At 40.3% G+C, this 72,089-nt stretch overlaps 1 protein-coding gene across 2 annotated transcripts; it reads left to right on the top strand.

The window, feature by feature from the left end:
• The first annotated feature begins 31,396 nt into the window (after positions 1-31,396).
• Positions 31,397-36,505, top strand: LOC308097820 (transmembrane protein 272-like). Of its 2 annotated transcripts, XM_080445897.1 has the most exons (5): positions 31,397-31,498; positions 32,738-32,778; positions 32,871-32,921; positions 33,889-34,059; positions 35,792-36,505. In XM_080445897.1, exons 2-5 carry the CDS (start codon positions 32,757-32,759, stop codon positions 36,127-36,129), a joined length of 582 nt encoding a protein of 193 aa, XP_080302023.1. In that variant the 5' UTR covers positions 31,397-31,498; positions 32,738-32,756; the 3' UTR covers positions 36,130-36,505. The 2 variants fall into 2 exon arrangements, with proteins under 2 accessions (XP_080302023.1, XP_080302024.1); XM_080445898.1 differs by lacking the exon at positions 32,738-32,778 and having other exon boundaries at positions 31,476-31,498.
• Positions 36,506-72,089: the final 35,584 nt, after the last annotated feature.

The following is a 72,089-nucleotide window of genomic DNA, read 5'->3' as shown; positions in this document are numbered from 1 at the left end:
TTCGGTAGGCCAATCAGAGGCAGGTTGGGGCGGTACAACTAGATTCTGACGAGTCCTGGAAAAGACGTGCTGTGATTGGCCAATAGTCAACCCACTGTGATTGGCTAGTGCCCGTGTCCCCCGGAAATATGGCGGCCACCATACGAAACAGGTCGCTCCAACGAACTGCAGAGGCCAATGAGGTATCTAGGTTTCTATATCTATGTTGCCAAACACTACAACAATACAAAGAGCTGTACCATTACACAGCAATTGTGTAGGGGTGACAAATAACACTCTAAGGGATACAATTGACTGATGGGCAGAACAAATACTTTAACTTTTGGTACTTTAAGTGTATTTGATGCCAATACTTTTGTACTTTTACTCAAGTCAATTTTCATTACCAGACGTTTACTTGTAACAGAGTATTCCTCAGGGGTAAAAGTGGGCCGGAATGGTCCGGAACGGCGCTCCGGTAAACGATTCCGTACCGGAGCGCCGTTCCGCTAAGAAGAAGTCGAAGGCAGCTGTCAAAATCCCATATTAAATAACCTGCCACAGACCCATGGCCATGTTCAAGAAGAAAACATAATCTACTAACGTCAGATTAACATACACAAGTGTTATTAGTTACGTTTTCTAATAAAGTGCTTTTGAATTGTTCCACTGTGTGTTTGTGTCGGCTTATAGTATCGCTGCTTATAGTCAGGGTTCGGATTAAGTCTTTGTAATGCCCAGGGCTATCACCAGCTTTGGTGCATAGTTCATTAATGCATACTTATTAACTACTGATGTGTGAGCTGACGATTATATGATTACTTTCATGTAGGTCCTAGATATTTTAGGCTGTCCTAGCGTGTCTGATATCTTGTGTAGAGGGGCGGGTTTAAAATATCCGGAGAGAGAATCCGCCGGATCCCATTGGTTCACCGATCTGTGCGCCCGCCCCCGCCCCGCTCAACAACATTTGGAGTGAGGCCAACTGCACTCTGGTTAGTTGGGGAAATGAAAGTTTTTTTTTTTCCCCACGATTTTGTATCCCCATTTTTTACACCCATGAGAGCCATCTGACCTTCTTACGACAGGGGAGAGTTTCCCTGGTTGGACGTAGCACGTGGAAGGAACACGTTATTCCAACAAGTTCCTTTTCCCCTCCATCAGGCGTCCCGGCTGGCCAGGGAAATGAAAGGTTGACTCCCACTTCCTATGTCCGGAACGTCAACAGGCTGGTCCAGGCTCTTATTTTTTTGCAAAAAATTAAGTAAAATAAGAGCCTGTAGATCGAGGCTATAGATACTTTATCAGTAGGCTATTTGTCAATGCGATGGTGGAGAAAATATGGATGGACTGAAAGAACAAAATACTTATTTGGTGTTCAGTGTATGGGACCTATTCTGTGAGCTTTTTCTTTCTTTCTTTCTTTCCTTTACTCTTTTTTCTCCTAGTACGGTACGGTGAAACAAATATACAATAAGCTGCCAACCAAATTACACAATCAATAAAAAAATTAGAAACTAAAAAAAGTAGACAAAAACAATTAAAGAACAGAAATGTTCCATTGTTCCTTTCACATTGTGTAACAAAATGCACCATTCTAATGCCAGTGAATTGACAGTTTCCCATGTGAACCTTATGAGAACTTAAAGTAATGCTAGGTAACTTTTTCAACAAAACTAAAGTTAAATTTGAATATCTTTTGTGAGTGGCAAAAGTTTCACAACACCCACTCCATGAATTTCACCCCCGAAAGCCTTTTATACATATATTTTCTATTGAACGGTGATAGGGGTGTCTTTCCCGCGAAAATGACGTCATGTAGCCGGAAAACGGAAGCGGAAATGCTTCCTGTTCGGCCAGGAACTACCTCACCGATTTCCTGTTTGGCCAGGAACTACCGCGCTAATAACAAAAAGGAAACTCATGCTGATTTGAAGAGATTGTATGATTTGAAGATCGGAAAAAAAATAGAAAAAGAAAACACAGCTCACGGTAACTAAAGCTCCACTGGCTAAGAGAAACGATCCACAGATCGTATAAAACAATTAAAAGAACGCTTTTTGAAACGCTTCCGTCTTCCGGTGAAAACGAATGGAATTCTGGGTAACAGAGGAATAAATGAACGGCCTGCAGTGACGGTAATGACCAGCAGAGTTTTTTTGAAACCTGCACTGTACAACTTTAAGAAACCAACATCACACAGCTCACATTCTACATAAGCTGTATTATTCAACTTTACATTTAGATGAGGTATTGCCAATGCCAACTTGCTGGTTCTCAGCAAACATGCACTTCTGTCTCATTAGAGTTTAGAAGCAGGGATGAAATACACAGGTTGTACACCAGCACAATGGTCTGGTCATTAATTAACACCAGAGATAGCCCCGGCATCTTATTCATTGTGGCACTATAGTGACTCTTCCACCATCATCGGGACAAAGGTGTTTGTATTTGGGGGCAAAGGGCACCAGGTGGCCCATATACAACATTATAAGAGTGTTTGACACAGAGACCAACTACTGGTATATCTGCTGGTACTGTATATAATATCAGTCACAAGAACCAAGGACGGGTGTTTCTGATGAATCTAACATGTTTAAAATGGAGTTTGAAGTTACAATGGGTTTGTATAGGAAGGAGGCGTGTCTGATGAAATTAATATCAAATATCTAAATACTGAATCAAGCAACTTAAAAACGGTCCGGGGTGCTCCCTAAAGCCTGAGTAGACGATAAAATGAACCAAAAATGTTTTGAAAGTGAAATATCCCTATAAATCTCTTTGACTGCCAGAGTATTTTCATAAAGTACTCCCCCAGTGCCAGCGATTATTGTGTTTTTTTGTTTTGTTATTTTGTTATTTAATTTTCATATAGTATGTCTAGCTGCGGTTTTGAACACATACGATGGTTCCACCAGCAGAGAGCAGCAAATAGACACCTTCATCAGCTCGCTGACTTGCTGCCCCCCCCCCCAAACAGAGCCAAACAGTAAAATAGGTCAAACCGGATGTGACGTGTTCTCAGATTCTTTATTCAGTTACTTTATTTCGGTTTTCGGGTTAGGGGTAGGGTTAGGTTAGGGTTATAGATATACAATTATTATTTTTTTTATTTATTTTTTTTAACATTTTTTATTGGTGGCTTTGGATAACACATTGGTGGCTATAGCCACCGAAGCCCCCGCGTAACGACGCCACTGGATGTGATACACGACGGCGATGACTGTTCGTCACCCAGACTATAGATTATAGAAGTGGACCTCTCCGTTCGTTTTTTATACCGTGTGAAAAACCGTGTGTTTCCCTATTCTGGCCGAAAATGACCGGGGGAAAAAAATTAAAACCGGATGCAGGTGTGGGTGCATGCAGTAAGTCGAACTCGAAACCTAGAATAAAAAATAATCAGAATAGCGCGATAAGAGATTAAACAATGAACGCGCGTCTAACGCGTCTAACGCGTCAACGGCCAACTGGACAAACTAGCAATTGACGCGTTATCGAGTCAACCGCAGTCAAAGAGTTAAGTAAAAGTATCAATACTGTAATAAAGAAGTAGCCTACCTTGTTACAAGTAAATGTTCGGAATTCAAAATGTACTTGAGTAAAAGTACAAAAGTATTGGTATCAAAATGTACTTAAAGGACCAAAAATGTAAGTACTAAAATGTTTGAAAATAGCAGATCTACAAGCTCACAACGTTGCGATGGGAACGATGTTTCACCTGCTTTTTTACCTTGTAAACCTGTGATGTGACAATAAACCTGATTCTGAGAGTTTTGAGAGTTGATTTATTAGATCAGATAAGGACAGAAGCCACTGTTATAGAACAGTGCTGGAGCCTGAGTTGCGTCATCTAAGACAATACACATGTCACATGATTAATCAACAGAAGGTTTCACCCACATGGGTAGACCGAACCCATATAAATAGAGTGGATGCTCACTAAGCAGTACGAAATGTCCTGCAGGCATCAGTGTTACTAGCTACCAGGCTGTTATTGCTCCGTTCGTCATTTTCCATTGCGAGCTCCGAGAGACTGACGGTAAGAATTGAGTGTTTAAAGGACGATAAATGTATATGTATTTCTGATATGTTTTACAGTTTTGTGTGTATATTTCATGTCAAAATTGAGAGTGTTTACATAACGATAAATGTATGTATTTCTGATATGTTTTACAGTTTTGTATGAATATTTCATGTCAGTAATTCGTTGTTGTGTTGTTGTTTGTGTTTCCTTTCCTAGGTTTATAACCTACTGGCCTATACGTGTTGGAGTATGTTTGTATTGTAATGTTAGTATAATGAATTCATCAAAGACACAGGTCTGAGTTGTGTCTGCTAAATCGGTTGCTCCAACACCCTTTACAAGGGGAGATCTAAATTAGTTGCATTGCTTGTGTGACTGGCTTGTACATTCTTCTTTAGGCTTCAGCCACTTTTTAAAATGTCCTTGCAAAGCACATCAGGTGAGAAACCCGTCCTGCCTTTAAAAGTTAACAATTAACACTATTACAGTTTGGTTGACTTTGTACAAATGTGTCTTCTATCTGTTGTAGCATGTGTCTATGCAGCGCTCCCTGCGATGTACGCGTACTACACTGCCAACATTGTAATCGGTGAGTAGATGGATAATGTACAGTCGCTCCACGATGCGCTTGGGGCTTGTAGATCTGCTACTATACTACTACTGTTGATGCTTTTGTGTGACGCTGTAGTTATGATCAATTAGGGCGTTAACCCATTAAAACCGGGAACTCATCTGTGTCATTCTTTTTATTTATTTGGCTATTCAAAAAGAGCAGATTTACAAGCTCATAGCTCATGTTTTTGAAAAATCTGAAAATGTATGCAATCTTTCAATATATATTTTTAAAGCTAACTCAAATCTTTGCTTCTCAAAACATTTTGAGATGGGGTCCACGGCCAAATACATATCTACAAATGTTCACTAAATCCTAACAGTATGTTGCTATATCAGTGGTGCTCCAACCTTTCCATGTGAAGGACCACCCAAAATGATTTGTATTTGGCCGCGGAACCCCATCTCAAAATATGTTGTTCTAGGGACCCCCCAGAAGCACAGATCAGAGTTTAAAATGTTTGCTTTGCACTCGGTGCTGCACTATGAGCTTGATCTGCTATTTTTGAATAGCCAAATAAATCTTAAAATGACACAGATGTGTTTGTTCCCGGTCTTAATGGATTAATGTATTCAAAAACACAAAAAAGTAAAAAAAAAATAGGTTTCTGAGCAACAACAACGATAATGTCTTCCTCCACAGGTGCAGTGTACCTGGGCCAGTGCCCCAGAGAGCCATACATCCCCGTCTACCTGCTGGTGCTGGGATGTTTTTGCTTCCTGCGGAACGTGCTTAACTGCTGCCTGAGGAAGGATTACAAGGTCTACAATATTTGGAATTCTGTGACCGGTCTTTTCATCTTATGCTGGGTCATCACTGGTGAGTTTGAAAGCCTGGTTCCTCCACAACCAAAGCTGTCTCACAAAAAGAAAAATCATATTTTGACTTTTCGGGACAATTTTCACCAAACGTCAACATAATGCCTTGAAGGGTGGGGGGCAAAAAAGTCAGAATATGACTACTTGAACATGGAAGTGGTTGAGTATGTCTGTGGGTTTTAGAAATATTGAACCAAAGAAAAGTATTAACAAGAGTGAGTGAATAAATCATAACTACATTGAATTCATTGGAACGAAGGTTACCTTTTTTAAATCTTTTTCCAAAAAGTAAAAGTTTCGGACAAACCAGGTTTCTACCCGAACGCAACGAGATGGAACAAACTGGTAAAATGATGTAACCACTCACATTTAAAGCGACACTATATTTTTTTAAATGTATATAATAAAATGTTGTCCAATCTGTATGGTAGAGTATGTTAATTCAATTTAACTTATACTATTGGAGTGGTTGTTTTTTGTCTCCCTGCTCTTCTATTGAGACATTTAGATTGTGTCAAAGGTCATGTCTCACCTAGACACATGATCTGACACGAATTTTTACCTGATGGTCAGATTCAATTTATCCCCTGAGCAAGCAGGCAGGGGCCTATTACACGAAAGGTGAATTAAATAAGCCTGGGCTTAAGTCAAATCCAGGTTTGACAAAGTCGGGTCCGTACAGCCTGGTTTATTCCGTTCCATGAACGCCAAGCCAGGCTGAAAAGGAGTGACCTTGTCAAGCCAGGCTGTGTTGAGCCAGGATAATGAAGCCGGGCTGAATGGGCAGCGACGTATTTCTATAAAAGACCATGAACTCGAGCGCAGATTCCTTCAACTTGACCAATCATGGCGGCGGGGAACAAAACTCAAGCAGCGTTCTTCTCTGTGGCCGAACAGCAGCAGCTCATGGAATCATATGGAAGTGAAACATATAATTAACAGAAAAGGAAACACGGCCGCTGTTATCAAATCCAGGGAGAAAGCGTGGCAAAGTATTGCCAACAAATTAAATGCACAGGTCGTCCAAAAATATATACAATTTATATATATAGTCCATAAATATATAATTCTGTTAGGCTTAAACATGAGGAATTTAAGTGAATATCGTCTGGTAATCTACAATGCTATTATATGGTAAATATATAAAAGAAAAGTAAAAAAAAAAAAAAAAAACATCACACTGACCGACACCATTCTAAAATATGTATTTATTAATTTATTCTAGGTCACGTGTGGATCTACTCCATCTATGAGCCCAACTACGATAAGACGCTGATGCTGGAAACAAATTCGACGTTGGATCAATATTGCGACAAGACCGTCTACCAGTTTGCTTTCTGGACCAGCACTCTGACCGACATCATACTGAATCTCGGCCTGTTAGGCTTGGTTTATGAGGTTTGTTGTGGGGTTTGTGTGGTTTGTTGTATGGTTTGTTGGCTTTACTCACTATGATGATGACCAGGGTAGACCCGACATGTCCGCCATAATCGCTGCACTATCCGCTGCAACTATGGCTGAGGGTGCGTCCGCACCCCCGCCCCCATGTGGAAGAGGAAGTGGTATAAATGAAAATTTTAGAATATACATGATATCAAACTTCAGCTTTTTTTGTATATTGTTTTTTAATCTGAACTTCAGTTTGAGTATGTGGTTTAGTTAACATAAAAAACATACTCCAGACAGCTAAGCTAATGACTTGATAAATATTCAAAGTAAATTAAAATAAGATGTACTGCCCTACAGTGTAACCTCAGCATAAGTGTATACTTCTGCCAAATGTTAAATTAATTTTGCCACTATTTCCAAAGAGGAAGCAGCAGCGAGAAATAATGATTAACTTTTTGTTACAATGTTGGAGTGTTTTTTGTTCTCTGTGGACAGTAATAAAAATTGTGAACAAATTGCATGTCAGTCTGTGATTAATACACATATTATGTTCTGCATTGGTGGAAAGTAAGCAAGTACATGTTAGTACAGTAACTTAAAGGTTCTAAGACATTCATTTTCACTTTTTTAATTGTTCATGTTTTTTGGGGGGGTTTTATGACCTCAATTACACCCAAAAAACTTTTAAAAAAAGTAATCTGTGATTGGCCCTTGGACTGTGAGGTCACGGTCCATCATTCCCGCCCACTCTCCTTCTCGCCCCTTAAGTCTCTCTGGATAAGAGAGTCTGCTAAATTATTGTACATTTTTACGCACACACAGCGGAAGGAAATGGACACACGTTTGAGACATTATGTGAGAGTGAAGCAGTGGTGGAAAAAGTGCTAAAATGTTCTACTTAAGTAAAAGTATCAATACAGCAGTGTAGAAATATCCTGTTACAAGTACAAGTAAGGTATTCAAAATGTACTAGAGTAAAAGTACAAAAGTATTGGTATCAAAATGTACTTAAAGTACCAAAAGTAAAAGTACTCATTTTGCATAATGTCACATTTCACAAGTTCAAAATGTATGAAAAATCTTTTGAAAATAGTAGATCTACAAGCTCACAACGCGTCGCACCGCGACACATTGCGAGCTTGTAGATCCGCTATTTTCAAATGGCCAAAATATATATAGGGCTGAAGTGGTTAATGTATGTTTTGTGATAATAATCTAAATCTGCAAAGTAACTACTACAGCTGTCAAATAATTGTAGTGGAGTAAAAGTACAATATTTGCCTCTGAGATGTAATGGAGTAGAAGTAAAAGTATTGAAAATGGGAAATACTCCAGTAAAGTAAAAATGTCTCAAAAGTGTACCTAAGTACAGTACTTAAGTAAATGTACTTAGTTACTTTACACCACTGGTGTGAAGTGTGGTTTAGAATTGAAGGACATCATGTACAGTATGTCACGACCAAAATGTGTGAACTTGCTAGGTTTTGTTGACAGGCTTTTTGAACCATTCCAAAGGGAATATTGCAGCCTCACAAGACGTACTCTTATACATCTCCCAGAAAGCTCTCTGTCTACAACACAGGTTGGCATTTTTCCACCAATCAGAAGATTAAACTGTGGGTCTCTTTATTAATTTCTGCCAAATGGATTTGACTGGCTCTCTGTGGAATGCAGTCGTAAGGCAAAATGAGACGGAAAAGGAGTTATGTTTGATGTGACGCGAGTGCACAAGATTTTTTGGTTTGTGTCGATAGAACCATTGAGTATTGAGGTCCCAATCTTGGAACTTTACTGTGTGTGTCTATTTTTTTATTAGATATTTTTGGGGTATTTTTCCGGATTTTTTTAAAAGATTTTTTTAAGATGGGCAGCTTATAGCCTTTTACAGAAACATTGCAAATATATATGCAATGTTAATAGTACAGTACAGTAGTTAATAGTACAGTAGTCTGACAGGAAATGGGGAGAGAGAGATGGGAAGTGACTTGCAGCAAAGCTCATCGGGATCGGGATTCGAACCCGCAACACGCTGTCAGGCCTAGGTGCCCGGACCGCTACCCTAGCCGTCTGGGCCTGAAATATTGTTATTTTGAGACCATCTCTGCAGCACGTCTCTAAAGTAGGGATGTTAAGGATTAACTGCTTGACTGTTCATCGATAATACAAGTTGTAATTGATTCATCTCCAAGACAGATTCAGAGCTCCGCAGCTGAATCTGTCGGGAGCTCCTGTTACAACGTGTATAGTTAGGAATGTTAGGAATGTAAACAAAGACACGTGGACCGGAAGTGGAGGGCTGAGGGCGGACCTAACGGCCAACATCCTGTTATCCACATTCTAATGGGAGGTCCCCCCAGAGTAAATTTAAAAAAATCAGAGAAGAAAATAGTACTTCTTCTATCATTGCCTTTTATGTATCGCTGTATTATTGTCCGATCCCTGCAGCTTACCTAGAGGCGTGGCTTAGAGGGGAAAGGTAATCTAATCTGCATAATTTCATATTTACTGGTAATGTGTCTACGGATTGGATTCAGACTACATGGTGGCTTGTAAACCAACTAAATATCTAGCTTCAAGCATCTCTGTATTAATTCTATCTGTGTGTGTGTGTGTGTGTGTGTGTGTGTGTGTGTGTGTGTGTGTGTGTGTGTGTGTGTGTGTGTGTGTGTGTGTGTGTGTGTGTGTGTGTGAGAAAGAGAGATAGTTTCTGTGAGAAATTAAGGTTAGGTTTAGACATAGTTTCTGTGAGGTTAAGTTTGGATTTTCTTTGTTTAATCTGTTTAAATCATAATTACAGAGAAAAGGGATATTTACTCATGACACATACAAATGGGTATTTGACCCAAAAACAGGTCCTGACCCAGTGTTTGAGAATCACTGGGTCTCTGTGCAGACTCATCTGCTTGAGGTTAAACTTCACAGTAAACAACAGCCTCCAATGCAAACAACATGACTATGCTATACAACAATGTCTTTATTTCAAGGACCTTGATCTAAAACATGGTTGACGATAGCACACTGAAAAGAACACAATCTATGTTTAAAGAGCTACGTAAGTACTGTATGATCTCTAGGGTTGTAGTCGAGACCACCTAAAGCGAGTCCAAGTCAAGACCAAGTCCGAGGGGGGGCAAATCCGAGTGAAGACCGAGTCCGGAAGGCCAGGGAGGGGGTCGAGTCGAGACCGAGGCCGACAGGAGGCGAGACCGAGTCGAGACCGAGACCAGATTTGTTTTAAATTATTATTATTTGATAACTGTCCATAAGCACCAGACAGCTCTCTTATAATGTTGTGAATGGGCTCCTCATAATATGGGTTTAATAAAAAATATTTCATTGCATTGTAGTGACTTGGACTCGAGTGGACTCGGTGGGGTAATACAAATTGTGAATGCACTGACGTCTGTCTGTGACTGGTACACATTATGTTCTGTTAGTGTTAAATGCAGTGGTGGAAAGTTACTACTGCAATTACATTTACTCAAATATAGGCTACTGTACTTATGTAAAATGTTGAGATATTTTTACTTAACTGGAGTATTTCCAATTATCAATAGTTTTACTTCTACTCCATTACATCTCAGAGGCAAATATTGTACTTATACTCCACGACAAGTATTTGAAAAATGTAGTTACTAGTTACTTTGTAGATTTTGATTATTATTACAAAACGTACAGGTACATTAACCACTTCAGCCCTATATAGAGTACACAGTATATTTCGGCCATTTGAAAATAGACGATCTACAAGCTATATTTAATACATTTTAGACATATTTCTATCTATGATAACTTGTGAAACGTGACATTCTGCATAATGAATACTTTTACTTTTGGTACTTTAAGTGTATTTTGATGCCAATACTTTTGTACTTTCACTCAAGTAAATTTTGATTACCAGACATTTTCTACATTGCAGATATACTGCTTGATACTTTGACTTAAGTAAAAATCATGGAGTATTTTTTCCACCACTGATGTGTGATAATATGTTGCAACATGCAGACGACAACACATGACGTTCCCGTTCTCGTGAGATCCTCATCTCGCATTGTATTCTACATTGGTTAAGTATTTATAGATTTTGAAGCAGAGGACCTATATTTTATTGACTAGAGTTCACTTTCACTATTCCGATCTCGCACTGTTACGTCTCTCTGGATAAGATAATCTGCTAAATGCATTATTGTACATTTTTACGCACATGCAGCAGAACTTTTGAGACATCATGTGGGTGAAGTGTGGTTTAGAAGGACATATGTACAGTATGTCACGCCCCAAATGTGTGAACTTGCTAGGTTTCGTTGACAGGCTTTTTGAACCATTCAAAACAGGGATCTTGCAGCGTCACAAGACGCACTCTTACATCTCCCAGAAGACTCTCTGTCTACAACACAGGTCGGTATTTTTCCACCAGTCAGAAGATTAAGATTATTAACTGTTTTAGAAAAGGGATATATAAATACAGTGTAGTATTATTATCATCATTATTATTATTACCCTTATTATTATTACACTTATTATTATTATTATTATTATTAATATTATATTCTTCTTTAGGCTTCAGTCACTTCTTAAAATGTCTCTTAAAACGGAAGACAAAGCAGGTGAGAAACCCGTTCTGCCTTTAAAAATTAACCATGCAATTAAAACAATTACTATTTGGTTGACTTTGCACAAATGTGTCTTCTATCTATCTTCTTTTAGCATTTGTGCTCTGCGTGATGTACTACATTGCCTTCATTGCAATTGGTGAGTAGATTGATAATTTATTCTATGTTATACTTTTAGACTCTTTAGTTTAGTAAACAGCATGTTAGTGAAAATAGCAGATTCATAAACTCACACAAACAAACTTATACAAGTATAAAGATAACTCAAGTAAATGCACTTACTGTCCAGCACTGCCCACCAGACCCACAGCTATGTATTTACATATCTACATAATGAATGTCCAATAAAAAGAGCTCAACGCTGACATGCTGACAGTAGAAATCTCATTCAATTTCTGCATAGAGGATTTAATTATCAGCTCTGATGTCGTAACAATCACGAGCGACGTGGTTGTAAAAACAATCCCATACGCTCCTGTAGAAAGCAGTGACCACGTGTCTGTCTGTCTGTATGCAGTCAATCTAGTCTTGTGTGTCGAAGTGTCCTTGAGCAAGACACTGACTGAACCCCTAACTGCTCCCGATGAGCCGTTTGCATGGTTTCCTCCACCATCGGTGTGTGAATGTGTGTGTGAAATGCCTCGTAAAGCGCTTTGGAGAGGTGCTATATACCACTGGTTCCCAAAACGTTTAGCTTGAGAACCAAAAGAGAAATTTGATGTCTGCCCAGGGCCCAAGCTAGTGAAAATAGCAGATCTACAAGCTCACAACGCGATGCAATGCATTTTGAGCTTGTAGAGCTTGAGCTTCTTTTTTTGTATTTATTCAAAAGATATTGCATTTGTTTTTAATTCATGAAAAACTTTGCATTTTTGGGGATTTTTTTAAATTTATATTTTGAAATAATAATTAAATCAAGGATGTAGGAAACAAAAAATAAAGGCATACCTACTTGCGACCCATAAAAATGTGTCCCAATGTGACCCAGTGTTTGGGAACCAGTGTTATTTACAGTAAATGCAGTCCATTCACCATGTTTTTACCAACGCTATAGACCCACCCATATCGTCTCTGTCGGGTGGAAACCTCATATGTCCAAAACAGTTACTTTTCAGGGTTTAAATTCAAAAGTATAGCAAAAGTAGCAGATCGACAAGCTCTAAACACGTCACGCTTGGAGCTTGTAGATTTGCCACTTTTGATGCTTTTGAGTGACGCTGTAGTTATGATCAATTAGGGCATTCATTTCTGAAAAAACACAAAAAAGTTAAAATATGGAGGTTCCTGCCCGACAACAACGATAATAATGTGTTCCACAGGTGCGGTGTACCTGGACCAGTGCCCCATTCAGCCATACATCCCCATCTACCTGCTGGTGCTGGGATGTTTATGCGTGGTGTTCTATTTGCTTTGTTGGGGAATCCTTTATGGGAAGGTTAACATCGGCAAATGCGTCCGTATTTGGTATCCTGTGACTGGTCTTTTCCTCTTCTGCTGGTTCATCACTGGTGAGTTTTTAAAGCCTGGTTGGTTCCTCCACAGCCCAGGACAATAACCACATTCCACACCGCTGTGCTGTCGAGCAGAAACCGCTGCGTATATTCATTGATGATCATATTTCAATCATTTTTGTGCCCTATTTGGGAATGGAAGTGTTTCTGTGGATTTTATAAATATTGAACCGATGAAAAGTATTAACAAGAGCTTGTGATTAAATAATAACTACATTGAATCCATTCAATGTAGTTTAATAACCACACAAAAGATAAATGATGTGTCTTTCCGGGACCCATACTTACAAAAAAATGTAATAAAAATAAAGTCCATTGTGAAGGCAGAGTTTCGTCCTTGGCCTACGTATGCGTGCAAAGTTTCACACCACCGTTCCGGCGTGGTGGAGATAAATAATTTAAAGGCATTGAATTGACCAATGCCATTCTAAAATAGTTTTTCTTTTCCCTTCTAATTTCCTTCAGGTAACGTGTGGATCTACTCCATCTATGAGCCCAGCTACAATAAGACTTCAAATTCAACGTTGGACTCAGATCAGTATTGTGACAGGACCGTCTACCTGTTTGCGTTCTGGACCACCACTATCACCGACATTGCACTGGCTGTCATTGGCTGCTTTGTCCTCGTTCGCACCTGGCTTTAGTAACATCCGAGGAGAAAAGCCTGGTCACGACTAGTGGTGGAAAAAGTACTCAGTCAAAGTCTCAATACTGCAGTGTAGAAATACTCTGTTACAAGTAAAAGTCCGGTATCAAAATATACTTAAAGTACCAAAAGTAAAAGTACTCGTTATGCATGCAGAATGTCCCATTTCACAAGTTAAAAAAATATATATTTTGAAAATAGCAGATCTACAAGCTCACAATGTGTCGCATCATGACACATTGTGAGCTTGTAGATCTGCTATTTTCAAAAGGCCAAAATATATATAGGGCTGAAGCGGTTAATGTATGTTTTGTGATAATCTCAATCTGCTAAGCAATTAGTAGTAACTAAAGCTGTCAAATAATTTAATTTCCTTACATGGGCGGTACTTTGGCCAAATGACGGTACTTCCGTTTAGGCACTCAACCGGCTAGGTCTTGCCCAACGTGTTTACCCACTGACTCCAATGTATATCTCAGTGATGGAAAGTAACTAAGTACTTTTACTCAAGTACTGTATTTAAGCAAAATTGTGAGGTATTTTTTTTACTTTACTTTATTTTCAAAAGATTTGTACACATTTGAAAGCTTGGAGAAATGGGACATTCTGCGAGTACTTTTACTTTTGATACTTTAAGTACATTTTGATGCCAATACTTTTGTACTTTTACTCAAGCACATTTTGAATTCCAGAACCTTTACCTGTAATAGTATTTCTATATTGCAGTATTGATACTTTTACTTAAGTAAAACATTTGAGTACTTTTTCCATCACTGCTGTCAACAGAACTTAGCAAGTTGACACTTTGGGGCGTGACATGCACCAAACTTCACACCCACAATGTGTCAGAAAAGCGTCCGTTTCCTTCTGCTCGTTAAAAGTGTTACATACTGGACAATTTCAGTGCACATGAGGTGGAAGAAGTTTGAATGTTTGTTGGAACATTTTTTTATTATTATTATTTCTTCCAAAAATATGGATGCTAGGCTTAATGTGTTTAATGATAATCACCTGATACGTCATTACAATCTCCTGTTTGGAGATAGCATTTTACTAAAGTGTGTTTAGTATGAATGTTTGGCAAAATGTCATGATTCCCAAAACAAACCCCATCAACCAAGACAGTTAACAATGGAAAATGATATTATTGAGCATTGGAACACACATTTTATTTAATTTTTAATATGTCCATATTGATTTCATGTACTATATTCAGAATCTCAGTTTATCAGTTTTTAAAGTTAAAATCTAATAAAAGGGACAGAGCCCTCTATGTCTCGTCCGTCAGACTGCATGTTATTTAATTATTATTTTAAAAACCAGTTCACCCGTGATGCAAGCTTGTACATCTGCTATTTTTGTGCAGTATTTGAACATTGTTTTTATACTTTTTAAGACAAATGTTCTCTTCTGGGGGTCCATGGCACAAAACATTTTCAGATGGGGGTCCATGGCTAAAATCAAATGTATTAAAGGGTCTACACCATGAATTTAAAAAATAACAATAATATTTAATATCATATTGTTTATGTCCCTCAAACGTTTTTCAAAAGGTTTGAGCCTAAATCAAGCCTCAGATATACTCATTCCAACTAACTTCTCTCTGGCTTATAAAGCACTTTCACCTGCAATACCACATTGTCCTGTTTGGCACGGGGCGCTATTGAGCGAGTTTGTATGCATGAAATCATACTACTGGAAGTAGAAGTACCCAGGTAGCCTAAACTACTTCACGCTATTGGGATGAAAGCAACAGCTTATATGGAACGGGGGGAGAAAAAGAAAAGTCCGACAAAAAGTGGGGGGAAATCACGGATCTCTGAGAGTGAGGGTGTGCCGTCGTACGCACAATGAATGGTCACAACGCCCTGTATGTTAATCTGACGTTAGTAGATTATGTTTTCTTCTTGAACATGTCCATGGGTCTGTGGCATGTTATTTAATATGGGATTTTCACAGCTGCCTTTGACTTTTTCTTAACGGAACGGCGTTTCGGTACCGAGATAGTTTGAATTAATAGTTTATTTTGGTCTTAAGCCATGCACAGAATTAGTCAGAAAAAAAATTCTTTGAGAAGTTAAGGTTAGATTTAGACATAGTTTCTGTGAGGTTGAGTTTGGAATATGGATTTTCTTTTTTTCTTCCTGGGATTATTTTTGAAAAATCTTCTTTTTTAATCTGTTTAAATCATAATTAACAGAGATAAAGGGATATTTACTCATGACACATACAAATTGGTATGTGACCCAAAAACAGGCCCTGACCCAGTGCTTGAGGTTAAACTTCACCGTAAATGAAAGCCTCCAATGCAAACAACATGCTGTAGAACAATATCTTTAGTACATGGACATTGATCTAAAACATGGTTGACGATAGCGCACTGAAAAGAACACTATCTTTCTTTCTTTCTTTTTCTTTTATTTATTCAGGGAAACCCATTGAGAGCAAGCTCTCTTTTTCAAGGACGCCCTGATAAACATTTGAATCACATTACAATGTCACAACTTTGACAATAAAGCAAAAAAGAAAAGCAGAAGCATAAAACCACATTAAAATAATCGCAAAAGGCGGTGAATCAGACAATACAGTGAGGACATGGATAACAACACAGAGATTTAAAATCAGATGCAAATAATCAATGTTTAAAGGGCTACGTAAGTATGATCTCAGAGGAAAAATAACTCTCAGGCTCTTCACAGTCAATATTATATTAATCTCATTGAAAAAAATTAAGAAAAGTAAAATATAAAGTTAAATATGTATAACTTTATATTTTTATTCTGCATATTTCTGCAGAGTCCAGGGAAGGGTTAACTTTTGACAACAGAATGCTGACGTTGTTCTAAATGACGTACTTTATGAGAATCAAAAGTGAAACAGCAGAGATATAAGCTGATCGTTAACCTCATTAACAGAGAAGACTTAAGCCTGGTGAGTATATTGTAGATAGGGTTTTCAGTACACAAAAGTGCCTGAAATTCTACAGTTATTCTATTTGTCGGAATTAAGCATTTCGACAACCAGTATTTATATTTTGCATTGTGATAGATCGTTGTTATTTTTTTTCGTAAAACACTTTCCTGTTTTAGGAATATTCTTTATATTCTTCTTTAGGCTAAGTCACTTCTTAAAATGTCTTCAGAAAACAAAACAGGTGAGGAACCCGCCCTGCCTTTAAAAGTTAACCATGCAATTAACACTATTTCTGTTTGGTTGACTTTGTACAAAATTAATGTGTTTTTCTATCTGTCTTCCCTTAGCATGTGCCTTTGTGCTCCCCGTGATGTACTACATTGCCCACATTGTAATCGGTGAGTAGATGGATAATGTATTCTATTTCATATTTGTATGACTCTTTAGTTTAGTAAACAGCATTTTGGTGAAAATAGCAGATTCATAACAAACGTGTACAAGTATGCAGATAACTCAAGGAAATGCACGTACTGTCCAGCACTGCCCACCAGACCCACAGGCACAGCTATGTATTTACATATCTACAATGAATGTCGAATAAAAAGAGCTCAACGCTGACATGCTGACAGAAAATCTGAAATCTCATTAATTTTCTGCATAGAGGATTTAATTATCAGCTCTGATGTCGTAACAATCATGAGCGACGTAGTTGTAAAAACAATGCCATACGCTCCTGTAGAAAGCAGTGACCACGCATCTGTCTGTCTGTATTAGGGTTTAACATTTTCCGGGAAATAGCACATTTTTATTCCCTGTTACTTTTCAGGGTTGAAATTCAAAAGTAGCAAAAGTAGAAGATCTACAAGCTCAAAACGCGTCGCTCCACGCCACGCTTGGAGCTTGTAGATCTGCTACTTTTGATGCTTTTGTGTGACGCAGTAGTTATGATCAATTAGGGCGTTCATTTATGAAAAAAGAATCACACCCAGTGTGAAGTGGGCATCACAGTGGTCATCACAGTGATGGAAGCTCACTTTAAAAAAAAGCGTTTTTGTTTTTAAGTGCATAGTCCTATTTATAGGTTATTAATTGCATCATGTGTCTCGCTAGCCAATCACAGTGCTGAATAGAGTTAGCCAATAGAGTCAGCCAATCACAGTACAGCTAGGGGTGTACTAATGCTAGGGGTGTACTAATTATGAGCCAATCACAGTACAGCGAAGGGTGTACTAATGAGGTGTCCCCCACTACACCGCCCAAAAACACAAAAAAGTTAAAATATGGAGGTTTTTGACCGACAACAACGATAATGTGTTCCACAGGTGCAGTGTACCTGTACCAGTGCCCCAGTCATCCATTCATCCCCGTCTACGTGCTGGTGCTGGGAAGTTTTTGCCTGGTGCAGAATGTGCTTTCTTGCTGCGTGGGGAAGAGATTCCGCACTAGTTTGTATTCTGTGACCGGTCTTTTCCTCTTAACCTGGATCATCACTGGTGAGTTTTTAAAGCCTGGTTGGTTCCTCCACAGCCCAGGAAAACAAACACATTCCACACCGCTGTGCTATTCATATTTCAATCATATTTCAATAATTCTTTTATCGATTTTTTTGAATGCCCTACTTGGGAATGGAAGTGGTTAAGTGTGTCTGTGGCAGGGACGTGCAGAAGGATTTGGAGAGGCAGGGGCTGGAATTTCAAAAGGGCACCTATTGGATCTTTTTCCCCCGAACAATTACTATACTTTTAGGCCCGAAAAATCCCAAAAGGTGCTTGCGTGCTTAATGTCCTCAAAGTCACGCACCCAACAAGCTTTGAACTGAGCAGATTGGACCTTCCGTTCCAGAGATAATGGCCAAAACATCTTGGAAACCGGTCACTTTCACCTGTATTCGATCGCTGATTTTCGATTGAGTTTTGGCCATTGTCGCCCGTTTTTCTTTAATAACACGGGCTAGGAAGGTCGTAGGGCGACAAATTAGATACCTTAGGAAAGTTAACTTTGAGCTGCATCCAACACATCCACTGCCCACATTTTTCACATGGGCCTTTTATAGCGCCACCAGGAGGCCAAGTTTCTGCAAAACAAATTTTTGGACAGTACTCCACAGATTTTGTAAAAAAAAAATCACAAATCGGTACACAGTATCTCAATAGTCATTAAACAACTTTCATATTTTTCATATTTCATCTTGATTGGCTCAAATTGGCTTCCAAAGTTTGCAGCAGTACTCTGTTTTGAACAAAATGCCTCAAATCATGAACACAGCATGCAATTTCCGTGAAATTGTGCACACACATTCCCACTAGACCAAGACAGAAATGCCACTTAAAACATTTACAAATCAGTCTCATGGTGGCGCTATAACAGGCCGATTTGTGTTTTTACATATTATAACTGCACCGACCTGTGTAAAACTTTGTGTGCGCACTCTCTAGAGGCCAAGGAAAAACCTTTGACCTGCATTTTTAACATCTGCCTTTTATAGCGCCACCAGGAGGCCGACTTATGTAAAACACATTTTTGTGATGATATTAAGCATTCAGATTTTATCCAAATTTCCCGCAAATCGGTAAACATGATCTCTATAGTCATGTGATCAAGACGAATGTGATTGATTTTTCATATTCCGGGAGCGTAATCTTTCAAGTTTATTATATTAATATTGGACATGTATTAACCCATTTTGGGCGGGAACCCCTGTTTGTAACTATACCTTTCAGGACGGGAACCCCTTTTGGGGTTCTTGTTGCTATGTAGGGGAGACCGGGGACGAAAGTAACACTTTTTGTATTTGCCTTCATAATTCACAGTCTACTTGAAATATCCTAGTCATCTTCTGCTATAAGAAACATATATATGTGCCCTAATTAATAATACAATTTTTAAGCTTTCACTAATAAGGACAAGACTAAAATATTAATTTGAATGCAATGAGTCACAGTGTTACGATTGCCCCCGTGATGGGGGCAGTTGTAACAGTGGTTGGGGGCAATTGTAACACTGTAAAAATAAGTCATATTAACACACTTTATCTCAAATAAAAGCACATCACTAAGTAATATGTATTTGTTATAATTTAACATTTATACTTACGAATGTTTTATATACATAATTACAATTATTTTGTATTTTTATTCAAATTATGTATTTTTCTATTTTGTTTTTTCACATGTATGTCATTTTTTTAATTTAAATGTATTTTTACTTTGAAATGTAGTGACATTTAGTGAAATGTGTTCATTTAATAACATAAAAGTATGTAATCCCAGACACAAAATCTGCTTGCATTGAAAACACATTGTTACAATTGACCCCGGTCACTTTGTTACAATTGCCCCCGATGGGTCAACCATGATAAAATCCCATATTAGAGCTAGAAACACCTATACTAGCATAGGCTGCTGATGTTAATTTGTGACCAATAACATAGAGATACAATTAATCTAAGTTTAAATCAGCTGACATCTTATCTTTAGACAGCAGAAGGAAAATACCGTACACTCAAAAATGTACGTTTACACCTCAAAATCAGTTTTTTGTTGAAAACTTCTGCTGAGATGAAATTATCATTCTATCCTTCCATAGGCAGAGAGAGGACCCTACTGAGCATGTGCACAAGAAGTCTCACCCCTCTAGCTTGTTCCCAATTAGAATTATTGAGTGTTACTTTTGCCCCCTGTTACTTTTGTCCTGGTCTTCCCTACAGTATATACCAACATACATTTGTTGTAATTTTTTAATACATATTTGAAGTTTTTCAGAAAAATCGGCCTCAGGTCTAAATGGGTTAAGAAACGTATAAAAAGCATCACATTGCCAATAACATTCTGAAATATCCCCCCCCCCCCTCATTTATTCTAGGTAACGTGCGGATCTACTCCATCTATGAGCCCAACTACAATAAGACGCAGCGGCCGTGGGATTATTGCGACAAGACCGTCTACCGGTTTGCCTTCTGGACCACCACTCTGAACTACATCATACTGGCTCTCTGCCTGTTAGGTTACGGCTGTTTCTGCCTTTTTGGCTTGGTTTGCTCCGTTTGCCGCGATGATGTGTACGATCAATGTAACCCTGACATATCGGCTGAAAATATGGGTGCTGAGGGTGCGGCCGCACCCTCACCCCCAGAAACCACACCCCCTCATGAGGATGGGGTATAAAAGAAAATAGGCCTATTTTAGAAAATACATGTTCTTAAACGCCAGCTTTTTGCATATTATTTTTTTATCTGAACTTCAGTTTGAGTATGAGAACTTGGTTTAGTTAACATAAAAACATACTCATTCAGCTAAGCTACTGACTTGATAAATATTCAAAGTATTTATTACATGGCTTGGTTGAATGCTCGATTCTGATTGGTCAGTCATCGGTCATTATTTCTGGATAATGACCGATGAGTCAACGGACCGCTGTCTAATCAGAGACTCAGAACACCTGCTCATGTCAACCTGCGCTGCTTGGTTTTATGCTTTATCAGACATGACAGCCATGTAAACAAACAAACAATGTAATTGACAACTAAACGTTGCTCTTAAAAACACACTCACCGCCAAAGGGGAGAATTCTCCCCTTTTAATTATTTTTTTTTATTCTGTTTTTGAATTCCTAAAAAGTTTCTCTAATTTTTGAGTATAAATGTATAACCCTAACCCTAACGAGTTAATAAAAAAATAAATAAAAAATAAATAAAAAATCCATTCACTTCAATGTTACAAAATAAACGGACAAATAATTCACATATTGTTTCTATAAAAAAAAAAAATTAAAAACCCTGGCAGTGGGTGATTTTATTATGAAAGAACTTTGGCGGTGAATGTGTTAAGAATGTTTTTGAAAACATTTGAACTGAGAAATAGATGATGCAATGACCAAAAAGTGATTCTATTTGATCCTCTACACTTCCTTGTTTATCGTGGCGCACCGATGCAAGAATATCAAAACGCTCGCCCCAAAACACAGTCACCCCGGGGCAAAGCCGGCGGTATTATACGCAAATCCGGTGGTAAAGAATGGGGGCCAGTGTGTTTTGGGGCGAGTCTTCCGGTTACCTTATGGACTACTGTCATTTGTTTTCCGAGGCGAACTTGTCCGCCCAGCCCAATACTTATGGAATACTTTCTTTGCCGTAAGCAAGGAAATTCTTTGTTTTGTTGTTACTTTTGGGTCAATTTATTAATGTATTTATTAAGTAGCCGTGTAATAAGCGGGATAATGTATGGGGAGGTAGTCATTATTGAAATTTAAAGCCCTTCAGGGTGTTATGCACCTCGGCTCCGCCTCAGTGCATAATCACCCTGTCGGGTGAGGACATTGCTCACCAATGTAATCATTAAGACACATATAATAGTGTGCTCATGATTGCCATGCACTTGAATCCACATAATGAAAAGGTTATCTCAGAGCAATGGCAGTGGAAAGCCCCATGTGTGATGTGAATTGTAAGAGTGGCTTAGCTAACAGAAATATAGAACTGATAACAGGATATGATCAAGTAACTTTTATGGTTAAACTGTCAGATGGCCCGGCCGTTGGAGTGATGAGAGGTCATCTGTCTGTACACGTGTCTGCATTTGTGGTTTCTGTTCCTTTCTGTCCTTCCCTAATCTTTAAAAACTGCAGGTTGAACAGAAATGCCCCCCCCCCCCCCCGCCGCCCTATTGTATGAAGAGAGGTGATGAGTCAGATGGCGAAGTTGTGGATGAAGGAGTGACCCTCCCATCTTGGAAACCATCCCACATTTCAATATACAGTATAGGGGCTCTAGGGACAGATACTGTAGGAGCGTGCAGACTTCTTGAACTGGCCCCAGTGCAACTTGTTGCTGATAAGGAAAGCGAAAGTGTGAGCCCAGAGACTCTGCTTGATTAATAAATACACTTCATTTTAACAATCTTGTCCGTTCTTATCTTCACCATACAATGGACGCGCGGAGATAGCGTGATCCTAGAGGGTAACAAATCATTTCATTGCACAATGTGTTTGTGGTTTAAATAGCCTTCATCTCCTACAGAAGCAGCAGCGAAACATAGTATTACAATTTTCGGTTGTATTTCAGTAATACAAATTGTGAATGCACTGACGTCTGTCTGTGACTAATACACATATTAAGTTCTGTTAGTGTTATGCAGTGGTGGAAAGTAACTAATGTAATTACATATACTCAAGTACTGTACCTTTAGTAAAAGTTTGAGGTATTTTGACTTCACTGGAGTATTTCCAATTTTCAGTAGTTTTACATCCATTGCATCGCAGAGGCAAATATTGTACTTTTACTCCACTACTATTATTTGAAAACTTTAGTTACTGTTTACTTTGTAGATTTTGATTATTATTACAAAACTTACAGGTACATTAACCACTTCAGCCCTATACTACAGTACATTTCGGCCATTTGAAAATAGCTGCTCTACAAGCTATGTTATGAGCTTGTAGATCTGCTATATTCAAAAGATTGTTTTCATACATTTTAGACATAATATGTCTCATATAATATGTCTATGATAACTTGTGAAACAGGACATTCTGCATAATGAGTACTTTTGGTACAGGTATATTTTGATGCCAATACTTTTGTACTTTTACTCAAGTACATTTTAATTACCAGACTTTTACTTGTAACAGAGGGTTTCTAATTGCAGTATTGATACTTTTACTTAAGTAAAAAAAGAAAAATGTCATACTTTTTCCACCACTGTTTAGATGTGTGATAATATGTTGCAACATGCGGACGACAACACATGACGTTCCCGTTCTCGTGAGATCCTCATCTCGCATTGTATTCTAAATTGGTTAAGTATTATAGATTTTGAAGCAGAGGACCTCTATTTTATTGGCTAGAATTAACTTTTACTATTCCGATCTCGCATTTTTTAAGCCTCTCTGGATAAGAGAGTCTGCTAAATGCGTTATTGTAATTTTTCACACACAGCAACGGAAGGAAATGGACACACTTTTGAGACATCACGTGGGTGTGATGTGTGGTTTAGAATTTAAGGACAACATGTCAGTGGTGGAAAGTAACTAAGTACATGTACTCAAGTACTGTACTTAAGTACAATTTTGGGGATTTTTTTTACTTTACTGGAGTATTAACATTTTTCTATACTTTTACTTCAACTCCACTACATCTCAGAGACAAATATTGTACTTTTAGTCCACTACAATTATTTGAAAACTTTAGTTACTAGTTACTTTGTATATTTTGATTATTATTACAAAACATACATTAACCCCTTCCCTATGTAAACTTTGGCTATTTTCAAAAGCCTTTTACACATTTTAGACGTAACTTTGGTATTTTAAGTACATTTTGATGCCAATACTTTTGTACTTTTACTCAAGGAAATGTTGAATTCCGGACTTTTACTTGTAACAGAGTATTTCTGCATTGAAGTATTGATACTTTTACTCAAGTAAACAATTTGAGTACTTTTTCCACCACTGCATCGTGTCCAGTATGTCACGCCCGGTGACGCCACAAAAGTGTGAACTTGCTAGGTTTTCGTTGACAGGCTTTTTAAAACATCCAAAACAGGGATCTTGCAGCCTCACAAGACGAACTCTTATACATCTCCCAGAAAGCTCTCTGTCTACAGCACAGGTTGGTATTTTTCCACCAGTCAGAAGGTTAAACTGTGGGGCTGTTTACGCATTTCTGCCAAATGGATTTGACTGGCTCTCTGTGGAATGCTGTCGTAAGGCAAAGGAGTGATTGTTGATGTGGTGCGAGAGCACAAGATGTTTTTAGTTTGTGTCGCTAGAGGCGTAACCAGCGAGTATTGAGGTCCCCATCTTGGAACTTTACCATGTGTGTTTATTATGAATGAAATATCTTTATTTTGAGACCATCTCAGCAGCACGTCTCTAAAGTAAGGATGTTAAGGATTAACTGCTTGACTGTTCATCGATAATACGAGTTGTAATTGATAAACGCTATCAGTTAAACCAGTGGTTTTCAACCCTTTTCATACCAAGGTCCATTATGTATTCGGCATTTGAGCCACAGGCCACCATTTGATGAGATTTTGCCTTTCAGAACCAAAGACTTAGAATATTTTGGATATTGTTGGATAAGATTGTGTCCACAATTCCACGCTGTATTGATGTTGGCACCAATAGGAGAGGTGAAAGGCAAACGTTGATCAAAATAAAATGTATTTAATTAAGTAATGCAGATGTTTAACAATAATTTAACTCCTGAGAGTGTAGAATGAAACCAAATGGATCCGTAAGGGTCCATTTGGTTTCATTTTACACTCTCAAGAGTTAGAGATCTATAAGGGTCCATTTGGTTACCAACTCTCCATCATTTAGCTGGGGACCACCTGGAACCCCCTCAAGGACCATTGGTGGTCCCCAGACCACTGGTTGAGAACCACCGAGTTAAATGTTACATTTATGTAATACTAATAATACTTGTTGTTGTTGTTGTAGTATTCTTCTTTAGGCTTCAGTCAACACTTATTAAAATGTCAGATCGACAACGTCACATCCCTCGTCCTGCTTGGCTTTCAAAACTCGCAGCAGGTCAGAAACCCATTATTCTGCCTTTAAAAAATTTACCATGAAATAAACACTATTGATGGTGTTGTGTTTACTTACAAAGTAAAGATTTGCTATCCGTCTTCTCCTTAGCTTGTTCCACGATGTACTACGTTGCCCACATTGCAATTGGTGAGTAGATGAATAACAATGTATTCTAGCGTCCAATATTCTGGGAAAACCTTCGCAGAAAATAGCCGATCGATTGTGAGCTTGATGATCGACTGTTTTCTGCGAAGATATTTAATGTCGAGTGAAAACAGAAAAGTCACTAGTATAGAGCCCTGAGGGACTCCGCTAGACACTGTATGGAGTTTATGTGGTTAAGTCCCTCGAGTCCTTGCCACTGCGCACGCCGAGTTTGAAGTCGGTCTGCCCCATAATATGCATATGACCATTTATGGCCATAGTGGTCGGAACTGTGGCTCTGGACAACCGGTTTTCTGTATCTGTCTGTCCTATAAAGAAAAACTTCACATGGATGCACCTGGGACGTATCATCAGTGTTGTAGCCTGGGGTCGACGGATGTTTCAGGTCTCGCAACATACACCCTTGCCCAGGTGACCCAGCCGGGGTTGATCAAGCCCCCGACTTACGTCCCATGTAGCTACCCACGGTCAGTCCTCTTAAGGAAAGACAGGGCCACTCAGTCCGCTTCTCCGGAACTACTCTGCCGGGACTGGGGGAGGCTCTGGCACGTGTAGGGACTAGGCTCTGTGGTTGGCCTCCTGGCCAGGCTCCTCCTTCGTCTCACCAGGTCCAGGACCTGAGCGTTGCACCAGACTCCCCCCGTTCCAAACATTTCATTCTGGCGTGATGGTTTCTTGGGCCGTGGTGGTACTGCAGGCTCCACTTGCGGCTTGCTTGAATGGCCCTCCTTAAAGGCCACACCGTGGATTCGTTGGGCTTCTTCCTCACGGAAGACACATGGGGGCGCTAACCCATACTACTCCTGTCATAGTCATAGTGACATGAGCGTGACGATGTAGTCCTCCCTTAAGCCAATTTTAATATAAGAAAGAAGGAAGATGGGTTTCTGTGGTCTAACACATAACAAACTGGGGTCGATGGGATTAAAACAAGACTGACATGAAATGTCATTTACAGCTCGGCTACCAATATAAAGAAAACAAGTGCATCCTTGTCTGACGGAAAAACAACGTCCCTGTACTCAAACCATTTGAGATCCAGCGTTTTAAATGTGGAGGTCTTGCAATCCCAGATTTGACCACCAGGTAGCGGGCAGCTTCACTGTTCTAACATGGTCCTGGGAGCTTGGTTCAGAATATGGGACGCCATTGGCGACCCCTCATTGGCTGGCCTTTTAATAAGGAGTCAAGTGAGATAGTGACGACTAGTTGCAGCGTCTGTTAATGAACATGTCGCCAAGCTGTAAAAAGATAGAAAAAATACTCTAGACTCACCCTGATCCCTCCCTCCCACAGGTGCAGCATACCTGGGTCAGTGCCCCAGGCAGCCATGCATCCCCATCTACCTGCTGGTGCTAGGACTGATCATGCTGCTGCTGACAGGGTTCATCTTCGGGCCATGCACACATCAGAGGTCAAGGAAGGATCCTGTGACCATACTTTTCCTCGTTTGCTTCTTCTTCTGGGTCTGCTGGTTCGTCACTGGTGAGTCTGAAAGCCCGTTTTTTCCCCCCATAAGCAGGGAAATAACCATATCATGGTATAATATGGGCCAGTGTGTCGTGGTGTTCACACAGACTCTGAACAGTACACACAGGGGAGTACACGCAGGGGAGCAGGAAGACCAGCTTGCCAAAAGACGGCAAGACTGCACCTCTGCAAATTGCAGACAGGTGCTTTTTTCTGGCCAGGGTAGGGAGTCACACTTTTTGATGGCTGGTGGTACCCAAAAGATACATGATATGTCTTTCGGGGACCCATACTTACAAAAAAAAAAAAAAAGTCTATTGTGAAGGCAGAGTTTCTTCCATGGCCTACTGAGAGTATGTGTGCAAAGTTATAAAGGCATTGAATTGACCAACGCCATTCTAAAATAGTTTTATTTTTTCTTCTAATTTCCTTCAGGTAACGTGTGGATCTACTCCGTCTATGAGCCCAGCTACAATAAGACTTCAAATTCAACGTTGGACTCAGATCAGCATTGTGACAGGACCGTCTACCTGTTTGCGTTCTGGACCACCACTCTGACCAACGTTGGACTGGCTGTCACGCTGTTCGCTGGCTGCTTTGTCCTCGTTCGCACCTTTTGGTTTCTTTTGTTCTAATAATTTAGAGTAGCCAATTTATTTTTACCCCAATGTAGTCATTGTGCCAATTGTGCTGACTCACCTGCCAGTAGCCTGGGGCACCATTCCTTTTCGGGTATATGATCCGGTCGGGAGCGGAAGTTAAAAAAATAAAAAGTGGCCGGATGGGCAGAACCGGAAACACGTCTCACCCCAAAATAGGTCCGATAATAAAATCGTTGATGCGGCATAGTTTCGCTTATTTTTTAAAATGTAAATGTGCGTGCACTATCCGGAGACTATTTAGCGTCTGTATTATCCCACGGGGAAATTCTATTCCATTTAAATAGGGATTGGGGAACCAAAACAAAGCGGCACCGCAAAACCGGATGGGCAGAATCCGGAAACAGGATTCTTTTTTCTTTTTTTTTTTCAGTAGGCGTGGCCTAGACCGGATCATATGGGTCTTTAGTTACAGACACCAGGCTTTCCTCCGAGGTGGAAAGACTGGTGATGCGAGGTTACCTGCCAGTGAGGAGCCCCCACCGGAAGGACGTGGTAGAGCCTTCGTTCTACTCTTCCCGCCCAACACTCCCCGTTGACAGGTGCCGCCCCCAGCCCGTAGGAGTACATGAAGTGACCAATATCACCCTCCTCCCCGCCCGGCTTCCCTCCCCCGAACACGGGCCAGTTGTGTTCGCATAGACGCCCGACAAAGCCGGATGCACCTGCCTTTTCTAACCTCCGAGGACAGTTGTAATGAGTAATGATGAGTCAAATAATTGTAATGGAGTAAAAGTACAATATTTGGTTCTGGAAATGTAGTGGAGTAGAAGTAAATGTATTGAAAATTGGAAATACTCAAGTAAAGTTGAACTTAAGTACAGTACTTGAGTAAATGTACTTAGTTACTTAACACCACTGGGTGGGACTTCCGTCGTATGTACCTCCCAGGGAAACAATGTTTTTCGGCCAATCACAACGCTCGTTTCATTCACGGAGAATGTAAACGGATTTGCAAAGCCTCAACGTCATTTCCTTACATGGGCGGTACTTTGGCCAAATGACGGTACTTCCGTTTTGACCAGAGGTGATGCAACTTTGATTATGGAGAGGGCCACTATATATATTTCCACACTCACTCCAGAGGGCCACATTGCATATACTGTCGGGCAGACACCTATAATGTCCGTATTAAAACTTTTTTTGTAAATTAATAAATAATTAATAAATTGCCATTCTATGTCACACAAAAGTAGCAAAAATAGCCGTCCTACAAGCTCAAAATGCGTCGCGGTGCGACGCAAAATGCGTCGCATTTTGAGCTTGAGTTGAGCTTTTTTTATTGGAATCCTGCTTTTTTTTTGTGAAATCCTGAAAAGTTAAATTTTTATTTAATTTCAAATGCATTTAGTTATACTTATGTTAACTTTATGAACTTAAATACAAATACATTGTACATAAAAAAGACAATAGCATTTTAATACTAGTCATTAAGCTACTAATACAGACTGACGTAATTAAAGCGGGTCATGTTTGGAATTGTAACAGCTGAAATCAATAATATATATCAGTATTCTGATATTAACCTGTGGGCCGCATTAAGTGAAGGTGGGGGCCGCATGTGGCCCCCGGGCCGCCAGTTGCCCATGTATGGTTTAGACACTCAACCGACTATACTTGCCCAGCGTGTTTACCCACTGACTCCAATGAATCTCAGTAGTGGAAAGTAACTAAGTGCATTTAATCAAGTACTGAGGTATTTTTACTTTACTGTAGTACTTCCAATGTTCAATAATTTGACTTCTACTCCCCTACATCTCAAAAGCAAATATTGTACTTTTACTCCACTACCGTTATTTTAAAACTTACTAGTTACTTTGTAGATTTAGATTATTTTTAAAAAGTCGCGATGCAACGCATTGTGAGCTTGTAGATCTGCAATTTTCAAAATATTTGTATACATTTGAAAACTTGTGCAATGGGACATTCTGCATAATGAGTACTTTTACTTTTGATACTTTAAGTACATTTTGATGCCAATACTTTTGTGCTTTTACTCAAGTACATTTTGAATTCCAGAACGTCTACTTGTAATAGTAGTAGAGTATTTCTATATTGCAGTATTGATACTTTTACTTAAGTAAAACATTTTGAGTACGTTTTCCCACCACTGCTGTCAACAGAACCTACAGTAGCAAGTTGGGGCGTGTCATGCACAAAGTCCTCAATTCAAAGCCAAACTTCACACCCACAAATGTGTCAGAAAAGCGTCCATTTCCTTCTGCTTGTTAAAAGTGTTACATACTGCAGTGGTTCTCAAACTTTTTCATGTCAAGGACGCCCAAAATGATATGTATCTGGCCGCGGACCCCCATCTCAAATATTTTGTTCCAGGGACCCCCAGAAGCAAAGATTTGAGCAACAAATGTTTGCTTAAAAATATATACATATTCAAAGGTTTGCACACATTTTCACGATAAAAAAAAAAAGCAGATCTACAAGCTCATAGCGCGGCACTCGGTGCCACGCTATGAGCGCTATTAACACATTTTTTCTGGGTACCCCCTGGAACCCCCCCCTGCAAGTGCCCCTGTACCCCCAACATGATCGATTAGTCACCCCATGGAGACTTGAATTCATGGATTTTTTTGTAATTTTTGTCGCATTCCTAAGCCAATAATTTGATGACCAGCAGACCGGCAGGCAGCGGTTCCGGTAGGAGACACAAAGGAGACTCTTTGTGTCTCTTACCGGAACCGCTGCCGGTCATCAAAGTATTGGCTTAGGAATGCGACAAAAACTAAAAAAATCCATTTTCCATTTCCATTTTCAAGTCTCCATTGGGTGACTAATCGATAGGAGAAAAAAAATCTTTTGGGGTGAACTATCCCTTTAAAATGACCCCAAACATGTTTGAAAGTGAACTATCCCTTTAAACCCCTATGGTTGAGCGTAGTCCCTCAGGGCTCTATAATAGTGTCTTTTCCGTTTTCTGTTATTGTGGGGAAAGCTAACGCAGAGAATAGCTGATCGACAAGCTCACAATGTGATGCAACGTGACGCGTTGTGAGCTTGTCAATCAGCTATTCTCTGCGTTAGCTTTCCCCACAATACGGATGCAGAGGTAAAGTAACTAAGTACATTTACTTAAGCACTATACTTAAGTACCATTTTGAGGTGCTTTTACTTCTACTCCACTATAGCCTACATCTCAAAGGCAAATATTGTTATTTTACTCCACTACAAAGAAAATAAATGCTTTACATGTTTGAAAGTTCACTGTTACATGACACCTATAAAATTCCCCCACAAACACACACGTATTATTCAGTCTTATGCTAGATGCGCTCCTGTTATTCTGCTCAACATTGTAACATGGCCTTTTATTTATAAGTTTTATGTTTGACCAAAGTGTGTTTAGTATGACTGTTTAGCAAAATGTCATGATTCCCAAAACATCAACCAAGACAGTTAATAACGGAAATGATATTATTGAGCATTGGAACACACATTGTTTTTATTTTTTAATATGTCCATATTGATTTCATGTACTATATTCAGAATCTCAGTTTATCAGTTTTTAGAGTTAAAATCTAATATATTAATAAAATATATATAAAAGGGACAGAGCCCTCTATGTCTCGTCCGTCAGACTGCAGATGGATTCTTCCAAATCTCACGAGAGTATGTTGCTGGGATAGAGAAAAGTCGATAACAAAGTTGATTTTCTCCTCATTTGCGTCTCTAAAAAAAGCTATTTTAGTATGAAAATCTTGTACATATTGTGTGTCTTGTGACGATTGGGTCCAATATTTAGTTCAGTGACCATGGAGTTAAAGAATGGTTCAGAAGCTGTGTTCACGTTCACTCTCCCATTGGAATCAATAGACTCCAAGCTGCTTCCTGTCTCCCCCGAAACCACCTCCCCCGCGGCTAAACCCCGCCCTCCAAGGCAAAACCACACCCCCAGAGGGGTGTGGTTTTGATGGGTACCAGATGGGTACCTCTCCCATAGGTACCGCTCGTGAGTAAACCAACTGGCTACCACTGTACGTCACACAGATACGGGAAGGAAACCGGAGATGGTGACTCCTGCTATTTCCCTCTTGGGTCTCAGTAGGCTGTGCCTGTCTGTGTGGAGCTACAGGGTTTCCAGTACTCTTCTATCATTGCCTGGATGCACACAGTGAGTGCAGAAGGGAGTTGTGACAGCTGTGCTGTTTGAGGTGATATGATTTTCTGCACATATTGCCTATTAATGTTTATATATCGCTGTATTATTGTTCGATCCCTGCAGTTTGGGCGTGGCTTAGAGGGGAAAGGAAATAATCTGCATAACTTCATACTTACTGGCAATGTCTCTACAGATTGGATTCAGACTGGTGGCTTGTAAACTAACTAAATATCTTATTTCAAGCATCTCTGTATTAATTATATTTGTGTGTGTGTGTGTCTCTCTGTGTGTGTGTGTGTGTGTGTGTGTGTGTGTGTGTGTGTGTGTGTGTGTGTGTGTGTGTGTGTGTGTGTGTGTGTGTGTGTGTGTGTGTGTGTGTGTGTGTGTGTGTGTGAGTGTTAGTTTGAATGAATAGTTTATTTCGGTCTTAAGCCATGCACAGAATTAGTCACATTAAACATTTCCAAAGAAATAAAATACAATTATTTGAGAAGTTAAGGTTAGATTTAGACATGTTTGTTTCTGTGAGGTTAAGTTTGGAATATGGATGGTGTTTTTTATTCCTGGAATTATTTTTGAAAAATATTTTTTAATCTGTTTAAAATAAATCATAATTACAGAGATAAAGGGAGATTTACTCTGACACATACAAATGGGTATGTGACCCAAAAACAGGCCCTGACCCAGTGTTTTAGAAACACTGTCTAAAATTCTGTGCAGACTCATCTGCTTGAGGTTAAACTTCACCGTAAATGACCGTAAATGACTCTCAGGCTCTTCTCAGTCAATATTATATTAATCTCATTGAAAAAGTTTAAGAAAAGTAAAACATAAAGTTAAATATGTATAACTTTATATTTTTATTCTGCACTTGTCAACCTGCACACAGCGCGAGAGAGTCCAGGGAAGGGTTAACTTTTGACAACAGAATGCTCACGTTGTTCTAAATGAACAACTTTATGAGAATCAAAAGTGAAACAGCAGAGATAATAAGCTGATCGTTAACCTCATTAACAGAGAAGACTTAAGCCTGGTGAGTATATTGTAGATAGGGTTTTCAGTACACAAAAGTGCTTGAAATTCTACATTTATTCTATTTGTCGGAATTAAGCATTTCGACAAACAGACCAGTATTTATATTATAAATACTTAAATGCTTAATTCCGACAAATTTGCATTTGATAGATAGTTGTTATTTTTTTTCGTAAAACACTTTCCTGTTTTAGAAAAAAAAAAAGTGTATTATTATCATTATCATTATCATTATTATTATTATTATATTCTTCTTTAGGTTTCAGTCACTTCTTAAAATGTCTTCAGAAAAGAAAACAGGTGAGATACCTGTTCTGCCTTTAAAAGTTAACTATTTCTGTTTGGTTGACTTTGTACAAAATGAACGTGTTCTTCTATCTGTCTTCCCTTAGCATGTGCCTTTGTGCTCCCCGTGATGTACTACATTGCCCACATTGTAATCGGTGAGTAGATGGATAATGTATTCTATTTTATATTTGTATGACTCTTTAGTTTCGTAAACAGCATTTTGGTGAAAATAGCAGATTCATAACAAACTTGTAAAAGTATGCAGATAACTCAAGTAAATGCACGTACTGTCCAGCACTGCCCACCAGACCCACAGGTATGCATTTACATATCTACATAATGAATGTCCAATAAAAAGAGCTCAACGCTGACACATGCTGTCAGTAGAAATCTCATTCATCTTCTGCATAGAGGGTTTAATTATCAGCTCTGATGTCGTAACAATCACGAGCGACGTGGTTGTAAAAACAATGCCATACGCTCCTGTAGAAAGCAGTGACCACACGTCTGTCTGTCTGTCTGTCTGTATGCAGTCAATCTAGTCTTGTGTGTCGAAGTGTCCTTGAGCAAGACACTGACTGAACCCCTAACTGCTCCCGATGAGCCGTTTGCATGGTTTCAACCACCATTGGTGTGTGTGTGTGAATGCAGTGAATGGGTGAATGTGAAATGCCTCGTAAAGCGCTTTGGAGAGGTGCTATATACCAGTGGTTCCCAAACCTTTTAGCTCGAGACCCAAAAGAGTCTGCCCAGGGCCCAAGCTAGTGAAAATAGCAGATCTACAAGCTCACAAATGGGCCCCAACCCAGTGTTTGGGAACCAGTGATATACAGTAAATGCAGTCCATTCCATTCAGTCCACAGTCTCTGTCGTGTGGAAACCTCAAATATCCAAACTCTTACTTTTCAGGGTTGAAATTCAAAAGTAGCAAAAGTAAAAGATCTACAAGCTCAAAACGCGTCGCTCCATGGCGCGCTTGGAGCTTGTAGATCTGCTACTTTTGATGCTTTTGTGTGACGCTGTAGTTATGATCAATTAGGGCGTTCATTTATGAAAAAAAAACACAAAAAAAGTTAAAATATGGAGGTTTCTGCCCGACAACACCGATAATGTGTTCCACAGGTTCAGTGTACCTGTACCAGTGCCCCAGTCAGCCATTCATCCCCGTCTACGTGCTGGTGCTGGGATGTTTTTGCCTGGTGCAGAATTTGCTTGCTTGGTTCCTGGAGAAGAGATTCAGCACTAGTTTGTATTCTGTGACCGGTCTTTTCCTCATAACCTGGATCATCACTGGTGAGTTTTTAAAGCCTGGTTGGTCCCTCCACAGCCCAGGAAAACCAACACATTCCACACCGCTGTGCTGTCAAACAGAAACCTCTGTGTATATTCATATTTGAATGAATCATATTTCAATCCTTTTTTTATCGATTTTTTTGAATGCCCTACTTGGGAATGGAAGTGGTTAAGTGTGTCTGTGGCAGGGACGTGCAGAAGGATTTGGAGAGGCAGGGGCTGGAATCTCAAAAGGGCACCTATTGGATTTTTTCCCCCGAACAAGTACCATACTTTTAGGCCCGAAAACCCCAAAAATCCGAAAAGGTGTCATTGCGTGCTTAATGTCCTCAAAGTCACGCACCCAACAAGCTTTGAACTGGACAACAATCTGCTCCAGGATTTACTGGAGCAGATTGGACCTTCCGTTCCAGAGATAATGGCCAAAACATCTTGAAAACGGCCACTTTCACCGGTTTTCGATCGCCGGTTTTCGATCTCCGATTTTCGATTGAGTTTTGGCCATTGTCGCCCGCTTTTCTTTGATAACACAGGCTAGGAAGGTTTTCACATGGGCCTTTTATATCGCCACCAGGAGGCCGATTTCTGCAACAAAAAAAAAATTGGACAGTACTCCACAGATCACAAATCGGTACAAAGTATCTCTATAGTCATTAAACGACTTTCAGATTTTTCATATTCCATCCTGATTGGCTAAAATTGGCTTCCAAAGTTTGCAGGAGTACTCCGTTTTGAACAAAATGCCTCAAATCATGAACACAGCCTGCAATTTCCGTGAAATTGTGCACACACATTCCCACTAACCAAGGAAGAAATGCCACTTGAACATTTTCAAATCTTTTTTTACATATAACTTCACCGATCTGTGTAAAACTTTGTATGCGCACTCTCTAGAGGCCAAGAAAAAACCTTTGACCTGCATTTTTAACATCTGCCTTTTACAGCGCCACCAGGAGGCCGACATATGTAAAACACATTTTTGTGATGATATTAAGCATTCAGATTTTATCCAAATTTCACGCAAATCGGTACACATGATCTCTATAGTCATGTGATCAAGACGGATGTGTTTGATTTTTCATATTCCGTCCTAATTGGCTAAGATTGACATCTAAAGTTTGTAGGAGTGGCCTGTTTTGAACAAAATGGCGCAAATCATGAACGCAGCATCCCATTGCGGTGAAACTTTGCACGCACATTCCGACGCTGAGGAACAAATGCCACCCTTTTAAAATTGTCCTTTTATAGCGCCACCATGAGGCCGATTTTTGCAACACTTTTATTTTTTATATTACTCCTACAAATTTTGTCCCGAAATCATGCAAATCGGTACCCATTATCTCTATAGTCAAGTGATCAAGATGGTTCCGTCCGATTTTTCATATTCCATCCTGATTGGCGAATTCCGAACATTGCTGGCCCAAAATAACCTACCTGACCTGGCGGAGACCTGTGCACCGAGGAGCACTTTTTCTAGTTATTTATGTTTTTCTTCTGAAAAGTAATAGTCTTGGACAAACCGGGAGCGTAATCTTTCAAGTTTATTATATTAATATTGCGTACGTATTAACCCATTTTGGGCGGGAACCCGTATTTGTAACTATACCTTTCAGGACGGGAACCCCTTTTGGGGTTCTTGTTGCTATGTACAGTATATAGCAACATACATTTGTGCATCACATTGCCAATAACATTCTGAAATATCCCCCCCCCCCCCCCCCATTTATTCTAGGTAACGTGCGGATCTACTCCATCTATGAGCCCAACTACAATAAGACGCGGCGGCCGTGGGATTATTGCGACAAGACCGTCTACCTGTTTGCCTTCTGGACCACCACTCTGAACTACATCATACTGGCTCTCTGCCTGTTAGGTTACGGCTTTTTATTGGTTTGCTTGGTTTGCCGCGATGATGTGAACGATCAGTGTAACCCTGACATATCCGCTGAAAATATGGGTGCTGAGGGTGCGGCCCCCTCACCCCCAGGCACCACACCCCCTCATGAGGAAGTAGAAATAAAAGTAGAAATAAAAGAAAATAGGTCTATTTTAGAGAATACATGTTCTTAAACTACAGATTTTTGCATATTCTTTTTTTTATCTTAACTCACTCAGTGCCATTGACGTCGCCGACGTCACGTTTGCCTTGGCACAGGGGTGATAAAGCCATAAATAAGTTTGGCACTGAATGAGTTAACATCAGTTTGAGTATGTATGTGAACTTGGTTTAGTTAACATAAAAAACATACTCAGTCAGCTAAGCTACTGACTTGATACATATTCAAAGTATTTATTACATGGCTTGGTTGAATGCTCGATTGTGATTGGTCAGTCATTGGTCATTATTTCTGGATAATGACCGATGAGCTCTATAACGGACCGCTGTCTAATCAGAGACTCAGAACACCTGCTCATGTCAACCTGCGCTGCTTGGTTTTATGCTTTATCATACATGACAGCCATGTAAACAAACAAACAATGTAATTTACAACTAAACGTTGCGAGAAATAGACGATGCAATGACCGAAAAGTGATTCTATTTGATCCTCTACACTTGTTTCGTGGCGCACCGATGCAAGAATATCAAAACGCTCGCCCCAAAACACAGTCACCCCGGGGAAAATCCGGCGGTATTATACGCAAATCCGGTGGTAAAGAATGGGGGCCAGTGTGTTTTGGGGTGAGTCTTGCGGTTACCTTATGGACTAATGTCATTTGTTTTCCGAGGCGAACTTCTCCGCCCAGCCCAATACTTACCGTAAGCAAGGAAATACTTTGTTTTGTTGTTACTTTTGGGTCAATTTATTAATGTATTTATTAAGCAGCCGTGTAATAAGCTGGATAATGTATGGGGAGGTAGTCATTATTGAAATGTAAAGCCCTTCAGAGTGATTATGCACCTCGGCTCCGCCTCGGTGCATAATCACCCTTTCGGGCTTTGCATTTCAATAATGACTACCTCCCAATACATTATCCCTTGCATAATATATATAAGTAAATTAGTAAATTATAACAGGATTTACTTTTCATGACAATGGGCCTCATTCAGCAACGGTACTTAAGAGGAGATTTCTTCTTAAACCCACTTAAGAAGTTTTTAAGAAGATTTTGGCATACTCCAATGTTTTCTTAGCTGTGATATGTTCTTAGGTAAGAACAGAATCTACGCACACTTTCTTAAGAGGATTTTTTTTCTTAGACCCATTTAAGAGGTTTTTAAGAAGATTTTGGTATACTCCAATGTTTTCTTAGCTATGATCTGTTCTCAGGTAAGAACAGAATCTACACACACTGATGAGCACTCTTAGGCTGGCCTTTGAGTTCTTAAGTGTGACATATTTGTGCAAAAATAACTAATTCTCGAAGTTTCTTCAATTCTACAGTTGTATAATATAGGATTTAAATTACAATAATATTTTTTTTCATATCTTTAGAGCAGTGGTTCTCAAAGTGTGGTCTGGGGACCCCCAGGGGTCCTTCAGGGAGTTTCAGGGGTCCACAGCAAACGAAGAACAGTTTAATCACTTTAACCCTATTTTATCCTTTGTTTGAAAATAGCCGATCTACAAGCTCACAACACGTCCCATTACTGGCCATTTTGAGCTTGTAGATCGTCTATTTTCGAGACATTTTGATAAATCTTGAAACATTTTCCCTGGCAGAAAATATTTTCAGGTGGGGGTCTGCAGCCAAATGCATGTCAATTTGGGGGTCCTTGACATGAAAATGTTTTCAACGGGTCTGAAATTACAATCTAACCCAAACGGACCCGTTTGAGTTGAAGCCCAAGCCCCATACCTACCCCATAACCCCCCACCCAACCCACCCTCATCACCCCCCATATCCCCGACATTCGCCACCCCCCCCATTTTCCAGTCCCCTTCCTACCTGAAAGCCCCCCTATACCCACCCGTCATACCCATCCCCATACCCCCCACATAGCCCCCTACACCCCTCCTTGCACCACCATATCACCCACCACACCCCTATTTCCACCCCATTACATACCAAGCAGCTGCTACCTTAAAGACCTTCCATATCCACCCACCAGCTTTCAGTAATAAAATGTTTTATATCCACTACTAACGCTACTTCTGAACATGACATATGGATAACATTTTTAACAGCTAATTTCAGCAAATGTACATTGATGTCTAGTGGTGATATGTTGATTAATGTGAGAGAAATAATAAAATACATTCATTAATTAAATAAAATAATCTGCTGTTCACTTCAGAAGTACCTCCACAGAACTATTAATTAATTTATTTTTATGTTTGGAGTCTGGTGTTCCACCATCTGTAGACTTATAGTTTAGGTATTCTTTACTTCATTCTCTCAATTTTATTTCTGTGTGTGATTTCCTGTGATTTCTGTGTGCAGCAATCACACACAGGTGTGACTGCAGGCAGAGCCATGCAGTCATGCCTTATATGGGGATTGGTGGGGCGGTTCCCTATGGTAATTAGGATGAACTGGCACACCCCTTCAAGTTACGAGGATTGTGATTCATCATCATCAAGAACATAGTTACGAACAATTCTGCCCTTTAAGAACGTTTCATGAATCTGACTCAACTTCTCTTAGGAATTCACTTAGGAAGAAATGTAAGAGGAAACATTAGGAACTTATTGCTGCATGAGGCCCAATGGTCTTAGGATACCTAAGTTAATTGTGTCCACTGTTTCCAAAGAGGAAGTGTTGGCTATTGATATCCTTTAAAACTTTAGTTATTACCAGTTGGTATTATCATAAGAGTATGCGGTTGTTTTAAATAATATTGTTTAATTGCTGTCCTTTTAAAGACCAAAAAGAAGACATTACTAATACTAACCAATGTAATCATTAAGACAAATATAATAAGTGTGCTCATGATTGCCATGCACTTGAATCCACGTAATGAAAAGGTTATCTCAGAGCAATGGCAGTGGAAAGCCCCATGTGTGATGTGAATAGTAAGAGTGGCTTAGCTTACGGAAATATAGAACTGATAACAGGATATGATCAAGTAACTTTTAAGGTTAAACCGTCAGATGGCCCCGGCCGTTGGAAGTGATGAGAGGTCATCTGTCTGTACTTGTGTCCATGGTACGTGTGTCTATACATGTGCACATGGTTTCTGTTCCTTTCTGTCCTTCCCTAATCTTTGAAAACTGCAGGTTGAACAGAAATGTCCCCCCCCCCCCCCCTATATTGTATGAAGAGAGGTGATGAGTCAGATGGCAAAGTTGCGGATGAAGGAGTGACCCTCCCATCTTGGAAACCACCGCACATTTCAATATATTCTCTAGGGACAGATAGGAGCGTGCAGACTTCGTGAACTGGCCCCAGTGCAACTTGTTGCTGATAAGGAAAGCGAAAGTGTGAGCCCAGAGACTCTGCTTGATTAATAAATACACTTCATTTTAACAATCTTGTCCGCTCTTATCTTCACCATACAATGGACGCGCGGAGATAGCGTGACACTAGAGGGGTAACAAATCATTTCATTGCACAATGTGTTTGTTGTTTAAATAGCCTTCATCTCCAACAGAAGCAGCAGCGAAACATAATGATTCACTTTTTCTGGCCTGCCAAAGAAAACAACCGACAGACTACAACTAGTTCAAAATGCGGCAGCCAGAGTTTTGACTAAAACTAAGATGAGAGAACATATTACTCCAGTTTTAGCATCACTGCATTGGCTCCCGGTTGTTTTTAGGATTGATTTTAACATTAATTTTACTTGTTTATAAAGCTCTCAATGGTCTGGCACCTTCCTACCTCTATGACCTCCTCCCTAAATGTGTTCCAAACCGCCCCCTCAGGTCTTCTAGTCAGTGGTGGAAAAAGTACTCAAATTCTTTACTTAAGTAAAAGTACCAATACTGCAATATAAAAATACTCTGATACAAGTAAAAGTCCAGAATTCAAAATTTACTCGGGTAAAAGTACAAAAGTATTGGCATCAAAATGTACTTAAAGTATCAAAAGTAAAAGTACTAAATATTTGAAAATAGCCGATCTACAAGCTCACAACGCGTCGCGCTGCGACGCGTTGTGAGCTTGTAGATCGGCTATTTTCAAATAGCCTATGTATAAAATAGGGCTGAAGTGGTTAATGTTTGTTTTATAATATCATAATTTATATCTGAAAAGTAACTAGTAACTAAAGTTTTCAAATAATTGTAGTGGAGTAAAAGTACAATATTTGCCTCTGAGATGTAGTGGAGTAGAAGTAAAAGTATTGGAAATTGGAAATACTCAAGTAAAGTACAAATACCTCAAAATTGTACTTAAGTACAGTAATTAAGTAAATGTACTTAGTTTCTTTACACCACTGCTTCTAGTGCAGGCCTACTCGAAGTGCCTGAAATGTCATGAACACGGTGAAGCAGCATTCTGCTTCTACAGTCCGACGGCTTGGAATAAACTCCCATTACACATAAGACAGGCACCCTCTGTGGACAGTTTTAAAGCACAGCTCAAGACATATTTCTTCACTCTTGCTTTTAGTTGATTTTTTCTCTTCTAAATCTCTGTGTTGTTATTCATGTCTTTACTGTTTTGCTCACTGCCTCACTGCCTGTTATGTTTTGTTTTAGCCATTAATTCTATGCCAGTGTTCTTTGCCACTGTTTTATTGTGTATTTTATTTTATTGTATGTTTTTGTTTTGTTCTGTAAAGCACTTTGCACTGCATTTATGTCATGAAAGATGCTATATAAATAAAGTTTATTATTATTTTTATTTTATTGTATTACAATTTTGGAGTGTTATTTGTTCTTTGTGGACAGTAATACAAATTGTGAATGCATACCGTCTCTGTGACTAATACACATATCATGTTCTGTTAGTGTTATGCAGTGGTGGAAAGTAACTACTGTAATTACATTTACTCAAGTACTGTACTTAAGTAAAAGTTGGAGGTATTTTTACTTCACTGGAGTATTTCAAATTTTCAGTATTTCCAATTTTCAGTAGTGTGGGGCGGTTTACTAATATCTGCCAAATGGATTTGACTGGCTCTCTGTGGAATGCAGTCGTAAGGCAAAGGAGTGATTGTTGATGTGTGTGCGAGTACACAAGGTGTTTTTAGTTTGTGCCGCTAGAGGCGAACCATCGAGTATTGAGGTCCCCATCTTGGAACTTTTTTGAGATTTTTTTATTTTGAGACCATCTCAGCAGCACGTCTCTAAAGTAGTAGGGATGTTAAGGAATAACTGCTTGACTGTTCATCGATAATACGAGTTGTAATTAATAAACACTATCAGTGAAATAGTATATTTTGATGCCAATAGCCTACTTTTGTACCTTTACTCAAGTAACATTTTGAACACAGGCCTGTTACTTGTAATTACTTGTATTTTAATATTGTGGTATTGATACTTTTACTTAAATAAAAGATGTGAGTACTTTTCCCCCCACTGATTTCAATGCAGAGCTGCACAGAGAGTTTATAAACTATCACTAATGTTCAACTCTTCTCCCTTGTTGGACATTGCATGTGCAGTGCAATTAAAATACACTTTTTATTATCATATCTTTACATGCGCATTGCAATTAAAACATACTTTTCCCCCCCTCCATTATCATATCAGCCAGAGTTGGAGCATGGTCTTTGAATGTAGTATGCCACGACAGCAATTTAATTGTCAATTTAAACTCTGCACCTCGACAGCTGATAAGCCAGTGTTTTTTCTGATAAAGTATAGAGAGGCTTTATGAAAAGGACTCACCAGATAAAACACCAGCAGAATGATCCTCTCACACACACACACACACACACACACACACACACACACACACACACACACACACACACACACACACACACACACACACACACACACACACACACACACACACACACACACACACACACACACACACACACACACACACACACACACACACACACACACACACAGAAGTGGGCCACAGTGGCACTGGGGGCATTTGTTTTGGACGAACACATAATTATATGAACACTGTGGTGGTCTCTGCTGCATGTTTAACACCCCAGTGTTCAAACTACACTTTTAGGAAGAAAGGACACCCCCACCCATCGCCCCAAACCCATCGCCCTCTGGAGACTGCAACTTAATGTGAAGAAATTACAGTGAATTTGATGGGAGACTTATTTTTTATGCTCTGGGGCCATTTCTTTCACCTTGTCTCTCTATAGAGAAGGTTGTTTGGGTGCAACTGTTTTGAAGAAAAGACACAAATAAAGGTGTGTGATTTAAGAGTGGCAGGTGCACCGCTGAAATGAGTCATTCATCACACCTGGACGGGTGTGTGTGTGTGTGTGTGTGTGTGTGTGTGTGTGTGTGTGTGTGTGTGTGTGTGTGTGTGTGTGTGTGTGTGTGTGTGTGTGTGTGTGTGTGTGTGTGTGTGCGCGCGTGTCCCTCGCAGTGGTGTATAGTAACTAAGTACATGTACTCAATTACTGTACTTAAGTACAATGTTGAGGTATTTTTACTTTACTGGAGTATTTCCAACTTTCAGTACTTTTACTTCTACTCCACTACATCTCAGAGGCAAATATTGTACTTTTACTCCACTACAATTATTTGAAAACTTTAGTTACTAGTTACTTTGTGTAACTAGTAAGTGTGTGTGGTGGACTACACCAGGTACAAATGACTTTCTGTTGCACTCCCTCATGGAGCTACTTGCGGATTATACCAGGGTCAGTCCACCCTAGGTGGACACGCACTGACCTTTTGCACCTTAATCCCATGTATAACGCACTGACTTTTTTTGTCTTTTTTATTGTGCTCTTTTCCTCTAAGCACCTTAACGTACATGTATATCATGCACAGTATAAGTATAACACAGTATAAAACACAGTATACAATACATTGCTGCTATGCTCAGGCACCTTATTTTTTTTTAGTTTTTTATTATCTCAGGTACTTTGTAAATATGTAGATAACTTGTCTGGCCTTCTGTTGCTCTCTTGTTTTGATCTCCTTCCCACTTGCCCCCCACCCCCTCTTCTTCTCCACCCCCCCCCCCCTCTTCTTTCTATGGAAACTAACGTTGCGATGGGAACGATGTACAAAAACGAATTTCACCCACTTTTTTACCTTGTAAACCTGTGATGTGACAATAAAACTGATTCTGATTCTGATTCTTTGTAGATGTTGATTATTATTACAAAACATACATTACCCACTTCAGCCCTATATACATTTTGGCCATTTGAAAATAGCAGATCTACAAGCTCAAAACGCATCGCGATGCGACGTGTTGTGAGCTTGTAGATCTGCTATTTTCAAAAGATTGTATATTCTATACATACAAACTTGTGAAATGGGACATTGTGCATAATGAGTACTTTCTACTTTTGGTACTTTAAGTACATTTTGATACCAACACTTTGGTACTTTTACTCAAGTGAATGTTTTATTCTGGACGTTTACTTGTAACGGAGTGTTTCTACATAGCAGTAATTGATACTTTTACTTAAGTAAAGAATTTGAGTACTTTTTCCACCACTGGTCCCTCGTCACCCTAAGCCCAACCCTGCAGCTCTCTGCCTCAGCTGAGCCAACCAATTATACTAGACCACCTGCTGTGTGTGTGTGTGTGCGTGTGCGTGTGTGTGTGTCACATGTGTAAAAAAAAGTCCCTGCTTGTGTGTGGGTTTGTGTGCGCGTGTGAGTGTTGCAATTGGGTGTGTACTTCTTTGAGTGAGTGAGTGCATGTATGCTTGTGTGTGTTTAGTACATGTGCAGTTGTGTTTGCGGTGTGTGATTTTTCTGGTGAATAAAACACCTGAAAGGCGGAGAAGATTGATGCGCCGCCACCAATCAACAGACGGTGTTGTGTCACACACTGTGTGTGTGTGTGTGTGTGTGTGTGTGTGTGTGTGTGTGTGTGTGTGTGTGTGTGTGTGTGTGTGTGTGTGTGTGTGTGTGACTGTGTGTGTGTGTGTGTGTGTGTGTGTGTGTGTGTGTGTGTGTGTGTGTGTGTGTGGAGGTGATGTCAGGCTACATTTGACAGCTGGTTGTGAGTGTGGTGAGATATGTGCTCCGTTGCCATGTCCGCGCCTATTATAAGCGTCTTTGGGCTTGTTTGTCTGTAAAGTTGCTTGTAAATATTGGTAGTTAGCGGGTTGTGGTTTTTTGGTCTTGTTTCCAAAGTGAAGTTGCTTCTTTGGGCTTGTTGTTCATGTCAATGATCCACAAATTAATATTATTTGTCCCTTGAACCATACAAGATTTGTGTTTAAAATGTTTCAAAAACGTTCCAAAATATTTCTTTTCTTTCCACGATTTTTCGAAAATAGCAGATCTACAAGCTTGCGAGCTTGTCAAATAGTCAATGTATAATTAATAGGGTTCAAAATCTGCGGCATATCGCTTCTTTTGAGCTTATTTTCGGAGACCTGGTTGCTTGTTTCTCACTCAACATCTGGCATCACTTGATGTGTGTTTTAAGCTCAGTATGTCACCTCTATTTTTGACATGTGCATGCATACGTACACCCACACAGTATGTGTGTGGGTATTGCATGAACGCGTGCAAGCCATGCAAGCATGCAGGTCGCGTGCGTGCGTCTGTCTATCTGTCTGTGTGCGAGTGTGTGTGTGCTTGCGTACAAGCATTTATGTGTGCATGAGTGCGTCTAAGAATGCTTGCATTTGCGTGTTTGTGCATATGTGTGTGCGTGTGCATGCATGTACTGTATATGTGTGCGTGCGTGCATTAGGCAGCTTGCAGGTAATTTCAGACACAGTCAAATCAATAGGAGTTTAACTACAAAGAGTGAAATCAATGTGTTCGTTTGTAAGCAGAGAAACGGAGACCACAGGAGGTGTGTGTGTGTGTGTGTGTGTGTGTGTGTGTGTGTGTGTGTGTGTGTGTGTGTGTGTGTGTGTGTGTGTGTGTGTGTGTGTGTGTGTGTGTGTTAGCCAAAGGCTGCGCCATTGATTGATGAGACAGGAACCCACCGTGGGCCGGTTAAACGAGACACACACACACACACGCATACAGGTTTGAATTATTATACTTGTGAGGCCATTTCTAGATGGCGTGTTTAAGAATGCCATTTTATTAACATTATAATTATTATTATTATTATTATTATTATTATTAATTTCTAACCTTTTAACCTAGCCCTACAACCAAAAATGGCAGATCTTCACAACATGTTGTTGCGCTGGGATGAATGCAGCTATTTTCGGTGAGCAATACTGGCACACAAATAAGTGAGTCAGACTCTATTTCTAAATGTCTTACTACTTTACACTGCCGCAGGCTGATCTCTGTGTGTGTGTGTGTGTGTGTGTGTGTGTGTGTGTGTGTGTGTGTGTGTGTGTGTGTGTGTGTGGTTAAACGGCACAGAGACAGGGTCTACAGTACACACAGCACCGCCTCAAACATCATTTATACTCTGCATCATTGGCCTGTAGAGAGGTCGTTTTTGGCCAAGCGATACCCTTGTTGTGCGATGGAGTAGAAATTAACCACTTTCTTCCTTGTTTTGTGACATTTGAAATAGGTCTTAAATGGCTTGGATGTTATCACCCTAATGTTTACATATAACGTTTCTGGCCGACACAATCTATAATAGTAAGATATATCAATCAATTGGATGTGCATGTCCCATCGTAAATGCAATATGTAGCGTCTGATTGTTCCTTGTGCCAATTATATGTTTTATCATGAGCCAATGAAAGAGTACAAAAGGTTATTGCATGCACTGTTAAAATGCCTATTGTATCATCTTTGCTTCTTTGTTTTTGTTGCAGCTATGCCTATATCTGAAATGGTTAATACTAATTAGTGGTTCAACCCCCTCCCTCTCTCTCTCTCTCTCTCTCTCTCTCTCTCTCTCTCTCTCTCTCTCTCTCTCTCTCTCTCTCTCTCTCTCTCTCTCTCTCTCTCTCTCTCTCTCTCTCTCTCTCTCTCTCTCTCTCTCTCTCTCTCTCTCTCTCTCTCTCTCTCTCTCTCTCTCTCTCTCTCTCTCTCTCTCTCAGGTGTGACTTCTAGGTGTGAATATGCTGTCTGAATATGCATGCTGAATTATGCTGTTTAGTTTGTTCTTTAGTTTTCTTTTGAAAGCCTGTGTTGTTGCACAGTCGTGCGGACAAGATGCAGTAGGCTAACATGTGGCTATTCCTATACCTGTATGAGTGAGCTGGTGACAAATAAAACCTCCCTGATTATTCTTGAAAATAGTGTTGATTTGGTTCAAGCTGCAACATTGAAATAAATGGAACCAAATGGACCCTTCCATTTTGTACACACTCAGAGTTAAATTAACACTGAGGATTGTTCAGGGTAGATTCGGGGTCCCAGAAATAAAAACAAATCTTATCAAATGGGGGATGGTGACGTAATGCATATCAAACAGGCGGTCCTTGATTCTGGGAAACTACAGTGCCACTAGAAAACTACATACAGGTTTTCTAGTGCACTGGTTCTCAACCTAATTTGGGGTCCCCAAATTATTTTGGGGGGTCCCCAGATGATTAGCTTAATATACAACATTGTTTTCTCACTCAACAGTTAAAGGGTAGGGTAAGTGATATGTTTGGGTAAAACGTTTTTTTTTTGGTTAAAAAGGTTACTCTAAAGTACTCTAATCATTGCTAGTGTTTGTTCGGTCACAGGGTCTCTCCAGCTCTTTGGTAAACAGAATATACGTACATTTTCAGGTAGGTGATAACATTTAAGCCAATCAGGAGAGAATGCATTTTCTGTTTAATAAAGAGCTGGAGAGACATGGAGACTCCTTTTACTGAACAAACACTCTATAGAGCGTCGCAGTTCCCGCCCACTTCCTGTTTTTTTTGGTGCCGGAAGAAAAAACTCAATGCATTTTTCCATTGACATTTCCAAAAATATTTATATCTATTAATTTAAGCCTCGAATCAAGCCATCATGACATGACATGAATCATGACCATAAACGTTTGATTCTGTGATTATTTTTTTTGGAAAACGGCAAAACAAAGGGTATTTATTAAATATAGTATATCATATAATTAAATATAAAATAAAATAAAATCACAGAAAAAAACGTTTTATGGTCATGATTCATGTCATGTCATGATGGCTTGATTCGAGGCTTAAATTAATAGATATAAATATTTTTGGAAATGTCAATGGAAAAATGCATTGAGTTTTTTCTTCCGGCACAAAAAAAAACAGGAAGTGGGCGGGAACTGCAACGCTCTATAGCAATGAGTACTATCACAATATAGAGCTATTTAACACCTATTTTAACCAAAGTAAATCACTTACCCTACCTTTAACAAACCAACATACAGTATAAGTGTATACAGGGATATCTGCACATTTATAAAGTGCCAATATAAGGACTTTTAACACCTTTTAATACCAAATTGTACAAATTGCCAAAGATTACGTAAGAAAGAGGCAAACATTGTGAAAATAGCAGATCTACAAGCTTGCGCTGCGAGGCGTTGTGAGCTTGTAGATCTGCTATTTTCACAATATCTATCGGTGGATCCGAGTCAAACTAAATGTAATTACTACAATTCCAAGTGCGGGGGGGGGGGGGGGGGGGGGGTTCCCCAGTTGAAATGTGATTATTTTGGGGAAAAGGTTGAGAACCACTGTTCAAGTGGTAGATGTGAGAGTGTCAGACTTTAGTCTTTCAAAAGTCTTTTCAAAGTCTTCTAGACTATAGAGTAGACACACAAACACACACGCACGCACGCACGCCAGTGTGGGACGCCGGGACGGGGACAATAATTCAGGCCGGGAGTCTCCCAGGCATGCGCACCACCTTGCCAGCTGCTACAGGACGAGCGTCGGAGATTTGGAGACAAATCACCGCCGAATACATTAGGAAGTAGAACAGCAAATGATGTGCATGAGTCTCAAGAATAATTAGTTCTCTCTCACTTTCGCATCGGCACAATTCTCAAATGATGATGAATATTTTTTAAAACACAAAAAAAAACGTAAACCAACTGGGAACTCGTTCACAACAGTTTGAGGATTCCGTCATTCGTTTAAACAAACAGCAAATGTTTTAGCACATTATACAGTATGCAAATGGATAAACGATTACCTACAATCTGCACAATTACCGATTGATAGGGGGGTTAGTCGCACACATTTCTGGGTCGTTGTACAAATTAGTCTCTGTGGGCCCCCTTCCCATCTCTGGACAGTCTTCTAAAAACAACTTAAGTCAGCATATAACATATAACATTGCGAGGAAGGAGTGTCTGTATCAGGAGTGTTTAGGAGAGCGATTCTCAACCCGTGGGGCCCGGGGCCCTCTGGTGGGCTCTGAGGGTACTGCAAGAGGGCCCCCAAATAATAGGCAAAACACTCTACACTCTACCGTCCTGCACTATCCCTTGGCACTACCCGCTACCCGTTAATTACGCACAAGGCAGCTGGTGCTGTCCCTAAACGGTATAGCCGCTATACATTATGCCGACTCCGTTTTTTTTGCGCCTGGAGGTGTGGCCATGGGCGTGTTGTTGCGCAATCCCTAGAATTGCTATCTTGCCCAACACGTTTGGGAAAGCGCATAGGGGATTCCAAAACCACCCGCTATGGCAGATTTATTTGGTAGAGCGCGCCTGCAATGGACATGTTGGGAGTCGGGCCGGGGGCACAACATTCAGAGGCCTCCCTCACTCTTAATTCTCAACGAATCTCTGTGATTCAACCTTTCCTATAATCAGCAGAAGTGAGAGAGTCAATTCCTTGTATCAATTGTGTTAATAAGAGGATAGTCTATTCTAAGAAGACAATGATTTGTGCTGTGCGATGCCATTCGCTCATTTTATCTTCTCATCCTTTCCCACGTTTTAACTATGTGCAAGTAAACTAAACTAAACTAAACTGCACTGCACACATATATCATTCATATGAACGCTCCACCTTGCCGTGAGACAGTTGATAATCCTTAATGCTTCACCGACAATGCATTTTCCTTCCTTTCTTAGCCAGAGTGTCTCATTCGGCTTTGAAGCAGATCTCCACAAGGTCAGGGCGGGCGGGGGGGGGGGGGGGGGGGTTCCTGCTGGATTTGGTTCCCATGGTGATGATGCTGATAGTCTACTCTAGTCATTATGGCAGTTTTAGTTTTAAAAAGCCTTTGAGTGTTTGTGTGTTTCCTCCTGGCTGCATGCACCTACATTCAAAACAACTTTTGTCTGGGTGTGGGCTATAGCCTACAGTATGTGTCATAAGTATACATACTCTTCCGTCTGAGTGTGTCTGTGTAATATGCAGATATATAAATGTGTCTGCTCCCTTATGTGCATGGGCTGTGTAACCTGCTGTTAATGCAAGCGTCTATGAGTTGCATTGTGGGAGGAGGTGAATTGCATTGTGGGAGGAGGTGCTCTGCTGTCATCCCTCAGTGTCTTTGTAAATAGATTTCTGGTTCAAATGAGGCGGAACAAGTACTCACATATCTTTACTTTAGTACAAGTATCAATACCCTATTGTGGACATAGTCTGTTACCAGTGCACGTCCAGTTTTAAAAATGTACTTGAGTAAAAAAAAAGTACAAAAGTATTGGCATCAAAATATACTTAAAGTACCAAAAGTACTCATTATGAAGAAGGTCCCATTTCTCAAGTTTTCAAATGTATAAAAAATCCTTTGGAAATTTGAAAAGAGGACTTGTGGATCTGCTATGTTCAAAGTATATATAGATCTGAAGTGGTTTTGTAATAATAAGCGAAATCTACAAAATAACTAGTAACTAAAGTTTTCAAATAATTGTAGTGGAGTAAAAAGTACAATATTTGCCCTCGAGATGTAGTGGAGCAGACGTAATAAACGTAATAAAATTATTGGAAATTGGAAATACTACTTACTTAAGTACAGTACTTAAGTAAGTATGCGCTTAGTTACTTTCCAGCACTGCTTCAAGGGGACTGCATGCGTTTCTCTGACTGAAACCCGCTGAGACACCCAGGCTCCGGGCTGCAGAGCAGAGCGCACCGCCAGGTGCTACATCACACAGCGTGTGAGTTCACACGTGCACACACACACACACACACACACACACACAGCGTGCACGTACGTGCCAGCATTGTGCGTAGTAAAGTATCTGTGGTGTCTCTGGGCCCATGGGTGATTAACCCATTATGACCGGGAACGCATCTTGTGTCATTTTAAGATTTATTTGGGCTATTCAAAAAAAAATTGCAGATCTACAAGCTCGTAAAAAATAGCAGATCTACAAGGTCGTAGCGCGGCACCGAGTGCCGCACTACGAGCTTGTAGATCTGCTATTTTTGGGGGGGAAATCGTGAAAATGTGTGCAAATCTTTGAATATATATTTTTTGTGCTGCTTCTGGGGGGGTCCCTGGAACAACACATTTTGAGATGGGGGGGGGGGGGGGGTCCGCGGCCAAATACATATAATTTTGGGTGGTCCTTGACATGAAAAAGTTTGAGAACCACTGATATTATAGCAACGTAAAGTTTTTATCGAAAAACTGTTAGGATTTAGAAGACATTTGTAGAATCCCGAGAAGCAAAGATTTGGGTTACAAATGTTGAAAAAATATATAAGATTTGCACACATTTTTATGATTTCCCCCCAAAAATAGCAGATCTACAAGCTCATAGCGCGGCACTCGGTGCCGCGCTATGAGCTTGTAGATCTGCTATTTTTCAATAGCCAGACTATAAGATAATGGTTTAAAGTGGATAAAATCTAAAGTGACATATGCTTTCCCGGTCTTAATGGGTTAATGGTAATGACACTCATGTGCATACTGCATTATAGTTTAAGGCCTGCAGCATGCTACAAACAAAGCCGTTTTTGGCTCGGACAGCCGGGCTTCTCGAACCCAACAAAGTTCACCGAGGATGCAAACTGTTCTGTACTCTCTGTTTATTGACCTGCCAAAGCTGAAGGAAAAATTCTGGGTGATTTTTTTTTTTAAAGAAAGGGTCTGGAGTGCTTGGAAGTCCAAAACAAAGTATAATGAAGGTGCTCTTTGGTTGGGGACTCAAAACTTGCAACAAAGGAAAAAAACAAACCACGGCACTCTTCTGGTGAAAAAGTTAAAAAGTAAGAGGTTGGGAGGAGACGAGTCAACCTCCATGCATAAACACAACCTGTCTCTCTAGTGACCATGCATAAAAACAAGGAAACCGTTAAGGATTCGGACTGTTAACTCATACATACAGTGCCATTGACATCTTTGACATTTTTTTCCCAAAGGCCCAAAGTGCCACTGGTGTCTTTGACGTCGTTTGGTGTTTTCAGCGTTTTTCCACTAGATGGCGCTGTTCGATAACACATGAGTGACCATTTCATGCTCAGACACACAGATCCAGGAGATCACGTGATTCCAAGATGTCCTCTTCCATTCACTTCCTGGTTAGCGTATTTGGGGATACGGCTGTATCTTGCTTTCCTTTTTTTCCCTTTTTTTTGACGAGTCATGGTATATTCAACGGCCTATAACAAGCGAACGGGGAGTCGTGATGACTTTTTTTTTCTTCACGGAAGCACAGTGAACCCCCCCCCCCCGGGATTAGCAACCATCAGGGGATTGATCATACTGGATATAGATAAATATTCTGTGACTACTTGAAAAGGTAAAAAAAGACGAAGAATCGCTATTGGCACTATTGGCAATCATTTATTTATTTACTTGGCACTGAATGAGTTAAGTGGGAATCGTAGATCTGATCTTTTTGGCACATTTTTCCTACCTATATAGACATGTATAACATCTTTATCAGTGTCAAAATGTGCAGGGAAGCAGAAGGCATATCATACATAATACACCTAATACATCAAAACCACTTGTCTAACGTACGGACACGTGCAAGTAACTTATCTGTGGACGCTGACATAAATCTGAGCGTAAAAGACTTGAGAGGAGATGAAGCAAGGTGAGGGGAAGGAAATAAAGGAGAGAGAGAGAGATGGAGAGATGGAGAGAGGAGAGGAATAGCCCCTCATCCCCCCCCCCCTCCCCGTCCTTGTGCAGAGTCTTTTAATAGAGTCATAAATACAGTCAGACGTTCAGGGCCTGGGTTGGTGCTGATGGTGGCTCACTGTGTTCAGCTGCAGGGCTGACATACATTCATGTCACACGGATGGAGCCTTGTCCAGCAGGCAGACTTGGCCGCTTAAATGGCTGATTTATAGGCTATGCTTGGGTTGTGCATTGTGTCCATGCAGGCGGCCAGGAATCTCCGCTGGATTTGAAGTCCACTTCTTGAATCTCTTAAGGGTGCAGTTCCCATTAATGTTCCAGCAGATTGATCGTTGTATCACCTTGATTTGTTTTTTGATTTTTATTAACGCGAGAACAATGGCTTCCATTATAGCGCGCTAACTTTCCAGGAATAGAAAGCCTGCCATTTCTATTAGCGTCGATTCCCCATCCATGATGTCACTGGTAGGCGGGTTTCTGAACTGTCCACATCCCTCCTCTGAGACACAGAGCGACAGAAATGGTATATTGGAAATGGTACATAAATGAGGAATATTGAAAATGGGTGAAGTCATCCTTCAAGTACAGTAGCCTACTCGAGTAAAGGTACTTTGTCACTTTCCACCAATGGATACAGCAGAATGCACGTGAACGTGCACGTGGACATGCATGTGATTTCTGACCGCACATTCACGGTCACAAATGCGTGGGAGTGAGGCGTGGGTAGCAGCATTCTGACGCAAGGTTTGTACAACACATCTGATAGAAGTTTACCATTACAAAGAGTTGAATATATTTGTTTCTAAAACATGACACAAGTTTACCATTACAAAGACTTGAATGTACATGATTCTAAAACCTGACACAAGTTTACCATTACAAAGAGTTGAATGTACATGTTTCTAAAACCTGACACAAGTTTACCATTACAAAGAGTTGAATGTATATGCTCACTAACAAGCATGCATTAAATATGCAACAACTACTCTCTACATTATTGATAAGATGGAGTTTGCATATAGACTGCAGTATAAAACATGAAAGCGGTTCCTCTCGTGTTGTAAACAACATCTCTTTTTGATTGTATGACGCTTTCATTGAATGATAAAGTTATTCATTTCACTTTAGATGATTATTTTGACGACTACAAATGACCTACATATTCCACATAATTCCACTTAATTATTAATTACTCTTAGATATCATCCTATATCACCCGGTTCTCCTCAGTGGCTGGAGCAATTGATCTGCATTTGCACACAGCCATTGACCATTACCATGTGCACGGAAGATCTGTGTTAAAAATGTGGTCAAAATGATTTAATATTTTGAAACACATGCTACTGTTCTACCTGCATACTGTACGAGAGAGAGAGAGAGAGAGAGAGAGAGAGAGAGAGAGAGAGAGAGAGAGAGAGAGAGAGAGAGAGAGAGAGAGAGAGAGAGAGAGAGTTGGAAGAGCTTGAGATGAGGTGGAGAAAGAGAGGGGATGAAGATGGAAAGTGAGAGAGACAGGAGAGAGAGAGGGGGGGGGGAGAGAGAGAAGAGAGAGAGGTGGACAGACAGACAGACAGACAGACAGACAGACAGACAGACAGACAGACAGACAGAGAGAGATAGACACAGATAGAGAGAGTGAGAGAGAGAGAGAGAGAGGTGGAGAGCGAGCGAGAGAGAGAGAGAGAGAGAAAGAGAGAGAGCGATAGAGAGGAGAAGTCTCTCAGTCCACCCACACTTTGTCTATAACTACACTGATCACTCATGCAAATTGTATTCAGCACAGCGCGCCGCCCTCAGACGGACGGCCAGACATCAAAGGACGTGCGCTATGGGAAGTGGAAATGATTGCGAGGTAATTTCCAGGCATGGATGAACATTATCGCTCGCTGCATCCCTAATAAAAACACGCAATAACGTCCACTAAACTTGATGAAGCTGTCACTAAAGCCACTGGTGTAAAGTAACTGAGTACATGTACTGAAGTACTATACTTAAGTACAAAGTTGAGGTATTGTTTTTTACCTTACTGGAGTATTTCCAATTTTCAGTACTTTTACTTCTATTCCACTACATCTCAGAGGCAGATATTGTACTTTTACTCCACTACAATTATTTGAAAACTTTAGTTACTAGTTACTTTTCAGATATAAATTATGATATTATGAAACATACATTAACCACTTTAGCCCTATTTTATACCTAGGCTATTTGAAAATAGCAGATCTACAATCTGCTATTTTCAAATATTTTAGTACCCACTTGGACCGCCTTGCGTTGTAAGAGAACTTGTTTTAAGGGTATCATGTGCACAATAATCCCCCATATTCAAATGTATAGCTGCCATCGACTCGGCATGACTGAGCACTGAGAACATATGGAGGGTGTAGGACTCTGTTGCTGTCGGGCAGAAACAAAACCTCTTATCTCCATATTATAACTTTTTGTGTTTTTTCATAAATTAACGCCCTATACTTGATCATATAACAGCGTCACACAAAAGCATCAAAATTAGCGACGCTGTGCGTTTCGAGCTCGTAGATTCTGCTACTTCTTGCTGTTTTTGAAATTTGAATCCTGAACACGTTTTGGACACATAATGAGGTTTCCACCCGACGGAGACGATTTATGACAGTGATTGTCATCTATAGGAAGCATAACTGACATGATTAAAGGAAAAAAATAAGGAAAAAAAGGGTTTGATTTATGTAAAGGGACATTTTTAAATGATCATTTAATGTCAGTCATTTTGGAATAAGGCTGATATTGCATTATATATACGCGGGTTGATGAAACGATGCGAGCGCTCTGAAAGTGGCGAGCTGTGGTGGACAAAGTGTACTCAACCGCAGTACTCGCAACGCGTGTATTGTGAGCTTATAGATCTACTTTTTCCACTACATTTGAATTTAAATGAATTCATAATGTACTTTTTCTTCCCCCTTCCTAGAAATGTAGTCCAGTCAAAAGTACAATATTTGTCTTTGAAATGTAGTGCAGTGAAAGTCATAAGCATCCCCCCAAAAATACCCAAATACTCAAGTAAAATGCAGACAGTCAAACGGTTGGCAGTCAGTGTTGTGACGGTGGCAGCCAGCCGTGTGACAGCTCTGTTCTCATCTCTAATGACTCATTGGTAATGAGTGTTCAACCTGCTGACAGGTCCATTATGAAGCATGATGATGTGTTACTTCAGGAGAGAGTTCAGTCATTTGAAGGTAGATGATGCATGGAGGACTTTAATACGCTGATTCTACACCTTTTCTTTTTTTTTATTTGAAGGCCTGCCCAAATAAGCAACTACACTTTAGAAGCAAGCCCGGAAAAAAGAAAAGAAAACCACAAACCCGCACAAAGTCGCTTATAATAAGCAGACATGGCAACAGTGTCTGCCATCCACTTCTTTAGCGTTATAGTGCTTGGCATGGACGGCCCCTTAGGCCATGGACCACTGTTGATTTTGTCGACTAAAACTATCACGAAAAATGTTTGTCGACTGCCTTTTTTCACTGACGAAAACGAAATAAAAACTAAGCTATGATACTATGACTAAATATATTGACGATTTCGTCAACAGATAAAAACTAGACTAAAATGTTAGTGAGGGACTAGTGGAGAAGAGATCCAGTAGAACAAAAAGACAAGTCATTTTATGTTTGGTTGTGCTCGGGTGTTGCGTAGCGGCTCGCATCCAGTTCAAAACCCTGGTGCTAGCCTATAGGGCAGTGAAAGGAACAGCTCCTTCCTACCTCCGGGCTATGGTCGATGCCTACACCCCTGCCCGACCACTTCGGTCTGCCACCTCGGGGCGACTGATTGCCTCGTCACTCAAGGGTCCTTCTGGCCGATCCACACGGTCACGACTCTTTTCTGTTCTGGCCCCACAGTGGTGGAATGAACTTCCCACTGATGTTAGGACAGCAGAGTCACTGCCCATATTTCGCCGCAGGCTGAAAACCCACCTCTTCAGGAAACACTACCCTTCCTCTCTGCCTGACCTACTTGTTGTTAACTAGTTGTACGAACGCTTGTTTTCTATTGCTGTATTGTTTATTGGATTATTGGATTGTCTATTGGATCTTGTTTAGTCGATACACTTATTTGTTTTAGCTCATGCTCATTTGATTTAGCTATTTTGTCTCATCTGTTTAAGGAAATAGGTAGCTGATATATTGCACTTTTACCTTAGCGCTAGGTATACTCTTGGTTGCTTGTTTTTGCAGAAAATGCACTAAAGACTTCTGGTGATTAGTAGTTTTCGTTCCCTACCTATGTTGAATACACTTATTGTAAGTCGCTTTGGATAAAAGCGTCTGCTAAATGACTGTAATGTAATGTAATGCGTTCTGAAAATAGCAGATCTACAAGATCTGCTATTTTCAGCATGCAACCAAGTGTAAAATCTGCCATACGACGCCATCAAGGCACCACCAAAATACATTTTAGTCGACTAAATCAACTGTAGATTTAGTCGACTATAATATTATGATATTTAGTCAACTAAAACTAGACTAACAGTAAAACATTTCAGATGACTAAAATATGGAATTATATTCAAAAGACTATGACTAAAGTTACCTTGCCATGATGTAACTCCAAATGTGGGCGAGAAATGAAAAATTGTTGCTCCATTGGTAAGAAATTGATCATTCTGAATGTGCTTTTCGTCGACTCATTTCAGGTATGTTGGAACACATCGACATGTTCTTGATCTTTTTCGGGCAAGAAATTAAACTTTTAAATGAAAAACGTCATTGATTAAAATGTAGCAGCGTCATGTGATTAGTGTGAACGCCCGCCTGCCCCCCCCCCTCCAATGACCAGGTCCATGCCCGGATTTACAGAGGCCTATGTCTAAAAACATATTGAATGCAAATTATCTCTCTCTCTCACACACACACAAAATAACAGCCACAACACTACCAACATAGTCGTACTACAACCTGGGAAAAAAACGACCTCGTAGATTCAACCTGAAAACAAAAACTAAACTACCAACATAGTCGTAGATTCAACCTGAAAACAAAAACTAAACTACCAACATAGTCGTAGATTCAACCTGAAAACAAAAACTAAACTACCAACATAGTCGTAGATTCAACGTCGGCGTTCGATTCCACAACATAAAAAAAAAAAAAAAAAAAACCGGAAAAAAAGCAGCTGAGCAACATCTTTCACCGCATCAGCACGCATACGCCACAATCAGCATCCAACATGCATACGCCACAAGCACCATCCAACAAACTGCAGAATGAAGCAGCTGCAGCATCCAGCAAAGGAAAAGGAAAAACTAGGCCTGTCACAATTATTACATAATCGCAATAGTTTTGGGGGGATAACAGTCATAATCATCATAATCGTTTCCATGCTGAAAATGTTTCATATATTTTCAAACATAAAAAAAAAAAATGGAAATAAATAGCCGATCTACAAGCTCAAAACGCGTCACGCCGTGACGCGTTTTGAGCTGTTTGAGCTGTTTGAGCTGTTTATTTCACTAATTACTTCCAAACAAGCAGCGCTTGTTAACCATTTGTTGTCATGTTTGCTGGTGTGTGTGTGTGTGTGTGTGTGTGTGTGCGTGCGTGTGCGTGCGCGCGCGCGTGCGTGCGTGCGTGTGTGTGTGAGAGAGAGGGGGGGGGAGCGCGTGCGACAATTGGAGTACTCAAGAGAAGAGAGAGAGTAACGTCACGCTTTGATGTCACAGCAAAGGGCGCCGAGATCGAAGGGGCTCCTAATACACTCGTTACCCGTGTTGCCATGTCTGCTTATAAATGAGCAATTTGGTTGTTGTTGTTTTTTAAGTGTAGTCGCTTCATTGGGCTTGCTTTCTAATGTTTTTTAAACCAGTGGTTCCCACATTTTTTTCATGTCAAGGACCCCTAGATTAATATGTATTTGTCGCAGACCCACATCTGAAAATATGTGGTGCCAGGGACCCCCATACAAGATTGTTGCTTTTTTTCCCAATATTTTTTGAAAATAGCAGATCTACAAGCACACAACGTGTCATGATGTGACACGTTGTGAGCTTGTTGATCTGCTATTTTCAAACAGCCGATGTAAAAGTGGAAACAAATTAGCCTAGGCCTATAGTTGCTTCTTTTGGGCTTGTTTTTATCGACACGGCCGCTTGTTTCTTTTGCCAAATCTGGCAACTGATAACCTGCATTAAACCAAGGTATATAAAAAGAAGGTACTGACAGACATCTACGTCAATGAGAGTCAATGAGAGCCAGGTGGACCAGCTTAGAACAAACATACTTTGGGCTTATTTTTGCTTGTAAAATGTGGTAGTTGTGGGCTGTGGTTTCTTGGGCTTAGTTGCTCATTTGGGCTTGCTTCACAATTTTACATTTTAATTATTTTAACCAGTGGTTCTCAAATATTTTCATGTCATGGAAAATCTAATGTTTTATGGTCATGATTCACCAGGAGACCTGGATGGCTTGGTTCCAGGGCTTAAAATAATGTATATAAATACATATTTTTCGGAAAGATCTGGGCTGAATGAATGGGCTTTCTATATGTGGAACCACAAAATGGCTGCCACTGCTATGCTCTATCTGGCCTCTCAATGACCACAATGGATATGTTGTGTGTGGTATATATTTGACTTTGTTTCATTCATAGTTGTGTTCACTCTTGTGTTTCAGGTATTAAACAGGTGTGTAGTTACCTTGACATTTTAATACACCTGAACATGAAAGAAGGCAACAGAATGTACACGGCAACACGACCCGTTCTAGACCACACGAAACCCACCGTGGTGTGGTTGGATATGGCGCTCAACGACATTTTAGACGTGGTAAGTGAACGCTGGGTTGTCAAGGCATTAATTCTTCCCAATTGACACGGGACAGTGAAGACAGAACAAAGTGATGGCAGAGAGAGTAAATGCCACATGTATCACCTGATACAGCCTGATGTAGTTATGTGACTGTTGAATTGATAATAATACCTAGACATTATGTTAGCGCGTTTCTAAGTAGCCTACTCAAAGTTGCTTTAATTAACAAATTAAGCCATAACCCCTCTGATGATATTTTATGTTTCAGTGGAAATGGCTGATCTGACACGTTTTGAGCTTGCATACGTGCAATTTTTTTGTTATATTTAAGAATAAATTTACAGTTAAAGTGGTTAACTCGCTGGGCAACCAGGGAGCCATGATATTTATTTGTTTGGTCCACTGTACTGTGTACTTATGTAGGCACATGTGTTGCCTTTTCCGCATAGCGTGCATTTTTGTTTGCATCTGCTTATATCTGTGTGTGTGTGTGTGTGTGTGTGTGTGTGTGTGTGTGTGTGTGTGTGTGTGTGTGTGTGTGTGTGTGTGTGTGTGTGTGTGTGTGTGTATTTTCATCAGTTGTGATTGTTGGATGGAAAATTGTCCTCTATGTATTTTCATTCATACTGTAGGTTGAGAAAGACCAGAAATTCATGTCATACCTGTGGATTGAAATGGTGAGTTCTGAATACGTATCGTTGCTGTTGGATATTTTCACAACTTTTGCTCAACAATGTCAGATTAATAATATACTCTGTTTTGGAAGGGGGGGGGGGGTTAATCTGGACAAAAGGGGTAGAAATGCAGCAGTATGAAAGACAAGGAGGTATAATTTTTAAATATTACATACTCAGCAACGTGTTTCGAGTAACTCTTCCTCAGGCAGCAACGATGAAATCATGTCAAATATATACTGTAGGGAAGGGTTATGATACCGGTATTATATTTATATATTTGACATGATTTCACACACTTACCATTGCTGCCTGGGGAATAGTTATTTAATTAAGCCAATTATTTGTCAATTTGCCTGAACAAAAAAGGTAAAATACCTGTTTGAAGGCCTTAAAACTATTTTTGCATTAAGTATACAGTTGTCTCCCTCCTTTATCGTTTTTGCATTGGCTTTTTGCCTTTTTGGGAACCGTGGGACTCTCTGAGAACAAATGGAGACATTTTCAGTGTAAATGTAAATATGCTGCTATTATTGCAACTCACCAACGTCAGGAATGTTGAACAATCTCTAACTCTCACAAGCCATTCTGCTACTCTCATCTATTCTCCACCTCCCAAAAAAAAACTGAGTCCACAGAGCCACCTTGTGGCACCTAAATGCCATTACATCTCCCCCTTTTAGCTAAGTGTTACATTCCTTGGAGCAGTCAAATAGTACCTGTGGCATCATTTAACTTGCCACATGTTTTACATTTACAACAACATCAACAAGGCAGTAGATTCTACCTGAAGTCACTGAAATGCAAAGACTATACGTTACATTTTCTGGTACATGCATTTCTCTCATGCGACCCGCTGTGGGCTTGTAATGCTATACTATTTTTGGTTAAGAGGTTTGGTGTAGATGGAATAAAATGTGGTCCAAGTACAGATGCAACTCGGGTCCAGTTTACTAAGTATGTGTAGCAAAAGGGAATAATAGTAATAAAATATACAATACTTTCTAGAGGGAAGGTCCTCTTTAACAATGCAATGCACAGATTCGTAATCGTATAACCAAGCATGAGCATGGAAATAAGACATAGAATGATTTCAAAAAGGCTTTCTATTATTTTTCCTTCTGTACATAAAGTAGTCCAGCTTTTAAAATACACACTAGACTAAAACCCAACAAGCATAAATAACCAACACATACAATACCATACATTGGGCTGGCGTAACAGAGGAGGAGAAGAAGCACAGCAGCATGGACTAAAGGCATACTTTTTACCATAACTTACTAATTCACCAGGCGGCCTATAATATGCCGATACATTTAGAAAAGCCATGCCTTCCAGCTCTTGTCCTCCTCAGGTACGCCAACCTTACAGCAAGCTAAGGGATCGATCCCCTGAATGGATGCAGTCTAGCCATTTTAAACATTGTCTGCCAATAAACCCCACCCTTGATTAGAAACAAGGAGCACCTGGCTGATACTGCCTTAGTAACAGGTCCACCTGGTTACATATGGAAGGACTATTAAAGTGCTTGACAAAAAGAACAGAAAGTAATGATATTGTCTACAAGCTATCAATAGGATTTGTTCTTCTACTGCAGAAATGGAAAAATTAGTTCATATCCTGGGATCCCTCTAAGTTCTGTGGAATTCAGCGTGTTTCTGTACCGAGTGGTACGCATTTTTGACACAAGCTATGGATCTGTAGTGCCAATTGTGGTCCCAAGTCTCATGTCTTCACATACAGTAGTTTGGGTGCACAGCATCCTGGGTATGGATGACTAGTCATGAATGTTATTACTAGTTTTACACAACAAATGGGAAATGTTCTATAAACATGTATAAAGCACCTTTAACCAAGGCGCTTTACATAGGTTGTGCATTACTTTCACACACTCACACACGCATTCATACACCGTTGGCGGAGGAAACCATGCAAGGCACCAACCTGCTCATAGGGAGCAATTAGGGGTTCAGTGTGTTGCTCAAGGACACTTCGACACTAAAGGTCCTTACACACCGGCGAATATGCGAATATACGCAAAATTCGGACTCGTTCCGAATAATTAAAAGACGCTTTTTCGCTTCGCGAAAGTGATGTGGACGCTTGCATTGACTTTATAAGGTTTAAAAAAAAAACGTATTTATTCGCATGAAGAATTCGCCCCGGTGTGTAAGGACCTTAACTCTGGGGGAGCCCGGGCTCGAACTGGGAACGGAAGGTTCCCAAGCGGCTGCTATCTCCTGAGCCACTGCCACCCCTAAACTGTTAATCTCTCTCTTTGTGTGTCTGTCTGTCTGTCTGTCCGTCTGTCTTCCAGGTTAGAGGGTGGGGAATTCCGAACATTGCTGGCCCTCAATAACCTACCTGACCTGGCGGAGACCTGTGCTCCGAGGAGCACTTTTTCTAGTATCCTATCGATTAGTCAACCCATGGAGACTTGAATTAATGGATATTTTCGTGTTTTTGTCGCATTCCTAAGCCAATAATTTGATGACCGGCGGACCGGTAGCGGTTCTGGTAGGAGACACAAAGGAGACTCTTAGGAATGCGACAAAAACAAAATAAATATCCATGAATTCAAGTCTCCATGGGGTGACTAATCCATCAAAAAAAAGGTCATTTTGGGGGTGAACTATCCCTTTAAGACAATTTATCCCTACGTGAACCAGCCATCCAGCCAACCAGCACCATGCCTTCTCTTGCACATGACTGCTGTACGGACATATTCATTTACATTATGGAATATTGATTGATGTGTCATTATAAAAATGTTATGGAACTTTAATTGCACAATTGCACCTTGTCCTCACGCCCATTAGTCTTAGTCTTAATAGTCTTGTTTTAATGGAGCACCTTATATACGGAGTTGACCAAAGATAAAGAGCTGCATGCGTGACGTACAGTATAAAGATTGAGTTGAATTGAACTATAAATCAATTGACTGCATGCATGAGGACACAAACCACCTCGTGTGTGTGTGTGTGTGTGTGTGTGTGTGTGTGTGTGTGTGTGTGTGTGTGTGTGTGTGTGTGTGTGTGTGTGTGTGTGTGTGTGTGTGTGTGTGTGTGTGTGTGCGCGTGTGTGCTTACTTCCTTATTGTGTGCGCGTGTTTGTGTGTGTGTGCTTACTTCCTTATTGTGTGTGTGAGAGAGAGAGAGATAGAGATAGAGATAGAGATAGAGAGAGAGAGAGAGAGAGAGAGAGAGAGAGAGAGAGAGAGAGAGAGAGAGAGTACATGCATGCATAAGTGCATGCATTCTACATGTAATTCATTATTCTAGTAGCACTAGTGTGCACATGCATCACTTACAGATACAGGCCTCTGCATATTATACGTGCATTTGTGTAGAAATGTATATTGTACTCTACTAACTCACCTATAGTACAGTAATACCCTAATACCCTATAGAATAATCTCCATCTGTTCTGCCTCATTATGCATCACAATCTGTCCTGGTGTCAGTCCACTGGCACAGGACCTGACACACAACCTAACAGGACAGACCATGGAAGGACCTGACGCACAATCTAACAGGACAGAACATGGACGGGACGGGCCAAGAAAATCAGTTTAAAACAATCAATCTGCAGTGCACTCCCCAACCACATTAAAGATGCCACCCTCCCCTCCCTCCCTTCCTTCAAAACCACACTCAAAACCAAATCAAATCTAAAAATCTTCAGGATAGCCTTTCCCAGCTGAGGTCTACAGTAGTTAAGAAAGACGTCCCGCCAACCCATGCTTAACCTTTTATCTTTTTTTAATCCAGCACTTCTCTTTTTATTCTTTTAGTTTAGAGGCAAACATTGTGAAAATAGCCGATCTACAAGCTCACAACGCCTTGCAGTGCGAGGCGTTGTGCCGTATTCGGGGAAGCGAAGCGAAGCCGGGCAGGGAGGGTGATGTTTGTCACTGCACGTACTCTACTCCTCCTATAAGTGCTGTCAGTAGGAGGAGTAGTATGGAGAGGCTACGTCCTCTCCCGGTGGGAACCAACCTGCCCATCGGGAGCAGTTACTAACTCATTTTGGGGTCCGGGCCACATTGGTCAAATGGTGACTTGATGTGGGCCGAAACCAGTTGCGGACGCGCATGTGCGCTCACGCGCATTCAGTTATACAGCATTGTTTTTCAGTCTGTTGTCTCAGTCACTGCTACTAACTGCAGTATATCACCTTTAAAAACATGTTATTATGAAGAAGAATAGCTACTTTAATTATTGACATTAAAAACTAAATGCAATTTGTAAGGAGCATTCAATCCGGGAACACATACTGTGTCATTTTAGATTATATATTTATATAATATAATTTTGACATAAAAAAGTTAGAGAACCACATATTATAGCAACATAAGTGTTTCAGAAAACTGTTAGGATTTAAAAGACATTTGTAAAGACTTACAAATGTCGCACAAATTTCCATTATTTTTCAAAAATAGATCTACAAGCTCATAGTGCGGCACTCAGTGCCGCACTATGCCGCACAAATGTATCAAAGAAGCAGCTTTGATACATTTGTAAGTTTTTAACACATATATGATTAATGCTTCTAACTACCTATTACCATTATTATATTTTCAAAAATATCCAAAATGGCAAATTTAGATGGTGTAGCCAGCATGAAATTTCATCTAAATCACTTTCTGCTTCCAGACCTGACATTTCTTTGCTTTAACCAACTTGTCAATGTCAGGGACCAGTTATACACTGCACTACATTCACGTGTGTGTGTGTGTGTGTGTGTGTGTGTGTGTGTGTGTGTGTGTGTGTGTGTGTGTGTGTGTGTGTGTGTGTGTGTGTGTGTGTGTGTGTGTGTGTGACAGACAGACAGACAGACAGACAGACAGACAGACAGACAGACAGACAAAATTCACGTCCGTGCTAGGCTGACTCCTGCGTGAGGATCAGAGAGTATAGCCATTACTACTCGACTAGTAGTTGAATAGACTGTTAACGAGCCAATCAGCCAGAACATTCCACAGCTGGGAAGAGACAATGCTTCTCTACAGCGGGCCATCAGCTAGGCTGCAGCCTAGTAGCAGTGAGTGGGGGAGGGAGGAGCGTCCTCACAGCAGCTTGGACGCACAGCAAGGCAATGCAAACTGCGACTCTATGTCGCACCCCATTTTATAATAAGAGCACCTCAGTCTCTTTAAACAGAAAGTAATACAGGGGACAGGAGCCTATCCTATGTCTGACAGCGCCGCGCCACCGTTTTCTGCCACAGCACCACCTGGAGCCTTTTTTTTTTTTTTTTATATTTTTAAAAGTATTTCGTGGGCCGCCATGGACCTTTCCGCGGGCCGCCAAATGCCCGCAGGCCGCCAGTTTGACAACCCTGAGTTAGGTGTTCAGTGTCTTGCTCAAGGACACTTCGACACGAACCCAGGGGGATCGAACCAGGAACCGGTGATCACACCTGAGGAACCCACTGCTGGCTGTGATTATATGGTGAAAAAGGGTTATACAAGCATAGTGCAGTAGGAGAGCATCCCCCCCCCCTCTCTCTCTCTCTCTCTCTCTCTCTCTGCTGATAAATCCCACTGGATGGCAAAAGGCTTGGCTTTTCCATTAGATCTGTTAGTGCTTCTTTTTTTTGTTAATTAGTAATTCTCATTTCCTTTCCTCCAGTCTTCCAAGTCTCTATTCCCTCACTTTCTTGTCTTTCTCTCTTCATCTGCATAATGTATCATTGAGACTTGAGCTTCTCACTTTGACACATTTTAGGCTTAAGGCTTTTTTTTAAACACTGCCTGGTGTCTTCACAAGGACGGCAGTGGCTCAGGAGATGGTGGTTCCTGGTTCGATCCCCCTGGGTTCGTGTCGAAGTGTCCTTGAGCAACACACTGAACACCTAACTGCTCCCGATGGGCAGGTCGGTTCCTTCACCGTGTTTGATTGATTGATTGATTGATGTAGTTTATTTAGTAAGACATGAGAATAGTACATAACAGTACATGGAAGTACAAATTCACAATACAAGGTCTACTAAACTGGAACTCTCATTAAGCACTAAGCTTGTTTAAGATGAGACCCCCATGCACACAAATCATGATGAAATATAAGGCAGATAGATATACACACTACTATACAGAATGTCATACAATCAGCTTTCATGTTACTGGTATGAAGAGAGAAAAAAATATATATAACTATATACAAAAGAGGAAAATGAAGGAGAGGGGGTAGGGGGGGGGGTAGGTTAAGACTTAGACAGGGGCCATTTTCGAATTGCAGCCTCCTGAAGGTGTATCTTTAGGGCAGTTTTGAAAGTGAGTAGGGTTTTACACTCCTTTACTCCTTTTGGTAGGGCATTCCACATTTTCGATGAATAGCATGAGAACGAGTTCATTCCCTTAGTTGAGCCAAATCTGGGTTGAACATGATTTGTGGAGCTGCCTCTGGTGTTATGATCATGGACTGCATTAACATTTTGGAAGTATTTTGACAAATACAGGGGGATCCCAATGTTGTGGTGTATCTTGAAGACCAGGCCCATAGCAAGTTGCTGTACTCTGTCCTCAACCCTAAGCCATCCAATCCTAGCAAAATTAGCAGGGGTTAGATGGGTTATGTGATTGAGGCCAAGAAGTAGCCTTACAAGTTTGTTTTGGGATGTTTGGAGCCTTGTTTTTAAGGCCATGGAGGTGTTGTGATACCATGCGGTGCATGCATAATCATAATGACCTTGAATGAGGGCCCCTGCAAGAATTTTCAGAGTATTCTTACTGACTAGTCAGGCTACTCAACTTAAGATGGCTCAGGGGCCACTCAGCAAAATACCAAAAGTCCAAGGGGCCGCCATAAAAATTACGGTCCTATTTTGGATTTTTCGATTTTGTAACACACAAGAAAATGTACATTTTGACATCATATTCTTTTCACTGTACCAGTTTATTTTGTGTGTATGTCCAGTGGCATCAGTTCAGCAAAAGCTAAGGTATGGCAAGGTTAGGGTTGCCAACTCCCAGAGATTGAAATAAGGGACACCTATCCTGGGCGCGTGGCAAAGCCGCGCGGCCGGAAAAATTTGGGGGTCAAACCCCCCCAAAAACCCCAAATGCATAGAAAACTATGCATTATACCTGTAACAATTGACGCACCTGTATGTATGTATGTCTGTCTGTTTGTTTTTGGAAAATGTTTTAGCAACCCATATATTTGAACGGAAATGTATATTTTTATCCTGTGCTTTTTTTTTGACCATGAGGGGGCCGCCAAGACGCTGCGATCGGGCCGCATGCGGCCCGCGGGCCGCGGGTTGAGTAGCGCTGGACGATCAATCCTTCACAAATAGCGTGTTGTTTGGTTGACATTTTTGATCACTTTTTCTGCGTTTTTGTTACCAGAGAGGTTTGCCTCCAAGATGGAGCCCAGGTAGGTAATTGCATCCTTTCTTTTGATGACATCATCACCCACTTTGATCGTGAAACTCTCTACCTTGCTAAGGTAAGGACTGGACCCAAAGAGGATGGATTCAGTTTTACCCAGGTGTAATGAAAGTTTGTTGTCAGAGAGCCAGATGCAGATCTTGTTGAGTTCGGAGCTGAGAGTTTTCTCAACCTGCAGCCTGTCCCTGTCCGAGACTAGCAGGGCCGAGTCATCTGCGAACAGGAACAGTTTGCAGTCGCAGGCTGATGACATGTCATTCACATATATCAGGAACAGTAAAGGTGTGTGTGTGTGTGTGTGTGTGTGTGTGTGTGTGTGTGTGTGTGTGTGTGTGTGTGTGTGTGTGTGTGTGTGTGTGTGTGTGTGTGTGTGTGTGTGTGTGTGTGCGTGCGTGCGTGCGTGCGTGCGTGCGTGCGTGCGTGCGTGCGTGAATGGGTGAATGTAATGCACAATGTAAAGTGCTATGGATAAAGTTCCAAGTATGAGTGCGCGATTTACCATTCATGTGATGCGCCATTATTTTAAAGTCTTGTACTATGGGCATCATGTATTAACATAATCATATGAGATGATCCCCTAGTTTGTGATGCAACCAGATTTGAAAATCATATTCATATTTTATAACATCCTGTAGTGTGAGAGGCCATGCAGCTTAACCCATTAAGGCCCGAGGTTCCGATTCTACAAACTGTCATCTACATGTCATCCTAACAGTTTTCTGAAAAACGTATGTTACTATATCAGTGGTTCTCAAACCTTTTCATGTCAAGGATCACCCAAAATTGTATTTGGCCGCGGACCCCCCATCTGAAAATATTTTGTTCCAGGGACCCCCAGAAGCAAAGATTTAAAGGAGAGATCCGGACATTTTAAGTGTTATCTTTGATGTGTCGCTTATCACTCACCATCCTTGAAAGGGACGTTGAGTTATTTCAGAGAGTCCCGTGTCGTCATTTTTTCGACCCCCTCCGTTGGCATAATGGGAGCGCGTGCCTAAGTGAAATTCGTCTATTATAACCGATGCAAAGTTATTTTTTTCTCTACTACTACTCATTGTAGAGTCTCATGATACTCAAACATGCACTGAAAGTTCCTGAGAGGCTAACGCTAATGCTAACGCTGGTTGCTTGTTTCTCTCCCAGAACCTGGCGCTCGGTGTTGCCAGGGAGAGAAATAAGCAAACAGCGTTAGCTCGTTCGGCATTAGCGTTAGCCTCTCAGGAACTTTCAGTGCATGTTTGAGTATCATGAGACTCTACAATGAGTAGTAGTAGAGAAAAAAATAACTTTGCATCGGTTATAATAGACGAATTTCACTTAGGCACGCGCTCCCATTATGCCAACGGAGGGGGTCGAAAAAATGACGACACGGGACTCTCTGAAATAACTCAACGTCCCTTTCAAGGATGGTGAGTGATAAGCGACACATCAAAGATAACACTTAAAATGTCCGGATCTCTCCTTTAAGTCAAAAAGGTTTGCTTTAAAAAAATATATATATTTAAAGATTTGCACACATTTTCACTCAACTAAAATCTTTGCTTCTGGGGATTCTACAATGTCTTCTAAATCCCTTTTTTTTTCTTCTTTTTTTTACTTTTTACTTTTTTTTACTTATGTTGCTATAATCAGTGGTTCTCAAACTTGTCAAGGACCGCCAAAATGACATGTATTTGGCCGCGGACCCCCATCTCGAAATATTTTTGTTCCAGGGACCCCCCCCAGGAGCAAAGATTTGAGTTAAAAATGTTCGCTTTAAAAAATATACATATTCAAAGTTTTCATGAATTTTCAAAAAAATAGCAGATCTACAAGCTCATAGCGCGGCACTCGGTGCAGCGCTATGAGCTTGTATATCTGCTGTTTTTTGAATAGCCCAAATAGGCCTACATCTAAAAATTACACAGATGCGTTCCCGGTCTTAAGGGGTTAAATGACCTTTGTGCTCCGTGCGGTCGTCCCTCTACCTGCTCAGAGGGCAGAGGGGTCGCTGACCTCTGGCACCAGACACAGAGGGGCTCAGAGCATTAGAGGGGTTTCTCATCCGTTCCTCCAGGAACGTTTGAGACCCTGCACACGTTCAGAGCACCGTGACCTAGCCCCGGCCCGCTCACATCCCTACAGATATACCTGCTGCTGCCATGAATATTTAATACCTGCCGTCTTCCTTTTTTTTGAGAGAGAGAGAGAGAGAAAGAGAGCGGAGATCAAACGGTGGTGGAAGAAGTGCTCCGATTTTTTTTATTTTAAGTCTCTTTTATTTACTTAAGTAAAAGTATCAATACCACAATGTAGAAATCGGCTGTTGCTGGAGGGCAGAAACCTCTCCTAAATTAAAGGACAACTTTGTTTTTTTTTACAACCAAAGGTTTATGTTTTAGATTGTAATTAAAGTAAATGAAAGATGAGTGTTATTTTTTTTCATTTATTGCTTTCTATAGTTTGAGCAATTTTCGCGATATTTTGTACAAGTGGGCATTCTGTCCGGTGGCTAAATATGTATTTTTTGACACAATAACCCGGCGTTTTCTTTATTATTACTTACAGTAGCTCTTCTAGCCCCCAATAACTCACATCTGGCCATCAAAGACCACAGGACCTTTTTTATTGTGTAAAAAAGGCATATTTAGCCACCAGACAGAATGCCCACTGTACAAAATATCGCGACAATTGCTAAAACTATAGAAAGCAGTAAATGAAAAAAAAATAACACTCATTTTTTATTTACTTTAATTACAAGCTAAAATATAAACCTTGGTTGTAAAAAAACAAAGTTGTCCTTTAACGCCCTACTTGATCATCCTACATTGTCACACAAAAGCATCAAAAGTAGCAGATCTACAAGTTTGAAAGTTTCGAGCTTATAGATTTACTACTTTTGCTTCTCCTTTTTCTTTATCCTGAAAAGTTTTGGACCGACAGAGACAAAGTAAAAAGGCCTGTATTTAAAAAAAAAGACTCGAGTAAGAGTACAAAAGTGTTGGCATAAATATTTAGTAGTAAAGTAAACGTGCTAAAATGTTTCAAAATGTGTCCAACTTTTTTTCAAAAATAGCTGGTGTTCAAGCTCACAGCGTGTTGAGTCCCTTAAATAGCGTTTTGTAATAATATAAATGAGCAAAAGTAACTTGAGCTGTATAATTGTAGTGGAGTAAAAAAGTACAATATTTGTCTCTGAGATGTAGCAGTAGAAAGTATCAAAAAGTACTAAATTGTGCCTCAAGAACAAATATACTAAATATATGTAGTTACTTTCAACCACTGTGACACTGTCATGAATACGCTCATGAATATGTAATACTGCTTCCATTCTGAGAGAGCGCAGAGCGAGCGAGAGAGAGAGAGAGAGAGAGAGAGAGAGAGAGAGAGAGAGAGAGAGAGAGAGAGAGAGAGAGAGAGAGAGAGAGAGAGAGAGAGAGAGAGAGAGAGAGAGAGAGAGAGAGAGAGAGAGAGAGAGAGAGAGAGAGAGAGAGAGAGAGAGTTTTATATGTTCGGGTACCGTACATGTAAAACATGCAGCCATATGCTTTCAAAAGTCACCACTTGACTTTGAATCACAAATTATGCAGAACATAGTACTCTTTATATATCACAATTTCCGGACAAAGACGGCATTTGTAGGCATCAGTGTAATGGTACGTTTATGTGCATGAATCGTTTATCCTTTAAACTCTTAACCTTAACCTTAACCGTTTAACCTCTTCCATTCAACATGTCGTCACGCAAAATTGCCGAACTATACGAGGTCACAACTCGTCACATCGCGACCAATTGTGAGCTTATCTAGGGCAGTGGTTCTCAAACTTAAAAATGTCAATAACCCCCTTAAAGGAGAATTTTGGACTAAGGTTTTCTTACCTTTTCTATGATGTTATGATATCTTAGGATGAATGGTACAGTAGAAAAACATCACAACTCCAAACGTGTGCCAATAGGCCTTCCGCTAGATCGCGTATTTTAATAGCTTAGCCTAACGGGTCCATTTGATTCCGTGTGTATACTGTCAGAGTTACAGACTTGTAAGGGTCAATTAATTTAGAACCCCAGCCAAGGAACCATGAGAGTCCCGGTATCCCACTTTGAGAACCACTGATCCAGGGAAAACATTAACAACATGCCCAAAATATGGACTTCAGATTGAAAGTGGTATGCGTTGTTATAGCGGAGTCCCTCAGGGCTCTATCCTATAAGGTCTTTTCTGTTTTCGCTCTACATACATTTGCTGAAAATAGCCGATGTACAAGCTTTTACAACGCAGACACGTTGTAAGCTTGTAGATTTGATATTTTCTTATGAAGGTTTTTCCCAGAATGTGAATGCTGGGGTTTAAGGGGTTAAGTCTGTCTGTGGGGTTTAGAAATATTAACCAATGAAAAGTAGGCTACTTAATAAGAGCTTATAATAACTACATTGGATCCATTGGAACACGGGTTTGTTACTCCGTTTCCTGGAAAGTAACCGCCTTGGACATACAAGGTTTCCACCCGACAGACAGACAGACAGACAGACAGACAGACAGACAGTGACGGTGTTGGTCTTTGATCATCAAGGACGCGGCGCTGCGTCAAACTTCATTAGCTTTCAAATGTTCCGGTTTGCAGAGATAACCTTCAGGTTGAAAGGGGTCACGGATTGAAATGCGTTTCTTGTGCGCCGCCTGCATATTAAATATGGTATTAACACCAGACACCCAAAAATAAGACACAGGCCTATCTCTGCTCCGTATGTGGTGGACTGGACAGTAACTTGAGTACTGAGTATATTTTTGTATTTTTTGGATGCTCATGACTTTTACTCCACTACGCTGTACTCTTCACTCCACTATTTGACTTAAACTTTAATTACAAGTTAATTTGTAGATTTAGATTATTATTACGAAGCATACATTTACCGTTTAACCTCTATTTTATACTTTGTCTATTTGAAAAATAGCCGAGAGCTTGTAGATCGGCTTCTATGCAGAAGTGGGACATTCTGCATAACGCATACTTTTACTGTAGAAGATTTCTACATTGTGGTATATTGACCACTTCACCCATTTTCATATAATTGATCCTCACTAATGCTGATTATAAGATGGCACCATTTCTGTCTGTGTCTCAGAGGAGGGCTGTGGACATGCCTACTAGTGCTTAGCTTGGAATCTTCATCAATGAGGTCATTGGTAGGCAGGAGCGTTTATATGAAGATACGGTTGAAAATGGTTGAAGTGGTCCTTTAAGTAAAAGTATCAGTGTATCTTGCAGCACTGCGTTCAGTACGGTAGGTTTCTGACC

This window comes from Gymnoscopelus braueri (genome assembly GCF_963280865.1).
Source record: "Gymnoscopelus braueri genome assembly, chromosome: 13".
Classification (NCBI taxonomy): Eukaryota; Metazoa; Chordata; class Actinopteri; order Myctophiformes; family Myctophidae; genus Gymnoscopelus; species Gymnoscopelus braueri.
This window is presented reverse-complemented; position numbering and strand designations above follow the sequence as displayed.

Coding starts and splice junctions, on each gene's coding strand:
- LOC308097820 (XM_080445897.1), top strand. CDS start 32,757: ATGTCTTCAGAAAAGAAAACAG. Junction 32,779..32,870: donor GTCTTCAGAAAAGAAAACAG/GTGAGATACCTG, acceptor GTCTTCCCTTAG/CATGTGCCTTTGTGCTCCCC. Junction 34,060..35,791: donor CATAACCTGGATCATCACTG/GTGAGTTTTTAA, acceptor CATTTATTCTAG/GTAACGTGCGGATCTACTCC.